Source organism: Phascolarctos cinereus, unplaced genomic scaffold, assembly GCF_003287225.1.
Source record: "Phascolarctos cinereus isolate Bilbo 61053 unplaced genomic scaffold, phaCin_HiC Scaffold_9;HRSCAF=440, whole genome shotgun sequence".
In the NCBI taxonomy this organism is placed as follows: domain Eukaryota; kingdom Metazoa; phylum Chordata; class Mammalia; order Diprotodontia; family Phascolarctidae; genus Phascolarctos; species Phascolarctos cinereus.
In genome coordinates this window covers 62432991-62505079 of record NW_027556402.1, presented here as the reverse complement: position 1 = coordinate 62505079, position 72089 = coordinate 62432991, and the positions used below count along the sequence as shown (strand labels likewise).

Sequence of the window (72089 nt, the reverse complement as noted above, 5' to 3'; positions counted from 1 at the left end):
ATGTTTTTTTTTTTTTCTGAAAGCATCACCCTCATCATTTCTTATAGTACAATAATACTCTATCACAATTATATGCCACAACTTGTTTGGGCATTTCCCAATTAATGGGCACCCCCTCAATTTTGAATTCTGTGCTACCACTTAAAAGGGTTGCTATAAATATTTAAAAATATATAGGTCCTTTTTCTTTTTCTTTGATCTCTTTGGTATACAGATCTAGTGGTATCGCTGGTCACACAGCATGCACTATTTTATAATCCTTTAGGAATAGTTCCAAACAGTTTTCTACAAAGGTTGGACCAGTTTGCAACTATAACAACTCATTACCTATTTTCCCTCATTACCTCTACCGTTTATCATTTTTGATATGTGTAACATGGTACCACAGAGTTGTTTTAATTTGCATTTTTCCAATCAATAATGGTTTAAAATATTTTTTCATATGATTATAGATAACTTTGACATCTCCTTCTGAAAACTGCCTGTTCATATCCCTTGACAGCATATTGATTGTGGAATGGCTCTTATTTATTATTAATTTGACTTAATTCCATATGCATTTGAGAAAAAAAGCTTTATCAGAGAAACACACTGTAAATATTTTCATATTATTTCATTTTCCATACTGTACACTTTCTATACTACATTTTCTTTATTAAAAATTACCTTTTAAAATTAGGTCTATTTCAGCTTTTGCTTTGTCTGAGATCATGATTGCTACCCCTGCATAATTTATCTCAGCTGAAATATAACAGATTCTGCTCCATCTTCTTTTTTTATTTTGACTATGTATATCTTTCTATTTCAAGTATGTTTCTTGTAAACAACAAGATTGTTGGATTCTGGTTTCTAATTCATTCTGTGGATTTCCATTTCATGGGTAAGCTCACCTCATTCATATTCACAGTTAAAACTATTACATATTTCCCTCCATCCTATTTTTTTATATTACTCTTTCTCTTTTTGTTTTGTGCCTCCTCAAAAGCCTGTTTTACTTCTGGCCTCTGCCTTCTTTTATCTGCCTTTCCCGTCATTACCCTCCCCCTATTCTCTTGTTGTCTTCCCCTCCTATTAGGTAAGAGATTTCTATAGCCAATTGAGCATGTATGTGTACATGTATATGTACCTGTACCTGTATATGTATGTATGTATGTATAGACACATACACAAATGTGAGTGTGTATATGTGTGTGTGTGTGTGTGTGTGTGTGTGTGTATGTGTGTGTGTGTGTGCCTTTCAGCCAATTTACATGAGAGTTGTTTCAGGTATTGTTTCTCTACAATACCATTTTCCCCTCCACTGTAAAAACTCATGCCTCTTTTACATAAGATATGCAGATTGGATATAAGACTAAGAAGAGCTAGAGAAGAAAACTTTAAAAAGAGAGAAAAACAATTTTTAAAATCATTTAAAATGTTAGAAGAAAAAATGAGAAAAAGAAATGAGAGCAATGCAAGAAAATTTTGGAAAGAGAATTAATAGTTTGGTAAAATAGGCACAATCCATTCTTCCTTTCTTTTTCCTCTTCTCCCAGGGCATCCCTCTTTTTCACCCATTTTTTGAGATCATCCCAACATAATTGACTCACTTCTTCACCCTCTGTCTATATAGAACCTTCTAACTGCTCTAACAATGATAGATTTCTTACAAGTTATACGTGTCATCTTTCTATATAGGAATGTAAACAATTTAACCTTATTAAGTCCCTTGTGATTTCTTACTCATATTTATCTGTTTTATTGTTTTCTGAGTCTTTTATTTTAAAGTCAGATTTTCTTTTCAGCTCTGGTCTCTTTATGAAGAATTTTAAAAGTCCTTTATTTGATTAAATTTCCATTTTTCCCCTGGAAGAATTATACTCAGTTTTTCTAGGTAGGTTATTCTTGCTTGCAGTCCTACCTCTTTTACCTTCTGGAGTATCATATTCCAAGCCTTCTGCTCCTTTAATATGATAGCTGCTGGGTCAGCTAGGTGGCACAGTGGATAGAGCACAGGCCCTGGAGTCAGGAGGACCTGAGTTCAAATTGGACTCAGACCAAACACTTGACACTTACTAATTGTATGACCCTGGGCAAGTCACTTAACCCCAATTGGTTGGAAAAAAAAGAAAAAGAAAAAAAATATGATAGATGCTAAAGCTTGTGTGTTTCTATCTCTGGCTCTGTATTTATTTCAGTGGTTTCTTTCTGGCTACTTGAAATACACTGTCTTTGAGGATCTAAGCCTCATGATGGAAAATGCTAACCACATACAAAGAAAGAACTATGTAATTTGAATACAGATTGAAGCATACTATTTGCTATTTTTTTCCTTCTGTTGTGTTTTGTTTCCTCTTTCTGCTGGTTCCTCCTATTGGTTCTAATTCTTACTTACAACATCACTACTGTGAAAATATGTTTAATAGGAACGTATATGTATAGCCTACATCAGATTGCACACTGTCTTGAGGAGGGAGGTGGGAGAGAGGGGAAGAAAAATGTAAAACTCAAAAGCTTATGGAAGTAATTGTTGATAAATCAAAATAAATTAATTAAAATTAAAAAAATATATACATTGTTTTGACCTGGGAACTCTGGAATTTATCTATAATATTCCTGGGAGTTTTCATTTTGGGATCTCCTTTAGATGGTTATCAGTGGATTCTTTCCATTTCTATTTTACCTTCTCATTCTAGGATATTAGACCAGTTTTCCTTGATAATTTCTTGAAATATGATATCTAAGTTCTTTTTTTGTAAATCATAGCTTTCAAGTAGAACAATTCTTAAATTAGCTGCCCTTGATCTATTTTCCAGGTCTGTAGTTTTCCCTATGAGTTATTTCGTGTTTTTCTTTTATTTATTTAGTCTTTGACTTTGTTTTTCTTGTTTCTTGATATCTTATGGGATCTTTAGATTTCACTTGACCGATTCTAATTTTTAGGGAGTTATTTTGTACCTCTTTTTACCATTTCCACAATTCTAGTTTTTAAGGTGTTATTTTCAGCAGTATTTTTGTGCCTATTTTACCAAGCTGCTAATTCTCTTTCTATAATTTTCTTGCATTGCTCTCATTTCTTTTTCTCAATTTTTCTTCTAACATTTTAAATTATTTTAAAAATTGTTTTTTCCTCTCTTTTTAAATCTTCTTCTTTACCTCTTGTTGGTCTAATGTCCAATCTGCATTTTTATTTGAGGTTTTGCTTGTACATGTGTTCAAGTCATCGTCTTCTGAGGTTGTTTTTTTGTTGTTGTTGCTGTTTGTTTCCCTGTTACTATAGCAGCTTTTTATGGTCAAGTTCATTTTTGTTGGGTTTTTTTTTTTTTTTTGGTTTTGGTTGATTTGCAAAAATGAGCAGGAAATAGGCTGGAAAGTTGCTTGTTTGTTTGTTTAACTTTGGACTTTATGTCAGAGCTGGGGCAGTGGGGCGTGTGCCTTGACCTTCTGTCTTTTATGGTCTTATTCTACTTTCACAGTTAGGTCCTAGAAATTTTCATTGCTTCCAGCGGGGTGTGATCCATGGAGAGTGCTGATCACTCTCCTTCTATGTTATGCTCTGCTCTTTACTCAGATAGGCCTTCTCTTCTTTACAACCACTCCTCTTACCGCCCTGGAACCGTGACCCGGAACTGGGTAATGGGGAACATACTGCCAACGTCAGTCAATCCTCTCTCCTGTGCCAGCATAAGGGTATTCTAGGGTCCATCCGGACAAGTGCTTGCTCTGCTGTTGCTGCTCCCCCCACACCCCATAGCCACTGCTGCTTCCATCACGCATGCTCCCAGTCAGCTTTTTGTTGGCTTTCTCATTCAGAATTTGATTGGGCACATTTTTAAAACGTTGTTGTAGAAGGGTCTGTTGGGAAAGCTCAGCAAAAATGTATGCTGCACTCTGCCCTATTTTCTCTTCCCCTCCATAAAAAAATTTTTAGGAGGGGGTGTGCATCTCTGTGTGCCTGTGTGTGTGTGTGTGTGTGTGTGTGTGTGTGTGTGTGTGTGTAGAAGTCAGATTTCCATGAATAAGTGATGTCAGGAATAAAAGAGAGCATTTCAAGTGTGCTAAGCAGTGTGTTACTTTGATCTAGTGGCAGTGCACTTATTAGGGTTTTTTTCAATTAATGGCAATTTCATTATAAACCAATAACATACTTCCTTACGGTGTTCAAGATCATAATCTCTGTCTTGCCTTTTACCAGTAGTAAAATTCCGACACTGAATGAAAAAGCATCGGTGTGCTCAGTTGTTTACTCGAGCTGCATTGCAACTTACCAATATCAAATTCCATTTTCCTTGAACTATTGAGTTGAAGCAGAGTTATTATTTGAGTGTGCTGTTATTGCTATGAAGGGAAAAAAATAAACAAAAACATGAGATTCTTTGAAGATGAAAGACTAAAGCCAACTTAGGCTAAGCAGGCCCTCAGGAAACAGGATTTGCAAATTTTAAATTTTCTTTACAAAGGATCAGTGAAAGGAAAGGTTAGGATGGGCCCTGAATCAGAGGGGGAGGTTCCAAATTGTCAGAGCAATTATGAAGTTCATTAGATTTGTTTTCAAATAATTGACCACAGAAGTGCTCTATCCCCTTGGGAGAACATTTAGGCTGTCAAATATCCCTTCATGCCACTAAAATACCCAAAACAAAAAAAACAAAAGAACCAAATTATATCAGTCAACATTTTCTACCTCCATCTTCAGGCCATAGGATTCTAGGTTTATAGAAGCTTTCTAGTCTAATATGATGAAAACAAGGGTTAGATAGTTTAAGTGATTTGCTCATAAGTAACTCAGAAAGAAAATATCAAAGATTGGTTCTGAATCCAGGACTTCCAGATTCCAAGCCCAGCACTGTCTGTCATTACATCATGTTCTCCCTTGGGTAGAAAGTAGATCTTATGTGAGCATTCTGTATGCCCACATATAATAAAATTTCAAATGTATAAATTAATTCATAGTAACTATGAAGGATTTTTTTTCCCTTTTCCCCTAGTACTCACAAAATTAGTTGTTTGCTTGTTATATCTGGACCAATGAAACAAATGAACAGAGGAGAACAATTTATTTCTTTGATGAAGTTATGTTATACAGTAGATGCTTCATGGGAGTTTCCAGCCTATGATTTCTTGACTCGCAATCTGCCATTTTGAAATGTCCCACCAAATCAAGCCAACTGGAGCATGTTGGCTTTTATAGTCCCTGAGCTGATGACTAACGTTTGGACCTGATCAAAAGGAGTTAAGGCCCGTGAACCAAACTGCAGCATGTATGTGGAAGTGGAGATGTACAGGATTTCTAGTCAGTAGGAATTAACACACACACACACACACACACACACACACCTCACATTGAAATATACCACAGTGAGATGAGGAGTATGGTGCTTTGTCCAAAAATATTGAAGACAAATTTTTTATTAAATATGAAAGAAATGAAAAAACTTATAATTTGAATATGAATTATGAATTGAAGACACTCACTTGATTCATATCATTCAATATAGAAAAAGATTCATTCTTTCATCATATTACATGCATTCTGTGTTAGTTGTCCCTTGTTTTTTTATTACCCCTAAAATTATTTGAGAAGTATCCTCCCACCTATCTCAAACATACATATTATTTCTCAATAATAACTTTATAGATAAGTTTCTGGGTTTATAGGGCCCTATAGTATCTTTCAACATAGATAAGATTTGTTAACTGAGTAATATGGGGAAATATTCTAGTTTTATGCTATCACCTTCCTCAACCAGTTATTATGCACAATGGTATGTGGAAGCAGATGTCACTGAAAACACTATGTTAGTCACTAATCAGCATCACAGAAAACCCCCTTCCCTCAATTAATAAAAGAGCATCTCTCACATATATCAGAGATGAGATCTTTTCTATTTCATAAGAGAAAGCTAAAGATGGCCAAATAAGAGATAGACAGAATTCCAGAAATTAAAATGAGTAACTTTGATTACATAAAATTTAAAAAGTCTTTGCTCAAAGAAAACCAATACAGCCAATGTTAGAAGAAAAGCAGAAATCTAGGAAACTTATGCAGCAATTTTCTCTAATAAAGTCCTCATTTCTCAAACACATAGAGAACTGAGTCAAATTTGTTAAAAAAAAATGTCATTCTTTTGATGGATAAATCATCAAAGTATATGGAGAAGAAATGTTTAGAAGAAGAAATCAAAACTATGTACAGTTATGTGAAAAAGTTCTCTAAATCCCTATTGATTAGAGAAATGAAAATTAAAACAACTCTGAGATACTACCTCACACCTATCAGATTGACTAATATGACAGAAATAGAAAATGAGAGATGTTGAAAAATTGGAACACTAATGCACCGTTGGCAGAATTGTGAACTGATCCAACAATTCTGGAGGGCAATTTGGAGCTATGCCCAAAAAGCTGGAAAATTATGCATTTATTTTGGCCTAGTATTATAACTACTAAATCTGTATCCCAAAAAAATAAAAAAGGAAAAAAGACACGTGAAAAAATTTATAGCATTTCTTTATACGGTGGCAACGAATTAGAAATTGCAGTGATATCCATCAATTGGGGAATGGCTGAATAAAGTGTGGCACATGATTGTATTGGAATAATACTGTGCTATAAGAAATGATGAGTAGGATGCTTTCAGAAAAACCTGGAAAAACTTATATGAACTGATGCAAAGTGAAATGAGCACAACTAGGAGAGCATTTACATAGTAACAGTAATATTGCACAATGACCAGCTGTGAATGGCATAGCTATTCTCAGCAATACAATGATCCAGTACAATTCAGGGACTTAACGATGAAAAATGACATACACCTCAAAGAAAGAACTGCTGGAATCTGAATGCAGATTGAACCACATTTTTTTACTTTATTTTTTTTCTGTGTGTTTTTTTGGTCTGTGTTCTTTTGCAACATGGATTATATAACATTATGTTTTTATAACTGCACATGTATATCTATATACATTTGCTTGCCTTCTCAAGGAGGTATATCTCATTGCCTCATCACTTGTCGAGTCTTTCAAAGAAGATTGGCATCTTTGGACTGGCATTTCATGTACTGATCCTAAGATCATAGATTTAGAATTGAAAGGGTCTTTATTTGCCTCATTAATTAAATCAATAATTTAATTATTAATAAAGTGATTACTTAATAAATATTAGTAATTAATAGATTATTAATTTAATTAAGAAATCAATAAAGTAAGGCCCAGAGAGATGAAGGATTTGGCCAAGCGCCCACAAGTAATAAGTGGCAGAATTCAGATCACTGCAAATGGGTTACCGGCTCCCAAAAAGTGAATCCTAGAACTGATGCAGATGTTTGGCAACTAAAGTGAGATTGTGACAGAACCTTTCAGGGTTTCCACATAATTTTAGAAAGTCTGTCAAGGGCAGCAATGAAGAGAAAAGAGATCCTAGACCTAGTCTTCTGGAGGACTGCAGAGAGTTTGGGGACTTAATGACAAGAATTGGAAATACATGACTCCAGAGATGGAGTAATTAATGGCAAGGGGCTGAAACATGATGAGGAGTAGTAAAATGGACTATTACTGCAATTCATTCAAACTGTATAGGTCGCTAATAAAAGAGTTTGCTTTCTCTAGCAAATTACTAAATTAAATTACTAAATTTTTCATTCTCCAGAAATCTCATGTGTCTTTACTTTGAACTACAGAGAAAGGAGGAGAGGTGGATGGACTCACTAGAGGGTGATAGAAATTGTTTTGCTTATTTATAGGTTGCTGTAAGTCTATGACTGCTTTAAGTTGTTAATGGAGAAAATGAAAGTGTCTGACAGCCAATAACTATATTGCTTTGAATTCTTGAATAGGAGCTGAGAGAACTTTAAATGTTAGCTACAGAGACCCAAAATGGTCTTTTATATTCTACTATATGGGGACAAGAGCTACACACACACACACACACACACACACACACACACACACACAAATATATAGATATAGATATAGATATAGATATAGATATAGATATAGATATAGATATAGATATAGATATAGATATCGATATCGATATATATAAAAATAGATAGATAGATACAGATATATAGTTGCTGGTCATTTGTTTCAGTTCAATCTGGCTCCATGACCCCATCTGGGGTTTTCTTGGCAAAGATACTAGAGTGGTTTGCCATTTCCTTCTTCAGCTCATTTTACAGATGAGAAACTGGGACAAATAGGGTTAAGTGACTTGCCCAGAGTCACACAGCTACTAGGTGTCTGAGGCCACATTCGACCTCAGGTCTTCCTGACTCCAGGGCTGGCACTCAATCAAATGCCCCACCTAGCTGCCCCATAGTTACATACATATCTGCATGCATGCACACACACATGCATATATATATATACATGCACATACATGAATATTTGCATGTATTTGAAGATCATTTCATCCCATGTAAAAAGCAAATTTTAAAGAAAGTGACAGAATTGCTAAATTTTAGAGAATATAATGAATCCAACATATATATATATATATACACACACACATTACACACATATATCCACACATACACATACATAAACACACAAATATGCTAGACTAAATATAAATCTGCTAAACTACCTATTAATATATTATACATACATATAGATAAAATACATGCATATGTGTATATGTGTTATAAACATATATAGATATATACACACTTATTTGTGTGTGTGTGTGTGTGTGCTTCAATCGTGTGTGTCTTGAACATCTATTTGGCATTTTGTCCCAATCTAGGTTTCATCTACAAATAGCATAATATAAAAGACCATCTTGGTTCTCTATGCCCATCATTAAAAGGGTTCTCAGTTCCTATTCACAAACTCAAAGTAATAATAAGTATCGGACATCAAACTGGTTTAATTATATGTATATGCTAAATTTAGCATCATATACACTGTATTATATACATACATGTATGTGTATATATACATATATACACACACATACATACATACATATACAGTACACATGTATATGTACACCTGTACATACACAGTATATATGTATATGTGTATATATGTATATGTGTGTATATGTATGTATGTGTATATATATATGTGCTTGTGTGTATGTGTGTGTGTGTGTGTGTGTGTATATATACACACACACACACATCATTAAAAGGGTTCTCAGTTCCTATTCACAAACTCAAAGTAATAATAAGCATGGAATATCAAACTGGTTTAATTATGTACCTATGCTAAATTTAGCATTATATACACTGTCATATACATATATGTAGATGTGTACATATATGGTATACATGTATATGTATACCTGCAAATATACAGTATATATGTGTATGTGTGTATATATATGTGTATGTATATATATGTACACACATATACACACACACATACAAATGACTATTCTTTCAAATTACCACATTTAGTTGTTTTCTTCATCTTGAAGGAATTTTATTTAGTCATCGTTGTCGTAGTCGTCCATGTAGTAATGAACTATTATTTCTTTTTTGTGAAGTCCAAAATACAATCAAAGAGGATCTAATGTTGTTTGTATATTGGGCATTTCAAAAGTTTCTTGGTGAATATAACTGGTTTAGAACCACTGACAAATATTTCATAGACAGGAAATCAGAGCCTAGGGATATCTAAGCTTCTTGGTTCTATAAAGCAGAATCTGGAACTAATTTAGTATGGAGGAGAGAAACAAGCCTATATGAGTAGTTTAGTGAAAAAGGAGAGACCTGGAAAAGAAAAAAAAAGTGAGAAGAACAAGAAAGAAATTAGTTTCAGAGAAACATCCTAAATTTTCCAGGTTTATCTAAAATCAACCCTTGAACTCTTTCTTAATGTTAGTCATTTAGGGGGATCTTATTTAAATGCTAGGTCTTACCTCAGCCATAAGAACAAGGAAATATACTTTAAGGGAACTGAGTAATGAGCATCTGCTTCCTTTGCCTAGCAAGTTACAAAATTAATAATTTCCCTGATTCTGAAGCTTGAATTCTTTGCAGACATTTAAAATTCAGTCTTCTACCCAATCTATGAATGCCAGGTTCTTGTTAATTAGAAACGATTCATCTTAATTAGCCCTCCTAATGGTTCTAACAAGAAATAAATTATATCAGTCCAGAAAGTAAGATTGTGCAATGTTTAATGTTCATTTAGAGCCCTTTTCAAAAAAAGAACAGTGGAGAACATGGTATGTCAGAGAGACAGCTGTTGCTTCTTGGATTCTTTTCAAATCTTCCACCATCTTAGAGTATGAGTTACCCCAGCATTTATCTAAATCTTTATGGTAACTGGTCAGAAACAGCACAATCATGATGTTCATTACACTGATTGGAGGTCACTACTTGCATCCCATTTGGACCTTTCAGTTATTCTTGAGTTAATTACTGTAAGTTGGCATTCTTCTGGCCAGTCTAATAAGAATGTTGTGAAATATATCTCTTGGGGGATCCTTCTTTACTAGGTGAAATCTTGGCAGTTAGAGGGGAGGCCTAGAGGTGGTAGAAGTATCTGGAAACTAAACGTATTTTCCTTACAACGTCTGCTCTGTGGCCCCATGATATCAATCCCAGAAGTTTTTCCATCCACCTTCCCTCTGTCCTGTATTTTTCTGAACTTGGGAGATCTGAAACCAACCTGGGTCCCTTTGGGCTGAACAGTAAAAAAGCTCCAAGCAGCCTGTATTTTTTGCCCATTCAACAAATCTACCTTAGGACTTAACTTGTAAAATTTAGGACTGAGTTAATTGGGATTTTTCTTACAAAGAAAAGAATCAAAGATCCTATTAGACAATAAAGGTGGCTCGGAAATTAAGTTAGTTTGACTTTTTTCAAACAAAGTAAAAGTCTCCACTTTTTTCTGAATGTTTGCATGGATCACTTGAGCAGCACTCATCCAGATCAATGCAACAGACCTTTAAAAAATTGGCAGGAATTGGGGGAGGGGGAATGAAGGGAGGGAAAAAAAGGCCATGATTTCATTTATATTTTACTGAAATAAACATGGTTAAACTCCTAATTGGTCTCCATTTATATCTGTATACTCTATATTTTACTTCCTAAGCAACCAAAACCCAAAAATTAATTAAGAATAAAACAAACAGTTCTAGGTTTTATTATTTATTTATTTATATGCAATGGGACCCTTTCCAGGCCATTGTCTTTTGCTGGCTGGATCTCTCTCTCTCTCTCTGTTTCTCTCTCTGTGTGTCTCTCTCTGTCTCTCTGTCCCTCTCTGTCTCTCTGTCTGTCTGTCTGTCTGTCTCTCTCTCTCTCTCTTCTCTCTCTCTCTCTCTCTCTCTCTCTCTCTGTATTTCTCATCCAGAGTTGTTTTTGGGCTCCCTGACCATATGAGTGAGTCAAACAATCCAGCTAGAAAAAGAAAGGAAATACCAGCCCACCCACTCCCTGCAAATTCTCCTCTTAGAACCAAACAGCATCTGGTTATCCTCTGATCTGGAACTGAACTTGGATCGTGATGGGCACTTTTAGGAGACTTTGTCTTTACATTTCCTGATGAAAAATAGGTTTTGTGATTGCGGTTGTTTCTTCATATACAGAAGATAAACATTACCAACAATCTTGTATATGGAAGATGGGCAGAGGTGAAAGCATATCAAACGTGATATTCTTGTTTTGGCCTAATTATATTGACCTGTTGATCCCTAAGGGACATCTAGGTGACACAGTAGATAGAATGTAAGGCCTGGAGACAGGAAGACTCATCTTCTTGAGTTCAAATCCCACCTCAGACATTTACTTGAAGTGTGACCTTAGGTAAGTCACTTAACCCTGTTTGCTTCAGTTTCCTCATCTGTAAAATGAGCAAACAAATGACAAACTACTGCAGTATCTTTGCCAAGAAAACCCCAAATGGAGTCAGGAAGTTGTACAGGACCCTCAGTAAGAACTGGCCAATGTAAGGCAATGCTGCTTCATGGACATTTTAATGAGGAGGTGGGCTTAGAGTTCTCAGGTTTTCTTCATGACTTCATCATTGGGAAGAGGGAAGAGGTTAGGAAAGCAAGGACATCCCCTGGGATATTGAGCCTTAGCTCAAACTAGCTTCTGTTTATTGGGTAAACAGAAGCAATGGGCCTGACCAAGAGCAGATGCCTTAGGGTCTAGGAGTAATGACCTTATTCTGTTATGCCCTTCAGAAAATGCCTGACACTCAAAAATTAGGGTCTGAGGAAATGGATGTATTCAGATAATAAATAATACAATCCAACATTATATCTTTTTTTTTCAATGAACACTTTCCATAGCTACTGCTTCTTCCATGCCTCCACAAAGAAGCAACAATCTGGCTGCTTCTGATCACTTGAAAGTAGTCCTCTGTTTACTCATTTCCTGACACTCCTAGATGTCACCCTCACCTGAGTTTTGATCACTTTTCCCAGCTACCCTTGTTATTTTAAGAGTTTGGAAGTAGAAGTTACTTATATCTATCTTCTGTCAGCCCAGCAACGGTACAGTCTCCTGACATATATTGCCCTTCCCCCTTCCATTATATCATAAAGCACTTTGATCTTAAGAAGGCCCAGAAATAGCCCAGGATTCTAGATTTTTTTCTGAGAACTGGGAATAATCTGTCTTTGGAAAAGTTTGCAGACAGGTACCCAGCTTCTATCAACTACACATACACAGTATCTCCCCAGGATATTCAGCCTGAAAGAGAAATTTGTTTGATATTGAAAAGAATGGAGCATAGTGAGGTTGTCTACATCATAACTATGTAAGTCAACCAATATACTATATATATATATACATATACATACAAATGGTTGCTGACTTTAATGTTCTCCTTCCTTGTATGGGGCTATATTTTTTACCTTTCTCACACAACTGGGTAACTTTTATGTTCATGAAAAGAGTATTTCTTCACATAAGGTCTATAATTGAGACTGTGTCTCTACAATTCCCCCAATAAAGAGGATATTGGTAATTTTCTTAATGGAATAAGGCAGTCTGGATAAATGAAGCCCCAATGTACTTGTTCTGTTTGGGTTATCCATTTGGGCATTTCTGATGATTAAATACATTGTTATTTCAAAAGATCTTTGATTTAAATCATGTATACACACTTTCTCCTTCAATGCAGAATTCATCACCACCATGTCTTAGTCAATGATCTTCAAGAGTTTGGCTGTGTCAACAATAATAATCATCATTTGGTAGCAAAACTTTTGGTGATAGACTTCTTCAAAATCAGTTAATCTAGCCCTCATAAGACAGGAATATATTCCATCACCAGAACCTATACCCTGAACATTTCTTATTTAGTGAGCTCTGCCAGGATGTACCCTAAATTATCATGGTTTGCAAGAACTGAATGTCACCTCTGGTCAAGATGAGGAATCTGAATAGAATATTATAGGAAGGTTAAATCAACTGAGAATTTACTATGTCCTTTACTTAGTAGCGTTAGCCCACACATATACCTAGTGGCCTGACAGGAGCACAACTGATCTATCCTATCTTCAAAATAGATACCAAGCAATGAAAGCTCTGCTGAGTATTTGCAGAAATAATTTGGCTTTGGTATAAACCTTTCATGTCATATACTTACATAGTCACAACACCAGAGCACACAAATATCTAGCTTCCTACCAAAAAAAATTTTCTGTTTCCATTCACCAATGTCTTCAGTTACAGCTGAATTAAACTAACATTAAAGATTATCCAAAGGGAAATGGAAAGATGCAAGATGGGTGTGGGAAGATTGTAACATATTGCAAATGTAAAACAAGGGGAAGCAGCGATATTTTCAGAGAAATGTATGACTAGGGGAAAAGAAAAATAAATTAGTCACATAGTAAGAAAGAAGGAGGACATTTGGACCACCAGTGGGATCCCATGGTAACCATACCATAGGAAAAGAATGCCGGTGAGGCTGCATCTCTTCAGCCCATTGTTTGGCTCCCTTATATTTAACATAAAGTGAGAGACAGACAAGACAGGAAAGCAAGGATGGTTTGGAATCTACATTTTGGCAGAGAATGTGAGATCATACATTCACTAAGTGTTAGAATAGCATAATACCTTGATTTTATTCTGAGCTTTTTCATTTTTCCTATGCTGTTTTATGGTTTCCAAAGCACTTTCCTTACAGTAAACTGATAAGGTAGGTATTGCAAATATTATTAATCAAATTTTACAGATGAGGCAATTGAAGATCAGCGATGTTAAGTAGCATTGGAATAATAATATGGCTAGTAATTGTCAGAGGTGCAATTCAAGCTCTGGTCTTCAAATTTCAGGTTTCTAGATCCTTTCACTATAACAGTCTGTATCTCAATAAAATATTTTATACTGAATAGTTAAAGGTATTTGTGATCTCATTTATGTTGATACTTTAAGATCACAGCTCACTCTTCATTCTGAATGTCTTTTGCCTAGGCTTCCTATAAATCTTCTAAATAAAGTCCACCTAATATTATGAAGGAACCTTCTTCTAGCTTAATGTTAGATTCAGAACAATGAAGTGAGTGAGCTGCTCATGTGCTAATCTTTGCTTCCCCTAAAACCAGCCCAACCCCTTTTCTGATAGATTAGAAGGGAAGCTTCTACAGGGCAAAACCACTTCACTTTTGTCTCTGTCCCCTCAGCACTATACAAAACATAGCGAATAATTAATCAATGCTTATAAAATTGAATTGAAGTGAATTCCTACATTCCTATAATTTTCTTTGCATCTTTATTTTACGTACATAGTAATATTTAACCTAGATATGACTTTGACTAGGTGTGGGATGTTAAAGACGTTTAGTCCTTGCAATGTGGCTCCCTATTTATAAAATGTCTTGGAAGTTTGCAGAAATCTAGTATTCGATGCCTGGAGCTCATAATCCCAGCATTCCCCTCTGCTCCCATTGTGTTATTTCTTAATGTGATACTTGGCACAGCAAAGAAAGTCTGATGCTGTGGAGGTGAGTTGCAAAGTGGCCAAACCACTCTTAAATGTACTGGAGCCTGACATAAGATGTGCTGCCAGTATTTTCTGTTTAAAAATGTCATCAGTTTAACATTTAACTGAAAAAGTAATTATTCTCCAGTTTCACTGAGCCACGAAGGGGGAAAAAAGTGATTCATTGAAACTCCATGACATGAAATACCATGCTTTAAGGACCCTTTGGAAGGATTTCAATATTCAGAGCAAAGAAATATAAATTTATTTTTTTAGAAAGAGATTTAGGAACCTCCCTGAATAGGAAGTGAGAGAATTAATCTCAATCTCAGGAGAAATTGTCTGGGGTCAAAAGACTTGGCAAACCCAATTAGAGTAAGATAAACTTACATATTATAGATATTCAATGTCCCTAACTTCTATAGAATCCCTGAAGGTGAAACATAAGTACTCATACACAAACATACATTTATATGAGGTATGTAAAGTAAACCTTAAATAATACCATAGTATAGAATGTCATAAATGATGCTAATGATCCTTGAACGATCTGAAAAATTCAGAGTGCTACTCTGTACAAAACAGGATAATGGTTAGAATAAGTATCTGAAAAGGGCAGGAGGAACAAAGGTAACATAGGGCATGTTCTGTCTGTCATGAACTTAGAGCATAATGATCAAAATAATCTAACGACTGATGAATACTTTTCTTATTGAATTGATGAGAATGCACATAGGTATGATCATTTCCTGATCTGTGGTTTCTTCAACTTATTTGTGACTTAAATAAGTCCTAGGGACTTGCTCAGGGCAGGCGAGTTCAGGTCAATGTCTTGAACAATATCATTCAACAAGTAAATATAGGGGATGAGATTTGAACTTATGTCCCCTTGACTACAGGTTCCTCACTGCGTTCATTATACAATTTTGCTTTTTAAACAGATTATTAATAACAAATTGATATAATGCCAACTGACTTCACATTAGTTTCTGGAGCAGAAGCTATAGGCATAAAAAGAGATTCCAGAGGAGCTAATTAGCCCAAGCAGGTTCTTTAGAGTTTAGAGCTGGACAGCATCATTCTAAATTATTGTGCATCTAACTATACCTTTTGATGTTAACAGTCCCCTCACCATTTTAATAAAATTGTTGCATGCCCATCTTTTGTGACTATGCATCATAATTTGGAGAAGTGCAATTCAAATAGCTAACTGGAAAGATTCTAAGTGGATCACATTACTATATTCTTACTATATTCTACCACCCCCTTCCATTGGCCATTGTAGCTGTTTGGAAACTAATTAAATTTTAATTTTAATTGCCATAAAAGTTAATGCAATAATCTGTTGAAAATAATTGCAGTGGGGAATTTTTAATTTAAAATTCTGGAAAGCCATCATCAAATTAGCACCAAAGTATGTGTTCTATTTAATGTAACACACATAATTTCAGTTTTCATTTGCTGATAAATACATGGAAAATAAAGAGGGAACATATTTCACAAGATGATGTGTTCAGGAAATTTAATTGGCAGAGTGGGAGCACAAGGTTTATGAGTAACAGATAACTGATGAATTTTTGACTTCTATGAAGAGAGGTTTGTTTCTGTGTTCTTTTAATAGCTCCTAATTACTCTGAGAGTATGCAAAATAAGAAACTGAAGCATTAAACTGGGAAATAGAACATAAGAGCCTCCAAATAGATTCCAATAGTTAGCTCATGCTAAATATTAGAAGGGAAATCAAACGCTGTGGGGGAAAAAAAAACAAGAACATATTTTGTTTCACATCATACTTTTCTCTATATTTTCCTTTTGTCTTTGTTTTGTACGTGCATGTCTATGAACACGCCTTCTTTTTTCTTAAAAATTCTGGCAATATCTAGATTTTTTGTTTCTAATACTCTAGGAAGTACTAACACATAGTTTTCAAAATTATAAATGTCAAAGAAGCTGCCAAACTACATTGGTAGAGAATATTTCACTGCAGGGAGCTCTCTCCAGGCTAATGAAATCATAGGTCTTGTGAAAATAAACAAAATATGTGTATGTGTATGTGTGTGTATGTGTTTGTATTTGTGTGTGTGTTTTGGGTACTGAGGGATGATTTTTATACCATTTGGGTTGAAATTGCCTTTTGGATAAGATTTTAGCACTTTCTGTCCAGTCCACCTGATACTTATAACTTGAAATGTCTAAATTTTGCATAGAACAGTGATGTGCCAAGAGTTGTTCCTGAAAGGTAGGACCTGATCATAGAGACCAAAGAATCGTATTGTCCATAATATCAATTCATCTTGTGAGCAGCAGTGAATATCATTCAGTTTGCCTTTTTCAGTTCTTTTTTTTTTTTTTGTCAGAAGCTAACTAACAGTCTGTGGCTATTCTTACTTCAAGTGGCTTCTACAGAGACATTTATATTTTCACAGATGCAGACATGATTATTACCAACTATAGATACAATATATGAACTGGGTCAAAAACTCTCAATAGCAAACTTCTTGCCCATTCAATTAGGTGTTAAGCATGGAGAAATCTAATATCTTCTTTCATCTTAATGTCCTCCTAAATGAAGGACCTGGGAGCTAGCCTGCTTCTATGTGTCTTGAATTACATTAATTGATTCTACAGATATTTCCTCATGTATTTTCTGCACATTAAATAGTTCTTTACTATAACCATCCTAATTTAAGAATAAAATGTTCAAAAATACCTTAGTGTTCAGAGTAACGACTGCTATTGCTGTTCATTTGTGTCCAATTATCTGTGATTCCATATGGGGTTTTCTTGGCAAAGATACGAGAATGTTTTCCATTTCTTTTTCCAGCGGCGTAAGGTAGAAAGAGGTTAAGTAACTTGTCCAGGAGTATCAGAGGCTAGATTTGAACCAAGGTTTTCCTGACTCTAAGCCCAGTACTTTATCCACTAAGCCACCTAGCTGTCTCTAAGGCAAACTGTGGTTAAGTGATTTGTCCAGAGTCTGAGGCTGGGCTTCAACTGAGGTCTTCCTGATTCCTTACACTGAGCCATCTAGCTGTCTCTCAAAGCGTGACTAGTTTAGGGCAAATAGAGGAGGTTTGCCTTAGGGTACTTAAAAGAGAAAGGTGGGGAGAGCACATTACCATTTCCAGCTCTTCTATTTCACTTCTCAGTTCTTCTCTAGTTCAAACTATCACGGTACAACTGTCTCTGGGCCAATTTGCCCTTTAAAATCTCCTCACAGTAGTACTATAATGAAGTCTAAGGGTTTTCTTCTCCTCAAATACCCACAAGGTTGGAGGAATAGACCATCTCTTCTTTCTGTTCCCATTTAGCCCCTCAAATAAAACACTCTTCCCACTGGTTATTTGAAATAACAACCACAGTTGCAAGCAGAGAATATCAATGTGTCCTTTCAATAGTGAACATATGAAATAAATTCTCCAGCTATTTCCTTGGGTGGCAGAGAAGAGCGAGAATAAGTCAATTCTCAATCCTTTATTCTTTTCTAGCTATCATTCTGTTTCTGTTCAACCTTGCCATGAAGGCTGAACTTGGCCAGCAGGCTTAGCTCATTTGTTTGAGATAATAATGAATATACAGTCTTAAAGGAGAGTCATTATGAGCCTGGACTGAGATTGTGGCAGTACTTCATCTCTTTATCCTAGACCAAAGTCACTTAATCCCAAAAGGGAAACTTACAAGAAATACAAAACAAAACTATGTTTTAATCACTTTGCAAATCACTTTTCATTTTTATCTTCTTCCTTCTATGACAAGCTATCCCAAAACACATTTAACATATGTATATTGACACTGGTGGAGCAATACTCTCCACATTAATTCCTTGTCTAATGGTCTTCCAATCTAAACTGAGTAGTATATACAGATATTTCATTCCCTATCTACTAGATATCCATTTGGGCATGAAAATATCACCCAAAATGAGGCAAAGGATATAAAAAATGTGTTGGGGCAGCTAGGTGGTACAGCAGACAGAGCATCGGGCCTAGAGTTAGTACAACCTGTATTCAAATCCAGCTTCAGACTAGACACTTGACATAAGCTGTGTGACCCTGGGCAAATCACTTAACCCCAATTGCCTCACAAAAAAGTGTTAATTTCTGTCATTTTATATAATTCCATTGGTTTCAGTTTCAGCTATTATAATACTTTCAGATTATGTATACTCTAGAATCCATAGCAAAATTCATTATTGTGGAAAATATTTTTAATATTTTTTCATTTGGGGAAAATAATCAAAGGAAGCATTCAATCATTTTTAAGGTTTATACTAACAACAGCTTTTGTACACATAGACATTAGACTAGAGAGCTTTAAAATATACTTATTTCAGGATGAAATATACCAAGAAACCACCATGGTGCCTATTGATGGCAATATGAAGTAGTAAATGAAAGGCTGATTTTGGAATCAGGAAAGTCAGGTTCATTTCTCCCTTCTAATACTTCCTGTGTGACCCTGAGCAAGTTACTTAATTTTCCTAAGCCTCAGTTTCCTCGCTTGTAAAAATCAGAATAATTACATGTAACACATACTGAATAGGATCAAACATGTGTAAGGCACCTGAAAGATAATCTAGTCCACTTTACTCATTTTGCAGATGAAACTAAATCCTAGGGAATTTTGGAGACTTGTACAAGGTCATGCTGATAGTACGTAATAGGTATGGAATTTGAAGTCAGACCTCAGATTTCAGAACCAATGCTTATTCATCTACACCCTACTGCCTCAAGGTTTTGGCATAGAAAGCTCTTTGCTAACAAAAAAAAATGCTATATAAATATGAATTGTTAATGTTACTATTGGCTTGATTTAAGGAACTTTACTATATAGCTCTGAAATCCTCCATCAATAAGAGAAAAGTCACACAAGAAAAATCAAAATGATCTTTTGGAGTGAGTGTTCTATATTTCCAATTTCTATCTATTTAGTTAAAGTTTGAATTCTATTTCTTCTACTCACTCTCTCCTCCCCATTTTTTCCCAAAATCATCCATTTTGCCTTTTGTGGTCTGAGCCCTTTTTTAAAATGCAGAAACTCACTAACCTGTAACAATCTTGCCAAGTAGAAGCCAAAGTATATTGTGTGTTGAACAAGGAAAGCTGAAATTAATAATGCCAAAGCTTGAATGAGATGAAACTTGGCCATCCAGGGGATACCTACATTGTATACCTATGAGCCATGGAAACTTCAAAAGCCTCCTAAAAGGTATCTATCCAGTGTTGACAGTACAGCATAACACAAAAGCTGTAGCAGTTCCAGGACAACTATGATGTACTTGGAAGGAATATGTGAATGAGGGTCAAATGATTCAGGGCTTAAGATTCATGACAAAATGGTGGACTAAATTACCTGAGGTATTTTTAAAGTATTCCCATCTTTCATAATGTGCTTGATTCAGCACAGTAATGTCTTACCATTCAAAATTCTACAAAGGAACATTTCATATTGTGCAATAGATTTGTTGCTGACAAAAAAGGAGCTGCTTAGAGAATGAAAGAAATGATGCCAATCAAGAAAATCAAAAATTAGGCAAAATAGAGTAGAAGGCATAGAGTCATGAACACCTAAATTCAAATCTTTCCTCAGACACTTACTATTTATGACTCAGAGTAAGTCACTTAAATTATCTTAGCAGTTTCCTGAGTTAAAAATGAAGATAACAATAGCATGTGACTCACAAAGTTGCTATGAGATCTAAATGAAATAACATATGTAAAGTGCTTTACAAAATTTAAAGTACTACAAAAATGCAATGTGGTGATGATGTGGAAATAGCAGTAGTGATGGTGGTGGTGGTGGTGGTAGTCATAGTAGTAGTAGTAGTAGTAATAGTTGTCATTATAGCATAAAGTTGTAGATTATGTAAAGGTCAATGGAGATCTTATTGTGGGCATGAGTAGGCTTGAAAACTTTACATGTAAGACTCATTGTTTTCAAATGTTGTCACCAGAAAGGCACATAAGTAGCAAATGATATGTCTGGTCATGTGGTGAGAGAGGTAGGGATACCTGGTGGACAATTCCTTTATTCCATAGGTCAACTGACATAATGTCAAGTGATCTAGAACAAAGGTGTCAAACTCAATTTTCAAGTAGACCACAAAACTACCCAGTAAAACTGGAACCAAATTACAATGTGATTGGCAATTTTTTAACAAAATAAATAAAAACACAACACAATATACATAATGTTAATTTTGGGGTTTTCTAAGTCTACATGTCTTGCAGGAATCTGTTTCCATTTGACTTTGACACTACTGATCTAAAAAAAACTCTCTCAGTGTGACAGGGAGATTGCCTATGAAGATTTATGGGAAGATATGGACAAGAGTGGCACAGGATGAGAGAGCATGGGTACATTGCAATCTGAATCATTGGGGGAGTGCCCACATTAGTGAGATGATTGGTGTACTGAAGTATTTAAGGAAGAAATGGGAGTGGGAATGAAGGAGAAAGGAAAATGTCTGGAGCATCTTGACCAAATTTATTCTGTTGCAAAGGCAGACACAAAACTAGAATTCAGATTTCCTGAACCAAAATCTAAGTTTTGTTTCATTACATTTCAATGTTTCCTGTTTTTTTTTTCACCTGAAACACCTTTTATACATGCCAGGGGGAGCCCTCTTCTTGATAAGATTATGTGGTGAATATTTTTTCAATAGAGTGAATTATTAACAATACAAGCATCTGTTTTGAAAAGGAGATTTTTTTTCCTACTAGATTTTGATAGAGTAGGGCTATAGACTACTATGTAAATCTTTTGTAGGTCTGATTATATAAGCTATTCCTCCATCCAGTTTTCTATTTCTCCCCAGTATCAACTGTATTGATAACTACAGCTTTGTGCTACAGTTTGAGAATAGGTAATACAAGAGAAGAGATTAAGAAGAGGTGCCAAAAATACACATAAGAACTGTACGAGAAACATCTTAACATCACCAATAACCATGATGCTTTGGTTATTGATCTAGAGTCAGCCATCCTGGAGAATGAAGTCAAGTGGACCTTAGGAAGCATTGCTAACAGTAAGACTAGTGGAAGTGATGGAATTCCAGCTGAGCTATTTAAAATCCTAAAAGATGATGCTATTAAAGTGTTGCATTCAGTATGACAGCAAATTTGGAAAACTCGACAATGGCCATTCTATTGGGAAATATCATGTTGTAGTCCTAAAGAAGGGCAACACCAATGAACATTCACATTATTGAACAACAGTGCCCATTTTACATGGCAAATGTAATGGCAAAGTTATGCTTAAGATTCTGCATGCTAGGCTTCAGCAGTTTGTGAACCAAGAATTGCAAGAAGAGCAAACTGGTTTTCGAAGAGGCAGGGGAACTAGACACCAAATTGCTAACATTTGCTGAATTATGGAGAAAGCAAGGAATTCCAGAAAACAAACAAACAAACAATATCTGGTTCTGCTTCATTCACTACACTAAAGCATTTGATTGTGTGGATAATAACAAAATGTGACAAGTCTTCAAAGACATGGGAGTACCAGATCATCATACCTGTCTCCTAAGGAACCAAGAAGCAATAGTTAGAACCAAACATGGAACAGCCTAATGGTTTAAAATATTAAAAAAAGGAGTACAACAAAGGTATGTATTGTCACCTTATTTAATTAACATATATGCAGAGTACATCATGCAAAATGTCAGGTTAGATGAATCAAAAGCTAGAATTAAGGTTGCCAAGAGAAGTGCCAACCATCTCAGATATGTAGATAATACTACTCTAATGGCAGAAAGTGAAGATGAATTGAGAAGCCTCCTGATATGGGTGAAAGAGAAGATTGTAAAAGCTGGCTTGAAGCTTAATATTTTTTAAAAAAGGCAAAATTAAGGTCTTTGAAGCTGGTTCTATCACTTCCTGGCAAATAGAGGGAGAAGAAATGGAAGAAGCACTATCAGATTTTATGTTTTGGCGCTCAAAGATCACTGAAGATGATACCTTCATCTATGAAATTATAACAAGGTTGCTTCTTGGAAGGAAAACTATGGCAAATCTGCACAGCATACTAAAAAGTAGAGATATTACATTGCCAACAACGGTCCACGTAGTCAAAGCTATGTATTTTTTTTTCTGGTAGCAATGTTGGTTAGGAAATTCCTGTTAAGATAAGGCAAAGTACATTAAAAATCTGGAAGTTTTGGACTCTGAGGAAAGCTGAGTGCAACAGAATCTATGCTTTTGAATTGTGGTGCTAAATAAGACTTTTGAGAGTCCTTTCAATCTTAATAGGAATTCCCTAACCAACATCACTTCCTACCATGCTTTGCCAATAAATGACAATAAGGAGATGCAATCAGTCAATACTTAAAGAAATTGATTTGGGCTATTCACTGAAAGGTCAATATTGAATCTGAAGTTTTAACACTTTGGCCACATAATAAGAAGACAGGATTCATTGGAAAAGATTGTGATGTTGGGAAAGATTGGAGGCAAAAAGGGAAAGGGGACAGTAGAGGGTGAAATGGATAGGTAGTAACATGGAAACAATGAATACAACCTTGGACAGAGAGGAGGATAGAATGGCCTGGCATGCTATGGCCTATGTGGTCACAAAAATGTTGGATATAATTGAATGTGACGGTGAACATTTTTTATCTTTTGTCCTCTAAAGGAATTTTTAAAATTAACTTATCTAGATCTCCAAAGTGTCCTTTGGATAACTTTATTAGCACAGTCTCAAATTTGTAATTTGTGGCAGTATCATTATTTTTATAGAGGCAGCTAGGTGGCAAAGTGGATAGAGCCAGGAGCCTGGAGTCAGTAAGACCTGAGTTCAACTATGGCCTCAGACACTTACTAGCTTTGTGACCATGGGCACATCAATAAAGCCTGTTTAAATCTGTCCCTCATTTGTGAAATGAGGTGGAGAATAAAATGTCGAACTAGTCCAGTATCTTTGCCAAGAAAACCTCAAATGGGGTCACAAAGTGTCAGACATGTCTGAAATGACTGGACAACATCATCATTTTTCTACATTGATATTATTCAATTGAATGTCGAATCTATAACTCCATGTGTTGTCTTTTATTTTTGTCAAAATTATTTTATGTGGAAACAACAGATGAAAAATTTGAATTTAACAATATGTTGCTTTCAAGAAGCATTATAAAAATGAGAGATACATACAAAGATAAAATAAAGTGAAGGAGTAGAATTTAGTATATAACAAAACAGGGATAGTAATCATGATCTCAAAGTTAAGGTTAAAATAAATTTAATTGAAAATAAAAAATAGAGAAACTACACTATGTGTCAGCAATATTATTCAATATTGTTTTAGATCGTTTAAAATAACCTACACAGTATAAAATACCTGAGCATATACCTTCCAAAACAGAGAGGAACTATACGAACATAGATAATAAACACTTTTTATACAAATGAACTCAGATCTAAATAATGGAAGTAATATTTATTGTTCATGGGTGGGTAAATGCTGTTTTTGACTAATATATTTATTCAATGCCATTCCAATTAAATTACTAAAATTTATTTCACTGAGTTAGAAAAAATAATAAAGTTCATGTGGAAGAACAAAAGGTCAGGAATGTCAAAGAAACCAGGGGAAAAGAGGCAAAGGAAATAGATTCAGCACTATCAGACTTTATACTATGTCATAAGGTGAGAGCATTGGGATAAATTTGATCATTTTAAATTAAAATTTTCTTGTATAAATAAAACCTATGTAGCCAAGAATAAAAGGAATGCAGAAAATTTGGGGGAGGGAATTCATAGACAATCTCTCAGGATGTGATTGAGCTGGAATCTTGCTGTGGTATAGGAAATGATGCACTGGTTGATTTAGAAAAATATGGAAAGACTTTTTTTTCCATTTTTCCAAATTTTTTCCAAAACTTCCAGATTTTTAATGTATTTTGCCTTATCTTAACAGGAATTTCCTAACCAACATCACTCCCTCCCATGCTTTGGTAACAGCTTAAACAAAAGGTTACAATTTCTATGGATTTTTGAAATTTCTAGTATTATTTTATTTCTTAATATCTTTATTTTTGTTGATTCTGTAGGATTTTCCGAGCAAACCATCATACTCTCTATTGTTGTTGTTCAGTTATTTCAGTCCTACGTGATTCTTTGTTGTTTCTAAACAAATTTGTCTTTGCTTATTCCCTCACTACTTTTTGGCTGCCTTTCTACTGGAGTTTGCATTTCTAAACTACAGGAAATAAGGCAAAGCTAGTGGGGACAGTTAGGTGGTGTGGTTGGCAGAGCATCAGCCCTAGAGTGAGGATGACCAGAGTTCAGATCTGGGCTCCTGACTCTTGACACTTACTAACTTTGTGATCCTGGGCAAGTCACTTAACCCAGATTGCCTTCCACCCTCAAAAAAAAAATAGAGCTAGTAGACATTCTATTTTTATTCCTATCTTAATTGGAAAGTTTCTGGTCTTCACTACAGATAATGCTAACTTGTGTAACATAAATGAAACCTGTATTTTGTAAAAGACTTTTTTTTGCATATGTATGTATGTTACATAATTATTAATTTATGATTTAATATTTTATTTAAAATTTATTGTTATTTACCTACATTTTTATTTTTCTCTCCATGGTTTGTGCAGCAGAACCATATTTTCATTGTGTAAAAGGTTTGATAAAGTGCCTCCTTTTCTTTTTTATGTAGCATAAGGCATGTATTCTTCTTTTGCTATTTTTCAAAATTTATTTGTAAATCCTATTGAACTTTTTCTTTTCCTTTTGCAAAATTCATGTATGAATTGCTTGATTCCAATTTTGGGGGCTGTGAATTTTGGATTCAGTATTTCCTATCTTGTTAATTTGGTATTTTGTATTTTTACAAATATATATTCATTTCATTTAAGTAATAATTTTCTTTATTTCCTTTCCATTCTTTTTGGATTCCCCTTTTCATTTTTTTTTAATTTTCTTAATTTGATTTTCCTCTGTAAAACACATTCTCTAAGGTACTTCTCTCAACACTCATTTAACCTGAAGAGTCACATACCTTTTCTATGCTACATTGCCTATGGACATATAAACTTTGTACTATAAACTTTGACATATGATTATTACCCCTCGGGGCTATAGAGGTATATCTACGAGACTTTGTGTTTCTAGGACTATACCTCATGATCCCTTACCAGTGTGTGTTTATTTCTGGGATCATCTGTTGAAAATCAGTTGAGCTAGCCTGCCTTAAATACCTTCTAGAAAGGGGTTATTTATGAAGATCCTATAGTAAGAACAGTTGGTATAAAACATGTATTCAAAATTTATGATGCACTTCCCCACCAGTATGCTGAGTCCAAGGGAAACTGGACTCAAGCTTAGAGAGTTCATGTGGCCAAAGGATAACTCATTTTCCCTGGTTGCTGATAAGACTTTCCACCCTTTTTAAGGCATGATGTCATTTCTTTTAGTAGTGATGTGAATCTTCATCCAGTCTGCCTTAATATCTTGATGAAGAAATGACTATCAGCTGTTTCACAACACTATTAGGACACTGGTAACAACTAGGGAAGTCTAAAATCCCATTCAAAGATATTTGAAAGCTTGCAAGGTTCTCCTCTGACCAAACAGAGAGGAGAGGAAAAAGACCTAAGATAAGGTCAAAGACAAGGTCTCTGTTGATAGACTTGCCACTCATAGGTTTTATTGGAATGACCCACTCTCTCAAATCTATTGAATAACTCTGGTTTTCAAATAGCTTGGTATTTTATAGATGACCCTGAGAGCATGATGAAGTTTCTTCAGTCATTTGAAATGTTTCAATGTCACTCCTAATCCAAGAACTACTTGCATGTAGTTAAGGCCAAAGTCTATGACTGATTAATCAAAACTAAAGCTGATATTGAGGTTGATTATTTTTGTTTGTTTAAAATATTACATTTTATCAATTAATTTAACTGGGTTACAATGACATGATTGATTTTACTAAATCAACCCCCTATTGTATTTGTCTCCTTTTAAAAAATCTAACTGGCCTATGGTTCATCAATTTTATTATTCTTTTAAAAGAACTTTTTTGTTTTATTTATCAGATTAATAGCCTTTTTTGTTTTGAATTTTATATATCTTCTTTGATTTTCAAAATTTCTTGGTTTTTTTGTGTTTGTTTCGCCATTACTCATTTATTTGCTTTATGTCATAGAGTCCAGCTGATGGAATGGACTCGAGGCAGTAACCTCAGTGTGAATGAGGGTGATGGATGTAGGGTTTAAAAGAGCAGCTACAAGAGCTTTAGTGTCAGAAGTGACAGGAAAAAATACATTAGTATTATTCATAACATGGAAACCTACCGGAAAAAAGACACTTGATTGAGCATTGACAATAGAAAAACAATGGCGCTACATTTGCCCCTTTTGTGTCTTTTCCATTCCAGTTATGTTCTTCTTTAGTTTATTTAATTTAATGACTTTAACTCGAGACAGATATCGCAGAGGGAAAAATCATTATTATGAATTATTTTTTATTGTCCTACCACTCCAAATCATTGACTGTTAAAGCATTTTTTCTCATTAATATTTGAACTTCAGATGGAAAAAAATATATAATCCAATTTAATATGAACTCTCTGACTCACTTAAGATGTGTTGTTCTGTATTACAATGCCTTTTCAATCAGGATGCTATCTGCTCCAACATAGACCAGAAACACCAGTAGTAGGTAAACGTTTCAAGGAAAGGTAGCATTTTTCATTTTTCAAACACTAAGCCTTGTGATAGTAGATACTAAATGAATAATGCTTGAAGGATTAGATGATGCATATGCCATGTCTCCTAACTAGACTTTTCTCTGAACTTCATATTTTCTCCAGTGTCCAGCACGATGATTTTCTGAATAGTAGGTGCTTAATAAATTTTGAAATTGTTGCAACAGGTGCCACCAGGACAGTGTGCTAAAAAACATAGATACAGGGATGAATAAAACATAGTTCCTGACACCAAGAACCTTAAATTTAGTTGACATTATCTCTCTCTTTTTCTCCCTCTTATTCATCAGTCTGTTCTTTTGCTTCTCCTCTCTCCACTCTGTTCTTTCTCCTCTCATTTATCCCTTTCCCTGCCCCTCTTTTTGCCTTTCCTTCTCTCCTGTCTCCTGTCTACTCTCCTCTCCTCCACTCTAGTCTCTCTTTTCTTTTAGTTTTCTTCTAGCTTTTCTCTTCCTGTCCTTCCAATCCTCCTTTCACACAAAAGTAAGGTGGAAAAGTGCATGAGAAGTCCAAATAGAATACGTTGGCATCTCACAAGATTGGGTAAGCAATGCTTTCTACTGGAATCAGCCGAGGTTATATGTGGGTGGGAGAGTCTCAGCTGGTTCTTTAAAGCCTCAAATAGTTCATAGACAGAGACAAAGGGAAGGGCTTATTATGTCTAGGAAGCAGTGTGATCAAAGGTAAGAACACAGGAAGTGTTCAAGGAATGGCAAGAAGATTGGCTTTGTAACAGATTTTCCATATAATGGATTGCAGTTTGAAAGAAGACTGGGGAGTTAGAGTAGTATTAGATCTTCCAAAATAGTAGAGTCCCAACCATCTACTTTGATAAGAAATATCTAGTCATTTAAGTCCCTAAGTACAATTAAGGTCAAAATGATTTATATGAGTTTCAGGCTTAAACTAAAGATTGGATAAAGAAAGCATTTAAACAATTTTAAACTGTAGCTAACATTGGTACATTGCTTTAAGGTATGCACAACACTTTGTATATACTATGTCATTTTATTCTCACCTATGAGGTATATATTATTATTATATCCATTTTACAAATGAAGAAAGAGACATGGGAAAAGTTAAACTTGGTTCATTTGAAAGAACATCATCTCTAGAGATAGAAGATGAGTTAAAATCCACCTTAGGTAGATGCTTACTACCTACATGGCCTTGGAAAAGTCGCTCTGATCCTATGATTTCCCAGAGACAAACAGTTAGTGTCTTACATAGAATCTGAATTCAGGTCTCCCTCCTTAAGTGTGAGATACATGTTTAACCACTCTGACCAATTTGAAAATCCTTACTATCCTATACTTCCCATCCCTAGAAATCTGCTAAACAGTGACTATGAAATTACATGTCATTCCTTGTTGGCAAAGGAGAGTTTCTCTCATGTTTTTTGGTGTTGTTTTGTTTTTGTTTTTTAAGATGCAAGACTATATGATCCATAAGCAAAAACATATTCTCAGTCTCCCCATGGCTGCCCAGCATAACAAGTCATAAACCTTCTCCCTGAGAATTTTTACACCCAGTTTTGGCAAAGAATGTATGTTTACATGCACATTTCAAGCCTTTGAGAAATGGATATATAATACCAGTGCTGACAGAATGTTAGTTCCAGGACTGCACGTGGCGATGGCCCACTATTCATGTTACAATGAATAACCCTAGTGTAAGCAAGTGAGAATTCCTTTCCAACAGGAAGGTGAAAGTCTTATTTCCTTTCTTAAGTACCCTTTCATCTTTCTCTTTTAGGAAAAATAGCTATGACTTGAAATGCTCTCTGACCTCATTAATATCTTTATCTCTATGGAAGAAAAGTTATACGAGATGTGTCTGGTCATTACCTCTGCCACCCATGATTTTAAGTGGTCTTTCCTACACATATCTAGGGCCCACATTCATTGGATACCTTGCATTCCACAAATGGCTAGGGTTCTAGTGGAATGAGGACTGTAAATCTGGTTACCGCTTTCTACTTTGCCTTCCCTTGTACAATGAAACTTGAGGAAGAAACCATAAGCAGTGGCTATGTCAAAGTAAAACCAAGGCATAGGCTTTGTTAACTGAGTTGCAGAGTTCAAGATAGAGAAAAGGGAGAAGCTCTCTGAAAAGAGGTCTCAATTTATCCCTCTTTTGTGATCTGTACTAATTTCATCTCTGCAATGGAAAATTGGTAGGTTGCTATTTATTCTCGGGAAATTTGGTTTACTAATTATAGGCCTGGAAATTATTTCACTGCTTTTTAAAATTATAATAATGAACATCATAGAAACTTTATACAAATAGAAAATGGCATGAATTGAAATTGTAAATAAAGATCCACTAGGAAAAATGGCATCTTCAGTTTCCATAGTAATGCAAATCATGCCCTCTGGAAATTATATTATTTGTAATTATGTGTTCAGGAGCACTTTACATTTTTACAGAGCATTGTAGCAATAAATACTGCTTTCCTGCTTATCCTTAAGCCTTCTGGTCCTTTCCTTTCTATTCACTTGTGGTGTCATCACATCTCATTTGATTGGAAATTTAGAAACCACCTGGCATCAGCTTTTCTCCCTCTCTCAAATGGTCCATGAGTACTTCATTCTGTTTTCTGTGTTTTGACAGAAACATTCCTCATTCCTCTTTTCAGTTGAAGTCTGTGATTCTGTGATGTTGCTTCTTTTTTCTACGGCTAGCTCTTTCACTTAAGGAACATTTCTTGGATTCACCCTCACATACATAGCCTCTCTTGAACATTTCCAATCTCCCCTTCCCACTGGCTCTTAATAGGATCAAATAATCCCAGAATCTTTGCTCTAGAATGACTGCAAAAGTAATCTATAACTGAGCTCAAATACCCTGCTTATATCACCCTGAAAAATGGTTACCCAACCTGTTCTTGAAGACCTTTAGTGAGGCAAAAGTGATTGCTTCCCAATGCACCCAATTCTATTTTGGAGTAATTCTAATCAGAAGGAACTCCTTTTCTTTCTGTAGAAGGCTGAATGGGCAAGTGGGAAGTTTTTAATCCTGACTTTACCACTAGAATATCTTGAGCAAATCAGTCATTCTCTCAGCTCCTCATGTGCAGAATTAGAGGCTTGTGCTAAATGACCTTTAAAGTTTTTTTAGCTCTAAATGTTTTAGCCTATGAACATCAAATTGCCTCGCTGCAACTTCCTGCTTCTTATATTGTTCTTATTTTGTCCTTTGGGGCCAAGTAGAACATGTTTATTTAATCCTTATTTTATAGGATAGGTCTTCAAATATTTAAAACGCCTTTTCTCTGTGCTAAACCTGTCCATGTTCTTCAATCAGTCTTCACGTGGCATGGTCTCAAATTCTCCAGATATCTTAGAAGTCTTTGTTTATCAACACAATTTTACTAAGTACTTACTACTTTCCTTATCTCACTATTGCATCTTACTTCTAAACATTGATGGTTCCATAATCTTACACATTGATGCAGATTTACCCTTTCCATACTTTTTAAAAAATTCTTCATGATTCTTGTTTATTCTTTTCCTTTTGCAAGTCCTCCATGAAAGATTTTTTTAAACCCATTGTAGAATTTTTTATTTGTTTGAATGCCAGTTTAGCATTTGAGCTCCATATTTGTCTCCTTCCCTCCCTCTTTCCTCTTTTCCTCCCTTCCTCTTCTCTTCCCTTCCTCCTTACCCCACTTCCTTCTTTCTTTCCTTTGCCTCTCCTTCCTTTTGTTCTTTCCTTCCTTCCTTCCTCTCGCCTTTCTCTCTTTCCTTCCTTCTTTCCTTCCACACAGGGCCTATAATCTGAAAGAGTAAAAAGCATATTGACACAGAAGAAATCACAGATATTTGAAATAGACTGATAGTCATATTTGTACCTCTCATGACTTTCTCCTGTTCTTTGTAATCAAATGTTCAAATTCCTCACTATAGCATTCAAGGTCCTTTGTAATTAATTTGTTTCTCTGTTGTCCATCTAATCTCATTTCTCTTATGCCTCACCAGAAACCCTCAATTCATTTAAGCCAAATTATTCTGATTTGACTCCCTGACTGGTACATATGAAAATAGTTTTACAATCACAAAGTATGAATTATTAAAGTGTCATCCTGAAGTTTTACAAGTCCAATTCAGGAGTGGAGAGTGGGGGATGAAGACGGTACCAAATAGGATGCACTGAAAATAAAGATCCAGAAAACTTTCATTATAAGAGAGATAAAATTCAAAACCTATATTTTGAGAGTAGAGGGCATTTGAATGGAAGAAGCTTTGCTTCAGATATTATACATACATGCATACATACATACACACACATATACATTTACATGCACATTAGGGAGAAAAATGGACAGACAAAAGGAGGTTAGTACTTAAAAGATCCCTGAATTGAAAAGTTGCTACCCTAAAAGGAAAAGCCTTCAGCACTACACACACACACATACACACACACACACACACACACAGGGGGATTATCCATATTTAAATTAGCAGCTCCTGTTGTTAATGGAGAGAGTAGCTATGATGTGCATCTGTACAAATATTTTACAAGACAAATGCCTTAAGTGGCAATATAGCATAGTGATGGAGGGTATATGGTGGGGGGAACCAGTTTTGGAATCAGGAAGACCTGGATATAAGAGCTATCTATGACAAATATTTACTACATTGCCTTAGACAAGTCACATAATCTCTCAGTGCCTTTTTCAAAAGAGTAATAAGACTATAAATTTCAGAAGAATTGCAATTCTGTATTGGCAGAAAAAGTTTCCTATACTAAGGACATTGCAGATGCTTCTCCTACTACTACTGCTACTACACCATAAATATAAACAAAAGGTCCAGATGTTCTGAAAGGATTAGGGAAGAGATTACTTTGAATTGAGAGGATCCAAGAAGGCATGATGGAGTGGGTTGCAATTATTGTTGCAAGGTCTCAGTGATAAGAATTTATATTCCTTTGGGCAGAGCACTTGTAGCTACCCTATGTGGACAGAGGAAGAAGAAGGGAGGGAGAAAGGAGATGGAGAAAAGGAGAGAGGAAGGAAGAGAAGTAAGGAAGGAAAAAAGGAAGAAAGGAAGGAAGGAAGGAAGAAATGGGAGGAAGGAAGTAAGGAAAGAGGGAGGAAGGATTTGTGTTGCCCAACTAGAACTGGACAGTTGGGTCCCCATACTATTGGGGTCAGATACTACTGCTCACAGATTGTTGTTTTGTCCTTCATTCTCAAAGAGGACCATGACATCAAAAAGGTGATGCCATGACTTGCAAGTGAATTGGATTTCATTGAGGGAGGGCTGTGAAAAGTCACCAACTTACTCCCTCCACTGGAGCCATAAGGGTCAAGTGGCAAGATATGGATCAGGAAAACTGGTAATGGTCATGGATGCAGTGGGAGACCTTGGCTTTTTTAAGTTAAGGACTTTCTTAGGTCTCAGTTTGACTGAGGCAATGCCCATTTGGAGATTAAGGCTAGGTTAGAAATGAGGCAAAGAATGTCCTTAAATTGAGCCTTGAAAGAAGAGAAAGGATCCATTGGGTGAAGAATGAAGGGACTCTTCTGTAATCACATGATACAGAATTATATGAAATAATGCATGAGTGTGAAAGGAGTAGGGCAAAATGAAACCAAGTTTGGTTAGAACAGAGAGCACATGAAGGAGAATGATGTAAGATCCATCCAGGAACAGAGATTAACATCAATGTATAGTGTGCTTCAAATAGCAACATTAAGTTGATCTTTTCTCACAGGGCAGTAATAATCACTGACAGTAGCAACACTAACACATAAAGGTTCACAGTGTGCCATACATACATACAAGCATATGTGTGTATGTCCTATGGTTATTACAACAATTCTATGAGGAAGATGCTAAAAGCATTATTTCCATTTTTATTGATAAAATTGAGAGAAACTAAATTAATTGTATAAATTGACATCACAGGTAAACTTGACATCTGGATTCAAGTACAACTCTTCTACCTCCAGGTCACACACTTTTCCCACTGACTCTCAAGACATTGCGGGGTGGGGCGGGGGGAGTAAGTAAGCAGAAGTGTGATTTTATCAGACCTTTTCATTTATGAGATTACTCAGGCAGTAGGGGAAAGATAGATTGAAAAGTGAAAGACTAAGCCTAAGTATACCAGTTAAAAGCTACTAAAATAGTCCTAGCTCAAGGACACTAGATAAGAATCTGAACTAGGGTACAGAAATTATAGTAAGAATGGAGAAGGGCAGAATGATAGAGATATTAGAGAGGCAGAATGAACAGGATATGATAGCTGGTTGGATATGAGAGGAGAAGGCATCAGAGATGTCTTCATGGTGATTCCACTGTGTGCTTGGATGGAAAATGGAAAGTTGAGAAGAAATAAGGTTTTGAGAGAGAAGATGGTAAGTTCAATTTCAGACATGTTGAGGAGACATCCCTGTCATTTGTTAAACAGCCTAGTGACCTTTATTTTATTGTAGTCTAGCATCTAATATTTAAGTCTGAATCATTAGGTTTTAATGTGCCTCACTGGCACAATTACCTTCTACTACTGAACTTTGGCATCCTCTTGTAAAAACAACAAACTACCATTAGCAGTGGCTTATGGAGAAAAATCATTAAGTGATGAGAAACAAAGCTTCAGAGACAAGCCTCCCTGCATGCATCCATTTGTCTTTATAAACATCATGTATAATATTTACCTCTATGCATGAAATATCAATCTGAAGTCTCTCACCATGGAAATTAGTTTTGTTTATTGACATGAATCACAGAGCACCACAGTCTCCAAATTATTAAAGTCATGGGTAAAGAGAAGCACGTGGTAGGTGTGAAGAGTCTACGTCATATTTCCAAGGAAGAATTATAAAGAAGATGGATAACATCAGAGAGATGTATGACTGGAAAAAGCCACAGACTGTTTGAGTAGCTAGAGTGAAGAAAACTGAAGGAAGCCCTCCATGCTTCATTGTCACTATGACAAGAGCGAGAGGCAGACAGACCCCCAACATGTTGCTTAGATAGCCCTCTCCCTGATGCAGAATTTATAGGGCCATGGGCAAATAATGACACATAATTGTTTGCAGAACTGCTAATTTCCCAATGTTATATTTTGTACTTACATTATATGAATACTGGCCCTGAGAAAGTCTGCCTTTCTTTGTATTTCCAATGCTTAGCAAGGTGCATGGCATACAGTAGGAACTAAATAAATGCTTGTTGACTTACTGTTAGCAAAATGAGCAAATTGGGCAATCCTTCCTTTTCAGAGCCATTCTCTCCAGTGAAAATGTGACTGGCTATTGCAAGTCTGGCAGATGCCCCAGACAAACATTGGAGCCACCAGCATTTTCAGATGTTTCAGAACTCATGAGGTTGCTGCCAGCCCTGGAAATATCTCCATGACATACTTGTTTACCTACGATCACGAGAGAACAAATGTGAAATAGTGATAAATAGAACATGTGCTCACTGTCGCATGAAGGGCATGTGGGAAAATAGGAGAAAGTCCAAGAAGTCTCCAAACTTCAATCTAAAAAAGAAAGAGGAGTTGAGTGGTGGGCACTCCTTGTGAATCCACTGAATTCCAGGACAGCAGTCAATCAGATAATTCTTCATTGTCTCATATCGCAAGCTACTAAGCCACATATAACCACTTGTAGACTCCTTTTGAGCTTCCATCTGATGACTAGGAATGGTAGCTGAGTGTCCTTGGGGGTAAGGCACCCACTTCACAATAAAGGGTTTTTCTGAACATTGTTAAATGCTTTAAAGAAGATGGGTTTTAGGGACTGATAAAATGGGCATTTCAGTAGACTGATGAGAGTAGACACTTGAGTAAAAAGGTCTTTATAAACTGGATGAAAATCAATGAATGGATGGCGATGCAAAGTAAAAAAAGATAGCTTAAGTTGCTAGTTGGAGAAATTTAATGATGAAAGGAAGGAAAAGACAGGACACTAGTTGAATGTTGTTTCAGTTTTAGGATCAGGAAAAACTGAATGGCAGAATGGAAAAAGCAAGTGGAGAGGAAGAAACTGAAGAATTGGTGATAATACTGGTAGAACAGGTTTGAAGGAGGCTGCAGAGCAGGACTATTAGATCTAAGTAGAGGGGGTCAAGGTAGAAGGGTTGACTTTGGAAAGGAAAGAGGAAAAATATTTCAGAGAAGGAGTGACTGTGTGAAGAGAGAAAAATTTGAAGTGGAGAAGAAAGAGATGAGAAAGCTTTATCAGATGGCACCTACCTATCTTTTCATTAAAGTATGATAACTCCCTGAAAGTGAAGGAGACACTGATGAAATCTGGGGATAGAAAAGTGTGGGAAAGTTTTGGAATAGCCAGTGTAGTGAAGATGATAGGAAGCCAGCAAGAAACAAAAGAATCTTCACGCAACAGTAAAAGTATAGTAAAATTGATAAGATATTCAATTTGAGAGGACCCAGTCTACATAACTTTGTGCCTTTTTTTTTCACCAATACTTGGCAGCATGAAAGTCCATTTATTCTAGAGTTAGAAGATGTGAATTCAAACTCACTGATGATGAATAATACTTGTGGGATCTCAGACAAACCTCTTAATCTGCTATTGCCTCAGTTTTCTCACCTGTAGAATAAAGAGGTTAGACTAGACTGGGGTGGGAAACCTGAAGCCTCGAGGCCACAAGTGGCCCTCTAGGTCCTGAAGTGCAGCCCTTTGACTGAATCCAAGCACTTGAGGACCTCAAGGCTGCAGGTTCCCCACCCCTGGATTAGATGCTCTCTAAGGTGCATTCTAGTTCTAGTTCTAGTTCTAGTTCTGTGATCATTACACATGTTTAAATTGTCAAGTGAAAGTTGGGGATACCCTAGGGGTTGAGATAACATGACAAACATGATAGAGGCATTTTAGGGTATCAGAAAGGGCAGCAATGAGAAGTTTTGGCATAGGATGGATTAGGCATAGAACCAATGTATTTAAAGATTAGGGAAAAATCAAGACTGTAAAGAGGAAAACGTAGAAATGGAGAAAGTACAAAGCGTAGGCAATGTAAGCAGTAAAGATGTTTGAGGTTAGAGGAAGAGAAATCTGGATTTGGAAACTTGAAAGTACATTTCTAAGTAGTGACAAATTCCAAGGTATGGCTAGTGTTTGTGGGTAGCTAACAAGGAATCCATGTGAATGTATCTGCCTATAGCTAAGTCTAGCTGAAGTTGCAAACAGAAGTGCACCATTTTGGAGTCTGAAATCACACATTAGAAACATCCATTTCTTAAAGACAGATCATCTTAATAAATTTATTCTTTTACCAGTCTTTAACTTCTTTCTTTTATTCCCCTGTTCTCTGCTATTTATTTTCCATCTTTTCAGTTTACGACTTTTTGAACTCTCCCCCTTGTATATTTCATTATGCTTTTTATCATATTGAATCAAAAAACGGTGCTTTACCATGTTCTGCAAGTTTTGCACTTCATAAACACTTTCGTGCACCTTCAGATCTACATTTTGGCATCCTTCTTTTCTCCTGCCTTGATCCCCCACTGATTATCTTTTTTTTTCCCTTTTGCTGCCACTCTTAAGAACTGATATTTGACTATGAGCCCAGGATATAACTTGACAACATCTTGGGTAATTCTTATGAAGTTGCAAGGAATACATCAGCAATTAAAGAATATTTTATTCCCTGGTAACCCGGAGGGTCCCTGCTGCTCAGTGAGGGTTTGCAGATGCCAATAAATCTTTGAAAAGATCTCTTCTCAGCTTTCCGGCTGATTCAGCCTATCCATTACCCAGCACTGTTCTCAACCCAAAGAAAACGTATTCCCAATAATAATTGTAGCCTGCCACTTCCTAGTCCTAGTTCTGTGCCTTCATGGCTGGGGCAAGGGGGAAAGTGGGAGGGTAAGGGAGGGGGGAAGGAGATTGGAATAACATAAAAGTGACCTAATCATACAGAGGGATGAGACATTGGGGGAAAAAAAAACTCACAGAAATAGTTTTGTAGTGCAAGTTACAGAAAATATGGCCAGCACCAAAGATCTTAATTACCACAAACTTGGACTTCTAAACAAAAATTTCACAGCCTAATTAAGGAAACCTATCATATAGATAGCACATAAAACAACATGCAAATAACATTTTCTAAACTTGAGACAAATGAGGGGAGTTTGATTTGTTCTAAATATAGCTTTACTTTTTATCTAGTATGCCAGTTCCTTTACATGAAAACATTTGCTTTTTAAAATGTTTCTAGCCAGATTTGTAACAAGTCAGTAATCTTTCTTACCTTAGCTGTATATCTTCAAACATTTATTCAAATGAATCTGTGATTTTACCCATCAAGAAGCTGCAGAGATATTAAGCAGTTCAAGAAAGAGGTATGTACGGAAAGGGAAAAAAAAGGAAAGAAGGAAAAGAGAAGAGGAAGAAGAGAAGAACGAAGGGAAGAATGGAAAGAATGAAGTGGAAATTATAGAATAATCTCAATTCATGCATGTTATAAAATATTAATGATGGATCAGGTCATAATGAATCCCTCAAAAAAAGTTTATAGGGATCATGTTATAAAGATTCTTAACAGCATCACTTTGTATTTTCATCACTTTAATTATTCATCTCCATTCACTGCAGAGAAACATCTGGGAAAGGGCCTAGAAGACAATTTTCCTAAATTGCTCAGCACCTTAGTATCCATACAGTCATACCTCTTTGACTCCCATCAGCTCAATAAATATATCATGGTGAAAATGCCAATGCACATTTTCTCTAAATGGACAGTGTATATTTCACATGACTGAACTTTCCGAAGGAGGATGGATTCCTTGAGATTTCTTCAATTTTTAGGTGATAAATGTAAAAACCATTATTTTTCTAATATAACAGATGTACAGAATTTCCAATGGTACTAAATGCACCATTGGAATGCAGAGTTACTCCATGCTAGTAGCATCTTCATTATAACCCATGTATTAGGCAACTCACTGAAAGTGTTACTGACAGTTACAGATTAAAGAGATGTAGCAATCATCTACACATTTTGACCAAGTTGAACATATAAATTAGGTAATAAAGTTAACAAATTAGCATTATTAGTTAAGCTAGATAACTTTTTTTTAGTATTTTCATTTTTAAAGACAAGCTTTTATTTCAAAAATTATTACAAACTATCAACTTTGCTAAATACTATCTTTAAATTTTTAGTTTATTTTGAACGACGCTTTTTTTTTGAGATGCATGTGGACAATGCGGTCAGGTCTGACTATTGATATGACTATTAATAACTTCGATTTCTTCTGAATACTAATTGTTCATACTCTTTGACCATTTATCATCTAGGCGATAGCTCTTATTTTATAAATTGATTCAGTTCCCTTTATAGCTAAGAGGTGAAATCAAAGAAACTTGCTACAAAAATTTTCCCCAGTGTTCTGTTTTCCTTCTAATTTTGGCTGCATTCATTTTATTTGTGCTAACACTTTTTGATTTCATGCAATCAAAACTATTTTATTTTCTGTGATTCTCTTTATCTCTTATTTGGTCATACACTCTTCTACCTTTTTAAATTCTTTTTTAAATAAATTTATTTAGTTTTAGTTTTCAACATTCACTTCCACAAAATCTTGAGTTCCAAATTTTCTCACCATCTCTCCCCTCTTCCCACAACAAGACAGCATGCATTCTGAATGCCCCTTCCTCTGATCTGCCCTCACTTCTATCACCTCCCTCTGCTCTTATCCTCTACTCTTTCTATTTTCCTATAGGGCAGGATAGAATTCTATAGCCCATTGCCTGTATAACTTATTTGCCAGTTGCATGTAAAAACAATTTTTAACATTTGATTTTAAAACTTTGGGTTCCAAATTCTCTCCCTTCCTCCCTGCTCAGCAACCCTCATTGAGAAGGCAAGCAACTTAACACAGGTTATACATGTGTAGTCATGCAAAACACTTCCATAATAGTCATGTTGTGAAAAACTAATTGTATTTCCCTCCATCCTATCCCACCCCCCATTTACTGTATTCTCTCCTTTGATCATGTGCCTCTTCAAAAGTGTTTGCTTCTGATTACCACCTCCCCTAATCTGCCCTCCTTTCTACCATCCTCTTTTTATCTCCTTCCCTCTTATTTTCCTATAGGGTAAGGTAAATTTCCATACCCAATTGAGTGTTATTTCCTCCATAAGCCAAATCGAATAATAACAGATTCATTCATTGCCTCTTACCTCCCCCTTCTTCCCCTCCATGGTAAAAGCTTTTTCTTCCCTCTTTTATGTGAGATAATTTACCCCATCCTACCTCTCCCTGTACAATCTTCTCTCACCCCTTAATTTTATTTTTTACATATCATCCCTTCATATTCAACTCATATTCCCTCCAACTACCCTAATACTGAGAAAGGTCTCATGAGTTACAAATCATCTTTCCATGTAGTAATGTAAACAGTTCAACCTTAGTAAGTCTCTTATGATTTCTCTTTCCAGTTTATCTTTTCATGCTTCTCTTGAGCCTTGTATTTGGAAGTCAAATTTTTTATTCAGCTCTGTTCTTTTCATCAAGAATGCTTAAAAATCTTCTATTTCACTGAATGTCCATTTTTTTTCCCCTGAAGAATTATACTCAGTTTTGCTGGGTAGGTGATTCTTGGCTGTAATCCTATCTCCTTTGCCCTCCAGAATATTATATTCCAAGCACTCTCATCTGTTAATGTAGAAGCTGCTAAATCTTGTGTTATCCTAATTGTGTTTCCATAATACTTGAATTGTTTCTTTCTGGCTGCTTGCAATATTTCCTCCTTGACCTGGGAACTCTGGAATTTGACTGTAATATTCCTAGGAGTTTTCCTTTGGGGATCTCTTTCAGGAGGTGTTTGATAGATTCTTTCCATTTGTATTTTACCCTCTGGTTCTAGAATCTCAGGGCAGTTTTCCTTGATAATTTCTTCTTCTTCTTTTTTTAATCATTAGCAAATGTTTGAATCTTTATGTATGTTATATCTGAGGAACACCCAGAGACTCAAGTATCTGCTCACAGGAGCAGAACTCTCCAAGCCTTGAACAGCATTCCTTGTGCCATGGGCAGGCAATTTAAAGGCCCTGTGCTGCTTGTTTCTGCTCATCACCGCCACCTCGCAGAAGGAAAGTATGGTGTCCTCAGTTGGCCACCTCAGCTGCCAATTGGTCCAAGTCTTTGGTTTACTGAAGTGCTTGTTCTGTGAACTCTGTGTTCAACTGCCATATCTTTACAACACCTTTGGCATCCCTAGCAGCCAGGAGATTAGTCTGTTGAAGATTGAATTCCAGACAGTATACTCAGCTTTCATCTGGGGTTTGCTTGATAGAAACTGTGGGCTTCTTGGAGCTCTTTCTGAGATCAAATAGCTGTATGTCTCCTTTACCAGAGGCAGCAGGAAAGACTAAGGGACAGACAGGAGACCAGCACCCACTAAACAAGTGCTTGTGGGATAGCTGGAGAGACATCAAGGGCTGGGCCTGCAGCATGGAACAGAGGTGGATGTGGCCATCTGTCCCAGCACTCAGAAACAAGTTCCTGTGGAAGGGTGAGCAGCTCACAGATTAGATGGGGCCACCATGAGGGGAGAAGGGAAACTGGGCAGGCGCTTGGAGTGGCAGGGAGCTGGGCATTCGGGTAAGGACTGCCACTTCTACTGCCGTTGAACATTTGAGTGGGAAGCGCCTTTGGTGCCCAGGATAAACAAGCTGGGGTCAAAGCTGGAGAAGGCTAAGGCTGTGACCCCTACCTCTGTTTCACCCCGGGTAGGCTTCTTCAGTTTTCTGTTTCCGGGGATCTGCTGGACGACTAGAGCAAAGCCCTCCGTCAGCTGCAGCTGTCCTGAACCAGCTGCCTGCCACAGCAACACCTTCCCATCTGTGGAGACACTCAACAGCTAGAAGTGGTGGCTGTTCTGGGGCTCAGGCAAGCAGGCAACCTGATAGACAGGATCTGTGTGAGTGTCATCCATCATTCCTGTTCTCCACAGCAAGGAGTCCTCAGGCCGGCTCATGTCCCAAATGAGCATCTCCCCAATATAGAGGCCACCTGCAATGTGAGAGGGCTGAGTTGGATGGAACACCAAGAACATGACTGAGCCAGGCATCTCCATCACAGCAGAAAGTTGCTTGGGGGCCAGCCTCCGATGATCCAGATTCTGGGTGCACACAAAAGACTTCTCAGTGCTCCAGTCACCATCATCTAAATGACCATAGGAACATGCCACCCCTGAGCTAGTGGCATTCCAAGAGACACTGGTCACCTGCAGCTTCTGAGCTTGGGCCAGAAGGTAGCACAGGGTGTGCTGGCAGGTTGTCTCCTGTTGCTCTGTCCAGTTCACCTCAAAGCCATCAAATGCATGGCTCTGCCAATTCTTATCCATCTCACAGATGACAAGATTTTCTAACTGATGAAGGAAGGAGGCCAACCCAGGGAGATCTTGCTGAGATGCATAGCGTAGGGCCACGTGAGAAGGCAGGTCAGTTTGCACCTCTGCATCAACCTGTTCATGGGCTTATCAGGTATCTTCTGAAGTGGAAATGCTGGCAAATTTTTGGCTCACTCCAGATCTCCAGGGACCCTCTCCAGAGGGAAGGCACCATGGCACCATCCAAGATCTCATCCTGCAACATGCCAGGAGCCTGGCCAGGGTTTAGTCTGGCTCCAGGGCCACAGCTGGTGCCAGGGCCAGGGCCGGGGTCAGGGCCGGGGTTGGAGAAAGAGTTAGGATTGCTGCCAAAGTCAAGATCGGGGCCGGGACTGGGGCCCTGGCAGGGGCCTGGGTCAAGATTGGGCTCTTAGTCAGGGTGGGGACAGAAGAGGAGGTTAGGGGCAGGGCAAGGGGTTGGATCAGGGCTGAGCCCCCAACCAAGATGGGGGCCACTTTCCTTGATAATTTCTTGAAAAATTATGTCTAGGCTCTTTTTTTGATCATGGCTTTCAGGTAGTCCAATAATTTTAAAATTCGCTCTCCTGGATCTATTTTCCAGGTTAGTTGTTTTTCCAATGAGATATTTCACATTGTCTTCTATTTTTTCATTCTTTTGGTTTTGTTTTTACAATGTCTTGATTTCTCATGAAGTCATTAGCTTTCATTTGCCCCATTCTAATTTTTAAGCAAGTATTTTCTTCAGTGAACTTTTGGACTTCCTTTTCCATTTGGCCAATTCTGCTTTTTAAGGCATTCTTTTCCTCATTGGACCTCTTTTGCCATTTCGGGTAGTCTATTTTTTAAGTTGTTATTTTCTTCAGTATTTTAGCAAGTTGTTGACTCGTTTTTCATGATTTTCTTGCATCAATCTCATTTCTCTTCCCAATTTTTCTTCTACTTTTCTTACTTGGTCTCAAAATCTTTTTTGAGCTCTTCCATGACCTGGGAACAATTCATTTTTTTTCTTGGAGGCTTTGGACTGACTTTGTCGTCTTCTTTTGGCTGTATGTTTTGATCTTTTTTGTTGCCAAAGTAACATTCTATGGTTTGATTTTTGTTTTGCACTGTTTGCTCATGTTCCCAGCCAATTACTTGAGTAATAAACTCTTTGTTAAGATAGGGGTCTGCTTCCAGTGCGGAGAATATACTGTCGCAGGCTTGGGGGTTTTGTGGAGCTGTTTTTAGAGATACTTCTAGGGACCTGTACATTTTCAGTTCTTCCAAGGTGGTATGATCAAAGGCAAGGTGTTTACTCCTTTCCTGGCCTGTGCTCTGGTCTATGAGTGACTACAAGCACTCTTTGCTGACTTGGAACTGGGAGAAGGATTCTTTCTGTACTACCATCACAAGCTCTACCACCCAGCACTCCTTCTCACCCCAGGACTGTCTCCCAGAATTGCAACCCAGATCCAAGCAAGGGAGAAGCAAGAGAGTCCTGCCTTAGCACCAGCAAAGAGATCCTTGCAACCCCCTTTGATCACCACTTGATTGCCCCTCTGTCTGTTGGCTGAGAGCTCTGGAAGCAGCTACTGCCCCAGGGCTACGCTGGGACTGGGGCTGGATGGAGCTTCTCTCTCACCATGATTGGACAGGCCTTTCCTACTGCCTTTTAAGTTTTCTTTGGTGTTTGTGTGTTGAGAAGTCTGGAAACCACCACAAGATCCCCTTGATTCAATGCCCTGAGGATTGCTCCAGTTTTACTGAGGCACAGTCTGTACCTGCATGACCCACGCTGAACTGTGCTCCTCTCCCAGCCCAGCACAATACACCTTTCCAATCAACCTTCCTGATTGTCTTGGGCTGGAAATTTTTTTTTCATTTTACCTTTTTGGGGTTCTGCTGCTCTAGAATTTGCTTAGGGCCAATTTTACCGGTATTTGGAGGGGTTTGGGGGAAAGCTCAAGCAAGTCACTGCTTTTACTCTACCATTTTGGTTCTGTCCCTACTTTTCCCCTTTTTATAGATCTGACAGATACTTTTTTCATGGTCTCCTAATTTATTTGTGATATCACCTTTTATGTCTAAATCATGTACTCATTTTGATATTATCTTGGTACATAGTATGAGATGTTGGTCTATGCCTAATTTCTTCCCAACCACTTTCTAGCTTTCCCAGCAATTTTTGTCAAATAAGGAATCCTTATCCCCAAAGTTTGGATCTTTGGGATTATCAAACATTAGATTACTATGGTCATTTACTTCTATGCATTGTATACATGGTTTATTCCACTGATGCAGCACTCTATTTTTTGGCCAGCACCATCTTGTTTTGATGATTATCACTTTATAATATAGTTTGAAATCTGGAACTTCCAGGCCAGTTTTTTTTTCTTCCATTGATCGGCTTGATTGTCTTGATCTTTTGTTCTTCCAGATGAATTTCATTATTATTTTATCTAGTTCTATAAAATAACCTTTGGTAGTTTGATTGGTATGGCACTGAATGAGTAAATTAACTTCAATGAATTGTCATTTGTACTGTATTTGCTTTGCCTCCCCATGAGCAATAAATATTTCTCCAACTGTTTAGATCATTTTTTAGCTGTGAAAAGAGAAAAGTGTTTTTGTCATTGTATTTACATAACTCTTTAGGTAGACACACAAGTATTTTATATTGTCTGCAGTTATTTTAAATGGAATTTCTCTTTATATCTCTTCCTGATGGGTTTTGTTTGGTAATATATAGAAATTATGATGATTTATGCAAGCTTTTTTTATAACCCTCAACTTTGCTAAAGTTGTTTCATCCTAGTTTTGTTAGCTCAAAATTTTAAACTTCCAAATTTATTAATCTTTTCTTTGATTTTCAGGATTTCTATTTGGTTCTTAATTGGGGATTTTTTTTCCTAGATTTTTTTTTTTAGTTCCATGTCCAATTCACTGATCTGCTCTTTCTCTTTTTTATTTATACACATCAGAGATATCAATTTCCCCCTAAATGCTGCTTTGGCTACATTCCCAAAATTTTAAAATTTTGTCTCATTGTTGTCATTCTCTTTGATGAAATTATTGATCATTTCTATGATTTTTTGTTTATCTCACTCATGCTTTGATATTAGATTATTTAGTTTCCAATTATTTTTAATCTATGCTTACATATTTGTTGAATGTATTTTACTGCATTATGGTGTAAAAAATATGCATTTAATATTTCTGTTTTTCTGAATTTGTTTATGAGGATTTCACGCCCTGATATTTGTTAAATTTTTGTGAAGGTGCCACGTGCACCTCTATTCTCATTCAGTTTTCTCCAGAGTTCTATCAAATGTAACTTTTCTAAAAATTCTATTATCTTTCAATTATCTTTTTAATTCATTTTATGGTTAGATATGTCTTGCTCTGAGAAGGGAAAGTTGAGGTCTCTTCCACTATAGTTTTGTTGTCAATTTCTTCCTCTAATTCATTTACCTCTTCCTCTAGGAATATGTATGCCATGCCATTTGATAGATATATGTTTAGTATTGATAGTACTTCACTGTCTATGTGCCTTTTAGCACCATAACTTCCTTACTTATCTCATTAATTTAACTAGACCTGTTTTAGCTATTGCTTTGTCTGAGATCATAAATGCTGCCCTTGCCTTTTTTATGTTAGCTGAAGCATAATAGATTCTGCCCTGGCCCCTTATTTTACCCCACCACTCCCACCCCAGCATGTTTCTTGCAAACTTTTGGATTCTGATTTCTAACCCGTTTTGCTATTTGCTTCTGTTTTATGGGTGAGCTCATCCCGTTAATACTCTTGGTTATAATTATTAGCTTTGATTTTCCCTTTACGCAATTTTCTTCTGTTAACCCTCTCTCTATTCATCCTATCCCTTTTCTAAAATCATGTTTGCTTCTGACTATTGCCTTCTTTTATCTGGTCTCCCTTTTATCACCCCCCTTTTTTCTTATGCCCTTACCCTCCAACTCACTTTTGGTTAAGCTATATTTCTATAACACTTGAGTAGATAGATAGGTAGACACACATACATATCTATCTATCTATCTATCTATCTATCTATCTATCTATCTATCATCTATCATATATTTTCCTCTTTGAACCAATTGAGATGTGAGTGAGGTTCAAGCATTGCTCATCCCACCCGTTTTCCTTCTCTACTATCAAACTCTTCTTTGCACACTTCTTTTATGTGACATATTTTCCCCTATCCTTTCCCTTACTTCCTACTTCTTCTTGGGCATCTCTCTTTCTTGCCTATCCACTTCATTTTTTGCATCATGCCAAACTAATCAACTCACTCCTACATCCTCTTTCTGACTACCCTAATAATGATGAAATTCTTAGAAGTTACATTTTTCATCTTCCCACATAGAAAGATATCCAGTTTAACCTTATTCAGTCCCTTATGATTTCTCTTTCTAGTTTCCCTTTTTTGATTCTCTTCAGTTATGTATTTGAAAGTCAGATTTTCTATCAAGCTCTTGTCTTTATCAGAAATGCTTGAAAGTCCTCTTTTTCATTAAATAGTCTTTGTTTTCTCTTGACAGAGTATATTGTGGGTTTTATTTTTATTTTTGTTTTTTTGGTAGGTTATAATTGGTTGTAATACCCACTCCTTTGCTTTTGGAAATATCATATCCCAAGCCCTTCGTCCCTTTAACATGATAGTTTCTAAATCTTCTGTGTTCCTGAATGTGTCTCCATGGCATTTGAATGGTTTCTTTCTGAATGCTTGAAGTATTTTCTCTTTTTCCTGGGAGCCCTGGAATTTGACTATAATATTCCTGAGAGTTTTCATTTTGAGATCTCTTTCAGGAGGTGATCAGTGGATTCTGTCAATGTATATTTTACCCTCTGGTTCTAAGATATCAGGGCAGCTTTCCTTGACATGTTCTTGAAATATACTATCTACATTCTTTCTTTCTTTATGGTTTTCAGGTAGTTCAATAATTCTTAAATTATTTCTCCTCAATCTATTTTCCAGGTACATAATTTTTTTTTCTATTATATATGTCATGTTTTCTTTTATTCATTTGGTCTTTTGACTCTGCTTTATTATTTCTTGATGTCTCATAGACTTAGCTTTCATTTGCCCAATTCTAAATTTTAAGGAAGTATATTCTTCAGTGAGTTTCTTTTAACCCTCTTTTCCATTTGGCCAATTTTATTTTTTAAGGTGTTTTTTATTCATTATTTGTTGTACCTCTTTCAACATAATATTGCCTTTTCACAATTTTCTTTCCTTTTCTCTCATTTCTGTGCCATTTTTCCTTTACCACTCATATTTAATTTTTTAAAAAACATATTTCTTCTAGGAAGTCTCGTTGGGCTTGTTTTCAATTCACATATTTTTTTCTTCTGTGGTTTTGTTTGTAGCTGTTTTGACTTCATTGACTTCTTCTGAAGTTTTGCCTTGATCTTCCCTGTCACCATAGTAGATTTTAATGGTCAGGTTTTTTTATTGTTGCTATTATTGGGTCATTTTCCCACCCTATTTCTTGATTTTGAACTTTATAGTAAACTTGGATTATTTTCCTAGCATCTGGACAGGGAAGTGCACTGTGTCATGTTTCAGATTTTTCCTTACTGATGTGTTCAGAGCCAATTCTGTGAGTCTGGAAGTTTTTGGTGCTTTCAAGTATGGGTAATCTGGGCAAGGGTGTGGTCATTTCTCTCCTCAGCTTTACTCTGGTCCCTACCTAAGAAGTGCCCCTGATCCTTTTGAATTACAATTGATACTGTTCTTCAGGGCCCTTGCTCCTTTAGGACAAGAAACAAGATTGTTACTGAGGGTCTCTGAGACCATGTGATTAAAAGTGACACTTCTCTTCAGGGATCACACTTTCTCTTGACTGAAAATGCTCTTTTCCAGCCTTGAACTATGACTAGAAATGGGTACAGGCAATGGAGTTGCCAAACACAAACACTGTTTCCAGTGCTAACACAGGGGGTCCCTGTAATCTCTTCTGACCAGTTGTCCAATCTCCCTATTGTCTCTGGCTTGAGAGCCGCCAAAGCTGCTGCTGCTTCTGTTACCATCACCTAGTCCTTCCTCTGGGGTTGTATCTGTATGGGTTCCAGACCAGCCTCTACCCTTATATCACAGATCTTTCCTCTCAACCTCCTAAATTTTCTTGAGCTGAAAGAAAGCATCCAAATTTTTTTTTTTGTTTTCTACTACTCCAGAATTCAATTTGAGGTATTGTTTTAAAGTATTTTGAGGAAAAGGTTGGGAGAATTTGGTTGAGTGCTTCCTCTATACTGCCATGTTGGCTTTGCCAGTTCTTTCACACTGAAAAAAAAAAATCACTTCAGAGAAAAATTGATTACATTTATGACTTAGAAAACATAACAAGATAAGGAAATGGAATCTGTTATAATATATGGTAAATCAGACAGAAACATATTGGGTTCAATTTTGATGGTGATATTTGAAATAACTTTGCATGTTCTGGAAAAATGAAACTGCTGTATGTATCTGATTAAATTACATTTTTACATTTCACTGTTTTTTACACAGTAAAAGTTAAATTTTGACAATGTTTGTTGAATGACTAGGTTGAATATATGAATCTTTTGACCTATATCAGTAATGAAAGAAAAGATTAGATACTGCTATTTTAACAAAATTGAAAATTAGGATCATAGATATAGAACAGAATAAGATATTAGAGCAGAGGTGTCAAAGTAATGACCTATGGGAATACAGCTAGAATGAGATTAAAATGGAATTGGGAAATGTTTAACAAAATAATTTAAAAATACAATACAACATAGAAAATATTAATTTGTGGTTTTCTAAGTCAATGTGTTGCCCACAGAGATTTGTTTCTATCTGAGTTTGCTGTAAAGAGCAACTAATTGAATTCCTTTATTTTTGGTAAGGAAATATTAAGAACCAAAAGGCCTGAGATTTTTTATTAACTTTTTTTCTTTCATATAACTGGAGAATGAAGTCCTCAATACCCTCTAAAGTGGGCCACCTTGAGCATATACTTCATCTTTGTAAATCTGATCTAGTCCTACCCTTTTTTTCTTTATTACCATTTCTAGTTGCTTCAGCACTGAATGTGAGACTATGATGCTAGAATCCACAATCTGTGGTTTTATTGTTTGTAATGGCAAAATTGTTTCATTGTATATTTATTTATAGACATTCCCATTCAATTTTATTAGCATAGATATATGTCCTCTCTCTTTGTCTGTCTCTCATTCTCTGTCTCTTCTCTCTTGCCCCCATTTCTCATCACTCCTGACATTATATGATCTGCTTCACTGAAGGGAGCTCCCAAATCACGAGATTAGGGTTTTCAAAACTCTTTTTTCAACACACGCCTGGGATTTGATAGTACAAAGACCTTGGTTCAAATCCCAGCACTTGCTGACCACCTGTGTGACTCTGGGTAATTCACACCTGCTCTGTGCCTCAGTTTTCTTCTCTGTATAATGAATGAATTGGCCTCTGCTGTTCCTTATATTTCTTCTGATCTTTTACTTTGTTTTTAATTTATGAAAAAGCTGAGATTTTAAGAGATTAAATTGTTTAACCAGAGCTTCCCAGTTAACAGGTACCTGAAGATGATTTTAATGCAGGATTCTTAATACACTTTCTACTATACAACTCTGCATTATTTCCATAGACTTGCCCTTAAGTACATAGGATTTGGTTGGTATTTACAAAGATCAGTGTACTTTTAAATAAAAAGGGCAAGGAATGATAGAATTAGCATTTTAAATACTATATCTTTGTAGTTTATCAATCCATGCTTTCTTTATTTTTGTTTTAGATGACTCATGTAACAATGCTATATAGTATAGATGAGTAAAATGTGTTTCATTTGAGATACAGGGAGAAATAAATTGACACAGGTTCATAATTTTGATGGTTAAAAAATACAAAATGTACAATGAATGTTGATTTGAGAAGATGGGAAAAGATTCTGCAAGTACAAAGGAAGAATTATTTTTTAGCAAAATGGCAAGTTTTATAAAAGTAATTTATATTAGAGGAAACAGATCAATCCTTTCTAGTCTATCTTTCAGCAAGAAATAGACACGATGTGAACAGATTGTAATATTATTCTTAATGTAATATTTTAACCAATTATGATTTTCTCAAATTATAAAGTGTATTAATGCATCTTGAAATATAGAGGGACTTATGCAAACCTTAAACTCTCCTAATTTTTGTTATGAAATATGCTAAATTTCTAGAAATATAGAAATGAATACCTTAAAATCTGAGTAGCTTCTGTATAGAAGCTGATTATTTTTGAAAATTGCAATCATCTTTGACAGCTGTCTAATGATTCAATTGAATGAAATATGGATGGGGAATGAGTCTATAATTTCATTGGTAAGGGAACACCTATGTGAGGAAACTGTACTAACACAGATACAACCTTCTCATCTAGAAAATTGCCTAGGTGTCAACCATGCAGCCTGTGAGCCCAAGTGGGTTGAACAAGTTAAAAATGCAATTGGAAAATATTTAACAAAAATACAATAAAACATAGATAACATTACATTTTTAAATTAAACCAACATGTGACCTATGGGAATCTTTATATATGAATTAGTGGCTATCATTTCTACTTGAGTCTGAAACTACTGGCCTAGAACATCGAGAGGCTAACAAAATTGTTTAGTCATAGTATGTGTAAGAAGAAGGATTTGAACTTATGTATTCTTGTGATCAAAGCCACCTGTTTCATCATGTCATGTTGACTGTCAACATGAACATAAACTAAATTTGCTCTCACTGTTTCAGTGAGAAATAATAATTAATTAATGGTGGGTTTTTTTTTAAATTTCAATGTTTTCAATGTTTCATGTCTCTCAGTGTCCAGCTTTGGAATTTAAGAGGATCCTTGGAATCAGAGGGTATAGGTTCATATCTGAGCTCTGCTGCTTACTACCTTAGCAAACTTGGACAAAGTATTCTTTTCTTTTGGCTTCAGTTTCCTCACACTTAAAATGATGGGGGTATTCCTAGATGACCTCTAAAAATCCCTTTATCTATCAAGGAAATAATTGATTTATGTTCCTTTGTCCTCTAAGCAAATAAATATTCAAAATGAATTGTACTATGTTCAATCTACATCAGTAACAAAATAAAATTAAAAAACTAAAAAAAAAACTATGCCCCTCCCCTTCATTCTATAATTGATGAAACTAACGTCAGGTGAGGTACAATGATTTGCTTAATGTCAGAGAGGTGGGGTCGAGCAAATATCTTCTAAATCTTAGCATAGTGATTTTTCCACGAGGCTGGAATACAATATTCAACATGAACATAGAAAACTTTCATATTTTGCAAAAAATCTAGAACTAGTTTATAAAATATATGGTTTGTAGACCATATATTTGTTATACAGAGATATGAAAATATATAATTTTAATTACTAGGAGCCATAGCACAAGTTCACTAAGAATAAATCATTGACAAGGAATCATGTCATATCTTTTGATAAAACTACGCTGATAGTAAGTGAAAGTTTGTTGATATTTTATGTAGATTCAGGCAAGCAATTTGAAATGTATGCGTATCAAGATATCTTTGCAGGCAAGGTGGAGCACATGACCTATATGACACAGTTGTATGAGTTCATTCCTGGTTTAACAAACATACCCCAAAGTGTTGATTTATTGGTATCAACCTAGAAGTCTATCCCTAGTAATGTGCCACAGGACTCTCTCTTTGTAAATCAAATCCAATTAAATCTTTTTTGTTTTGTTTAAATCAGTAACTCAGATCAAAATGTTCAGCATTTTGAATTCATTGAAGTTGATGATAGGAAGACATCTTATGACTTCAGAACCTCATTGTCTCTCATAAAATAAATTTATAATTGCTTACCTAAGGCCATGGTAATCAATTCTGTGAGCTGATTAGCAAAGATAGAGAGAACAAGCCAGGACACAGCAAATAACATAAGTAAAGTAGTACTCAAAGGAAGCTAAGATGTTAAACAGCAGAGGCAATTAGCCTGAAGGTATAGTTACCAACATTGTTACTCTTCCTGAAACTAGTCACTTGGATGGAGGTTTCTTTCGCAGCTTCTTATGGGATGATATGACAGGGTAGAAATTCTGTGAGATTTCACAGCTAGGATAGTTTTACTTATTTTTTTTAAATTTTCCCCAAGTTACATGTAAAAGCAATTTTAAGCACTCATTTTTAAAATTTTGAGTTCCAAATTTTCTTCCTTCTTCCCTCCCCACTCTTTAAAGGTTATACATGTGTAGTCATGCAAAACGTTTTCATAATCATAATACCTGTGAAAGAAAACATGCACCAAAGGGTTGGGGTGGACCTCAAGAAAAATAAAGTAAAAGTATGCTTCAATCTGGATTGAGACACCATCAGTTCTTTCTCTGGGAATGGATAACATTTCGTCATAAGTCACTCAGAGTTGTCTCAGGTCACTGTATTGCTGTGAATAGCTAAGTCATTCACAGCTGATTTTCTTACAATATTTCTGTTATTTTGTACACAGTACATTTCACTTTGCATCGGCTCATGTAAGTCTTTACAGGTTTTTCTGGGAACATCCTGCTCATCATTTCTTATAGCACAACGATATTCCATCATAATCACATATCGCAATTTGTTCAGCTATTCTCCAGTTGATAGGTATTCCCTCAATTTACAGTTCTTTGCCACCCAAAAAGAGCTGATAATAAATATTTTTGTACATACAAGTCCTTTTCCTTTTTGTTTTTTGGGGTTTTTTAAATTTCTTTTTGGATATAGACCTAGTAATGGTATTGCTTGGTCAAAGGGTATATATAGTTTTATTGCCCATCGGGCATAGTTACAGAATGGATAAATTGGTGCACAACTCCACCAAAAATGCACTAGTATGTCTTTTTTCCCACATCCCCTCCACCACTCTCATTTTCTTTTTCTCTCCTATTAGCCAATCTAATAGGCATGAAGTAGTATTTCAAAATAGTTTTAATTTGCATTTATCCAATTAGTAGAGACTCAGAGCATTATTTTCATATGGCTATAGATGGCTTTGATGACTTCATCTAAAAACTGTTCATATAATTTAATCATTTATCAGTTGGGGAATGGCTCTTATTTTTATAAATTTAACTCAGTTCTCTTTATGTTTGAGAAATGAGGCCTTTATCAGAGAAACTTGCTTTAACTCTTTTTTTTCACACTTACTATTGCTAACTGTATTTCCCTCCAGCCTATTTCCTTTCCTGTTTAGACTATTATCTCTCCTTTCACCCTGTTTCTCCTTAAAAGTGTTTTGCTTCTTACTTTTACCTTCCCCAATCTGCCCTCCCTTCTACGACTCCACACTTCTCTTATCCCCTTCCCCTCCTATTTTCCTGTAGCGTAAGATAAAATTCTACACTCAGTTGAGTATGTGTGCTATTCCTCTTTGAGCCAATTCTGATGACAGTAACGTTCACTCATTCCCTCTCACCTTCCCCATCTTCCCCTCAACTGTAAAAGTTTTGTCTCTTTTTGTGAGATAATTTACCCTATTCTACCCCTCCCTTTCCCCTTCTCCCAGTACATTCCTTTCCCACACCTTAATTTTGTATTTTTAGATATCATCCTTTCACATTCAACTCAAACCTATGCCCTCTGCCTATATATACTCCTCTCTGCCCTAATAATGAGAAAGTTCTTCTGAGTTATAAACATCATCTTCCCATGAAGGAATGTAAACAATTTTACCTTATTAAGTCCCTTATAATTTCCCTTCCCTGCTTGAGTCTTGTATTTCAAAGTCAATTTTTACTTAGCTTTGATCTTTCCATCAAGAAGCCTTGAAAGTCCACTATCTCCCTGAACGTCCATATGCTCAGTTTTGCTGGGCCTGTGATTCTTGGATGTAATCCTAGCTCCTCTGCCTTATGGAATATTGTATTGCAAGCCTCTAATCCTTTAATGTAGAAATCGCTAACTCTTATGTTATCCTGACTGTGGCTCCACAATACTTGATTTGTTTCTTTCTGGCTGCTTACAATATTTTCTCCTTGACCTAAGAGTTCTGGAATTTGGCTATAATATTCCTGGGAGTTTTCATTTTGGGATGTCTTTCAGGAAGTGATTAGTGGATTCTTTCAATTTCTATTTTACCCTCTGATTCTAAAAAACTAAGGCAGTTTTCCCTGATAATTTCTTGAAAGATTATGTCTAAGCTTGCATGTAGTCCAATAATATTTAAATTACCTCTCCTGGATCTATTTTCTAGGTCAGTTGTTCTTTCAATAAGATATTTCACATTGCCTTCTATTTTTTCATTCTTTTGATTTTGTTTTATTGTTTCTAAATTTGTCATAAAGTCATTAACTTCCATTTGCTCAATTATAATTTTTAAGGAATTATTTTCTTCAGTGAGCTTTTGCACCTCCTTTTCCATTTGGTCAATTCTGCTCTGAAAGGAGTGGTTTTCTTCAGTGAATTTTTATACCTCTTTTTCCCTTTGGCCAATTCTTTTTTTAAGGCATTCTTCTCTCCCCATTGGTTTTTTGGATTTCTTTTACCGTTTGGCCGAGTCTTTTTTTAAGGTGTTATTTTCTCAGTAGTGTGTGTGTGTGTGTGTGTGTGTGTGTGTGTGTGTGTGTGTGTGTGTGTTCTTTACCAAGCTGTTAACTCATTTTTTTCATGATTTTCTTGCATCTCTCTCATTTCTTTTATCAATTTTTTCTCTACCTCTCCTACTTGATTTTCAAAATCCTTTTGAGCATGACCTGAGACTAAGTGTTATTTTTTTTGGAGGCTTTGGATATACGAGCTTTGCCTTTGTTATCTTCTTCTGAGCATGTGTTTTGATCGTTCTTGTCACCATAGTAACTTTCTATAGTCAGATTTGTTTTTCTGTTTTTTGTTCATTTTCTCAACCTGTTACTTGGCTTTTAACACTTTGTTAAAGTAGAGCTCTGCTTCCAAGGTGGAGGGCACACTTTCCCAAGCTTCAGGGGTTTTGTGTAGCTGTCTCCAGACGTACTTCTAGGGACCTCTAAGTTTTTAGGTCTTCTAAGGTGGTATTATCTGAGGAGAGGTGTATTTACTATTCTCTTGGTCTGTGCTCTGGTCTGTGAGTGACCACAAAAACTCTTTTCTACCCTGCAATTGTGAGGGGGGGCATTCCTGCTCCACTGTGGCCACAAGCTCTTATGTGCTATTGTGCCTCCTTGCCCTGGGACCGGCACCCATGCCTGGGATCCAGATCTGTGTATGGGCAAAGCAATAGAGTCCTGCCTCAATGCTAGCTAAGAGACCCCTATAATATCCCTCTAAACAGTTGTTTGATCCCCTTACCATCTGTGGGCTGAGAGCTTAGGCCAAAGTTATGCTGGTAAAGCCTGCTCTGGACTGTGCTCTTCTCTCACCCAGGCATGACAAACCTTTCCCACTGACCTTCTATGTTGTCTTTAGAGTCTGTGAGATGAGAAGTCTGGAAGTGGCCCAAGCGGTCCAAGGCCTGCTCCTGGTTTGCTGGGTTCTGGTCTGTGGTGGTACAGCCTGAGCTACATGGCTCTCCTGTCTTCACTTGGTGCAACAGACCTTTCCTTCTGATCTTCTAAGTTGTCTTGGGCTGGAAAATTGTTTCACTTGGTCTTTTTGTGTGTTCTGCTAAACTAGAATTTGTTTATAGTCATTATTTACAGGTATTTAGAGGAGTTTAGGAGAGAGCCCAGGAGAGTCCCTGCCTTTATTCTGCCATCATGGCTCCACCTTCCAGGATATTTTTAAATGACCATGTGGTCTATGGATTTTCCCATCTGCAGTGTCTTTGGCCTCTCCTTCTAAAGCTCTGTCTCTTTTGAGTGGTCAGGTAAGCCAGAACTGCTGTACAGGAGAAATGTCTTTCACTGATGAAAATAGGAGTGCCTTGGTGGGGATCCTCAGTCTTTTTCTGTGGGTTACTAAAAGGAATGGGGTGGGGGGTGACTTTGATGAATTAGTTGCATTGGTGGCCACTGATAAAATTGAGCCTGATAAGATTCCAGTCCAAAGATGTGACTTAGAGGCTTTCTTTGACACTACTGTTGGGGAAGAAAACCTAAGGAAGATTTCCCTTTCAGAAGAAATAAAGGTATTAAAAAAATTTACAGATAATATGAAATAGAAAGGGATAATTTATTACATGAAAAAAGATATCAACAGCCTGGAAACTACCACCACCACCACTACCTAACATTTATATGGGTACTTACTATGTGTCAGGTACTATTCTAAGTTCTTTACAATTATTATTCCATCTGATCCTCACAACAACCCTGGGAGATAAGTGCTATTATGATCCTCATTTTATAGTTAAAAGAAACTCAGTCTTAGGGAGGTTAAGTGACTTTCCCACAGTCACACTGCTAGTAAGTGCCTGAGACTGTATTTTCACTAAAGTATTCCTGACTGTAGGCCTGGTAGTTAACCAACGTGCCAAAATTACTAAGTTTAAATACATACATACATACATACATACATACATACACACACATTTATCAAGGATAAATTAAAAATCCTACACTTTTTTTTCATGAATAACATAAGGATAATAGTATGTACAAAAAAGTGATACATTGATTTCAATTGACTGAAAGCTTAGTGTGAACCCAATACAGTTTTTACTCCCCCCAAAAACCTAATGTAACCAGCAATTGCTTTAAGAATATATACATTGAAATATATAGGTAAGGTCAAGAAAAAGGGATTTAGGGGTGAGTCCCATTGGATTCCATCCTGGTCATACCACAGCTGGAATATGCTGAGTTCATTTCTAGGCCCCATATTTTAAGTAGGACGTTAGAAAAACTGGACACCAGAATTCAATGAAAAGTACAGAGAACGATGACAATCTGGGAAGTAGGTTACCAAAGAACTAACGGACAAAATTGACATTGTTTCACCTGGAGAAAAGAAGAGAGGCCTTAGGAGATAGTAAGAAATTATATTCAAAATCTGAAGGGTCTTCATGTGAAAAACAAATTAGACTTTCTCTAAGACGGGACATAGGAGAGAAATGAGTACAATAGTAGAATGTTTAACCAATTTTACTTCACTGTAAAGAAGAGCTTTATAGCAATGAGAGTTGCCCAAAAAATGGAATGGAATTTGATATGAAGCAATAAGCTTCTTATCACTGAAAAGAATTGCTTAAGGAATGGTGTAATGGTTATATGTTGAGAGTAAAAGGATAAGTCTAGTAGTGAGGCATAGACTGTACTAGGTTCATTCAAAAACAATTTCTGAGACTGAGTCTTGAAGAAACAAAACAAAAGCCTTTCTATTCAGGTAATTGATACATTTTAAACCTAGAAGCAGCTTCCTCCCAAAAGTAAATAAATAAAATGAAATGGTTGGCAAAAACAGCTTGTCTCTTTCAGTCTAGGACAAAGAAACTGACATTTATAAAAATGTAAAGAAGGAAAAGTTAATAGTAAATAAAAGCTTGGTGAAACCCTGTAGCATATGCAAACAAATTATGCCAAGTTGATTTTATTTACAAACTTAGAATGCACTTTGCTAAAGAAATAAAATGTTTAATTTGGATCGCATTGTAATACTCCACTTTGGTCCTAAGCTATTAAATCCCTTCCACGGGATTGGCAATATGCATAGTAATTAAATTACAGCATTTGAAAAATACATTTTCTGTATTTCATTGGAAATCCTAAGTTACCCATTTAGCTTTAATATGTCTGCAGTTGGAAGGAAATTTTCCACCAGGGAAGTGATTGTCATGAATAAACAGAATATACCCTCCTAGCCATATATATATATTTCATCCTTATTTATATTTTCTATTCTAAATATTTTGATTTTATGACTCAAAGTATTGTGATCTAATGGATTTATTTTCTTAATATTGCAAAAGTATATTTTCAGTTATGTTCCAAATAAACAAAGCATGCTTACTTAGACCAATAAATGAAGTCACCAAACATATCTAGTGGTCTACTAAAATATGAGTTTATTTAAAGAGTATATTACTCAAAATCTGTTGTTTGGACTTTTAGTAGACAAGAAGTCAGTATATTGTGTTTGATTAAAGAAAAGACCTAAAAACATAAAGACTTTTAATAATCAATCAAATGAGGGGATACAAAGAAAGGGAAAAAACCATGGTGTCTGCCTTCAAGGAAGTTACTCTCTAAAGAGAGAGAAAACAAGCAATTAACTAGGTACATATACATTTGCATTATACAGATAATATCAGAAAAGAAGGTAATGGAGTGGTTGTGATCTTAAAAAAAAAGTGAGGTTCAATTTATCCTATATTATGATTATGATTAAGTCTTCATCATTTTGTCTAAAAGAAAAAAAATTCTGAATATTATTCTTCATTTTATTATATTGTTTCAAGGCCACTCTTGTAAAGGGCAGTATTTTGTAGTGAGTTTTTCATTTCTCAGAATTCAGAGAGGCACCTTGACTTATTGATTAGGGCAGGAGTGGAAAACTTGTGGCCTTCAGGCCATACGTGGCTCTCCAGGTCCTCAAGTGCAGCCCTTTAACTGCATCCAAACCTCACAGAACAATCCCCTCTAATAAAAAGATTTGTTCTATAGAACTTGGACTCATCAAAAGGCTGCACCCAAGGACCTAGGCATAGAGGCTGCAGGTTCCCCACCCCTGGATTAGGGTGTTGGGCTTGAAGACAAGAGTGTTTGGGTTCAAATCCAACATTAGGGTCTTAGAATTTCAGCAGCCCTCATCAGCAAATCACTTAAACTTTCCAAGCCTCATTTTCTTCACCTGTAAAATGCAGATGACTATAATAATAGAACTTAACTCACAAGGATCAAAGAGATTGTATACATAAAGCATTTGGCAGACTTTTAAAATGACTATCTAAATGCTAGCTGTTATTATTCTACAAAAATGAAGCCTACCTTTTTACTTCGGTAAGTCTATATCAACATGCATTCTATTTCAGTGCAAACCACAGCCTACCTGGTGTGATTCCTGTCTATATATATTCCCATAAATTCTCTGCTGAAGCTTTTCTCTAGTTCTTTAGAATCCTTTTTCACTCCTGTCTCTTTGAGGACCAATTTAAAACGTGTTAACCATTTCATAATAGAAATCTTTCTAGAGTATTTTCCTGAATTTTTAAGCAATAAATATAGAGGCTAATGAAACTTTTCATTAATGACTCACGGTTTTTGCATCCTCAGCACCTAACAGAGTACTTGGCACAGTTGTTCAGTCATTTTCAATCATGTCATGACCCCATTTGGGGTTTTCTTGGCAAAGATACTGGAGTGGTTTGCTATTTCCTTCTCCAGCTTATTTTATAGATGAGGAAACAGAGGCAAAGAGCATTAAATAATTAGCTCAGAGTCCCACAGCCAGTGTCTGAGGCCAGATTTGAACTCAGATGATAAGTTTTCCTGACTGCCTGAGCCACCTAGCTGCCCCGTCAAAATAAACTTTTGCACAGACCAGGTACTTAATGAATGCTCCTGGGGAATGTTTGGCTATGAGAAGGGCAATATGATGTGGTAGAATGATCACTTGACTCAGAACCAAGAAAGCTGAGGTCAATTTCTAACCCTGAAACTTAGTAATGTGTTATTGGAAAAGTTACAATTCTCTAAGACATAATTATCCTATCAGTAAAGTAGAAATAATTATCCCTTCATTATCTACATCACAAATGGTTTAAAAAAAACTTTATAAAACTTAGAGTAATGAATATTTGTGGCTTTTTATTAACTATTAGAATGACCTATAGTAATTTTGTTTGGTTCTGCATGTTTTCTGCTAAATAGTCCCAGATTTCTGTTTGTTTTGGATTTTGTCTTAATGTTTGTGTCTGCTCTTTATAGTTTGTTTTTCTGCCACGTGTTTTGTCAACATTTTACAAATCTGTCCATCAATTCTTCCTGTTCTCAAGTTGCTTGCCCCTCCTGGGCTCCAAAAACTATTCCATCCTCATTCTAATCAGTTAGGCACCTGCCTTTTCTTTTCTTGTTTTTCTTGTTTTTTCTTTTTTTGTTTTTATGTTTTTTTCCCTATGCTTTTGAGTTGAAAATTTTTCTCCCTTTTCCTCCCCCCCACCCTCCCCAAGACAGCACACAATCTACATAGGCTTTACATTTACATACCCATTAAACATATTTTCACATTAGTGAAGTTGTAAGTAAAAATTAAAACCATAGGAGGAACCATCAGAAAGATGAAACAAAACTCAACAGAAGGTAAGAATAAGTGATAGTGATTTGACTTCCATAGTTCTTTCTTTGGATGTGGACAGCATTTTCCATCCCGAGGCCTCTGGAGATGTCTTAGATCCTTGTAATGCTGAGAAGGGTTCAGTTTAACAATATTAGTCATTGCATAATGTGGCTGTTATTGTGTACAAAGTCCTCTTGGTTCTGCTCACTTCACTCAGCATCACACCATATAAGTGTTTCCAGGTTTTTCTGAAGTCAGCCTGTTCATCATTTCTTATAGCACAATAGTATTCCATTACATTCATATACCACAACTTGCTCAGCCATTCCCCCATTGATGGGCATTCTCTCAACTTCCAATTCTTTGCCACCACAAAAAGAGCTGCTATGAATATTTTTGTACATGTAGGTCCTTTTCCCATTTGTTTGATCTCTTTGGGATATAGCCCTAGAAGTGCTATTGCTGGATCAAAGGGTATGCACATTTTTGTAGCTCTTTGGGCATAGTTCCAAATTGTTCTCCAAAATGGTTGGATCATTTCACAACTCCACCAACAATGTATTAGTTTTCCAATTTTCCCACATCCTCTCCAACATTTATCATTTTCCTGTTTTGTCATGTTGGCGCCTGCCTTTTCTTAATTATCATTGTTACTGTAATAAATATATTTAATTATAGCATGCAGAATTAAGTGGCAGCAAGGTGGCACAGCAGATAGAGTGCCAGGCCTTGACTCAGGAAGACTTAAATTCCTGAGTTCAAATCTGCCCTTGGACACTTATTAGCTGTGTGACCCTGGACAAGTCACTTAACTCTGTTTACCTCAGTTTCCTCATCTATAAAATTAGCTGGAGAAGTAAATGGCAAACTGCTCCAGTATCTTTGCCAAGAAAACCCCAAATGAAATTATGAAGAGTTGGACATGACTGAAAAATGACTGAACAACATATAGAATTATGTGATTCTTGCAAATTATTATGTTTACAATGAGACATTTTCACTCTAAGGATAAGGTAGGTGGTCTTCAATTTCAGTACTTCCAGAGGTCTGTGAGTTAACCTTGTGGATATTCTTTCTATTCACCTAAATCACAACCCTTCCACAGGTTAGTGGTTTCCCATCAATTGTTATTGCTGCCAATCTTCTGGCAATGATCTTGTCCAAAATTTTCTAGGCTGTTTCTCAAACAAGTATATGGTTAGCTTTTCCATCTTGGTAGGAAGTATAACCCTTGACAACCCAGAGCTATAGACACACTACGATCAGACATTAGGTTAGTATGTTAATGGAGGTGAGGTAAACTATGCAGTTGTTCTCCTCTTTATTTTATAGGAAGCTAAGAATTGAAGTTATTTGCCAGGGTCTTACAGTAGGGAAATGTCAGAGCTGGGAAGTGAATTAAAGTTATCAACTCCCAGGGGTGGGGAAGCTGTAGCCTCGAGGCCACATGTCGCTCTTTAGGTCCTCAAGTATGGCCCTTTCAATCCAAACTTCACAAAAATTGTTCCTTGAAGTTTGGATTCAGTCAAAGGGCCACACTTGAGGACCTAGAGGGCCACATGTGGCCTTGAGGCCACAGGTTCCACACCCCTGTACCTAGACCACTACTCTTTCTACAATATATTTATTTACAAGTGGCATTTTCTAACAGGGAAGAAAAAAATGTCTGATTGATTCGATGATCTTCACGTGTCACTCTTTCTGAAACATGAATCACCCTGTAGTCTGCATTTTTATGAGCCTCCTTCAACTTAGGTCTTTGGACAAAAGGAGTGCAATTTATCATCAGATCAAATAATAAGTGTTTCTGTCTTTGTAGGTGGAACTACCACCGTTCGCACTCCACTGGTAGAATGTGGGATCCATTAGGCAAAGAACAATTTGAGTTTTGTACTTTGTGCCCTCTATGCCTTGAAACTAATTTATCCTTTACTTTTTTTTTTGAATTTTCAAATGAACTGGCATAGCTTTTTAGAGCCTAAAACTGCTCTCATTTTACAAAGAGGAATGGGAGGAGAATTTTGTTGAGGGAATAATGGTAATGGTGGGAAGAAAATAGAGCCACTGAATTTTTAAAGAGCAAGGACATTTCCAATGTCTTTAATAGACTATAAACTGCCTTTTTGGTTACATAATAAGCGATAGAATTTTGAACTGGGAGATCCCTTAAAGATTTTTTTGTCCACCCATTTCTACTTATAGGTGAAAGAAAGGAATGAGAATCTAAAGACCAGTTCCTTCCCTTCTATTATTTTCTACCCATTCTCTTTCACCCCAGTAATTACCGTCTTAAATTCCTTCTCATGTGGGTCACTCAACAGCTCTTCTCCAGTTGCTCATCTTCAGGACACTGCCTCTTTATAGAAAACAGAATAAAAATTGCGTATCTACAACTCACTTACACTTTGAGTGCTTGCACCTCAGCTAGCTGTGCATGCACCACAATTTGTAATGGGAATTTGCTGGAGGGGGAGAAATCTCATTTTTGTAGAAAAAATAAAAGGGCATCACCACAATGATCATAACACTAATTATATTTTTGTATAATGAAAAAAATTATCCAAGTTTTCCAGTATCTCCTACCACATTCGTATAAACATATTTATTGCAAAAAAATCATGCATTACTTACAAGTTCTTCAAACTACCTGCTAGCATTTAACCCCATCTGTTCTTCTAACATCCTACTTCTAAAATGGACAATTTTGATTATATTTAATTAAAACGTTTCTGCAGAAACAAAACCAGTGCAACCAAGATTACAAGGAAAGCACGAATCTGGGAAATAAATTTTATAGGAAGTGTCTGAGAAAGGTTTAGAATCCCACAATTGATACATGGCCAAAAGTTATGAACAGGCAGTTTTTAAATGAAGAAATCAAAGCTATTGATGGTCATATACAAATATTCTAAGTTGCTGCTATTGATTCAAGAAACGCAAATTAAAACGACCACCTCACACCTATCAGATTGGCTAATGTGACAGAAAAGGAAAAGAATGAAAGCTGGAGGGGATGTAGGAAAACTGGGACACTAATGTGCTATTGGTCGAGTTTTGAACTGATCCAATTCTTCTAGAGAGCAATTTGGAACTATGCCCAAAAAGGCTATAAAACTATGCATACCCTTTGATCCACAAACAGCACTACTAGGAGTGTATTGCAAAGAGTTTTTTTTTTTTAATGGGAAAGTACCTATTTGTACAAAAATATTTAGAGCAGTTCTTTTTATATTGACAAAGAATTAGTAATTGAGGGGATGCCCATCATTTGGGAAATGGATGAAAAAGTTGTGGTATAAATGGAATATTATTATGCTATAAGAAATGATGGGCAGGTAGATTTTAGGGGAAAAAAAAACTGGAAAGACTTATATGAACTGATGCAAAGTGAATTGAGCAGAACCAGCTGAATATTGTGCAAAGTAACAATAATACTGTACAATGATCAACTGTAAAGACTTAGCTACTCTCGGAAATTTAATGATGCAAGGCAATTCCAAAGGAGTCATGATGAAAGATTCCATCCACTTCCAGAGAAAGAACTGATGGGGTCTAAATGCTGATTGAAGCGTACTCTTTTTCTGTGTGTGTGTGGGGGGGTGTGGGTGTGGGTGTTCCCTTTGGTTCTGTGCTTCTTTCATAACATGACTAATATGGTCTATGTTTTGCATGATTGAACATGTATTAACCTATATCAAATTGCTTACTGGGTCAAGGAGGAAGAAAGTAAGCGAGTGAGAGATAAACTTCTGGAATTCAATTTTTTTTAAATGAATGCTAAAATTGTTTTTATATATAACTTGGGAAAATAAGATTTTTTTAAAAAAGAGTAAGTATGTAAATATTCCCAAATGCCCACTGAATGCTCTGCCTTCTTCACAGGTATGGTGGATTTTTTTTCTTTGCTAGTGAATAAAAGCATGCTTCTTTAACAATGAAAAATAAATAAAGTCTACTTTTTTCAAGGTTTTGATTTCTTCATCTAAAAGGTCATTTATCATTTGGGGCATGACTTGTATTCTTATGAATTTGACTCAGTTCTCTATATATTTGAGAGATTTTAAAAAATGAAATAATCTTTACCTTCAAGGGGCTCACATTTTTGAAAAGAAGACAAAATACACTTATATATGTATGTATGTGGAAAGCACGTAAAAGTTTTTCATGGGTGTGTATGGGGGAAGACACTAGCAGCTAACCTAGGGTGTAAGAAAAGCTGTCATGCAGAAGGTGGCCCTTGAGCCACCACTTGAAGGAAATTAGAGATTGCAAGGAGAAGGGGTGAAGAGAGAGCATGTGGGATATAGTCTCTGTGGGACACAGCCAGTGAAAAGACACAGAAATGGGCAATGGGCATCGTGTTCAACTAAAGCATGAAGGCAGTGTGGTTGGACCTAGAGCATATGGAGGAGAGTATTTTGTAATCAGAATAGAAGGGAAGAATGGAGCCAAGTTGTGAAGAGCTTTAAAAGCCTCAAAGAGGGTTTTATATTTTATCCCAGAGGTAAGGAACAATCACTGGGGTTTACTGAGCAGGAGTAGATGTGTTCAGACTTGTACTTCAGGAAAATCACGTTGTCAAGTGAGGGGTACACGGGCTGGAGTAGGGAGAAATTTGCAGCAAGGAGATTTTCTAAGAAGTTTCTGAAATAGTGCAGGTGAGAGGTGATGAGACCCTCAACAACAATATTGGGCATGTCAGGGAGAGGAGAACGTATGTGAGGAATGGAAAGAAACATAAGATCTAGCAAATGATTGAATAGATGGGAAGAGTAAAACTGAGGAGCTGAGGATGACATTGAGGTTTGTAAACCTGGGGTAAGGGATGATGATATCCTCAATAGGAATAAGGAAGGTAGGAAGAGGGGTGGGTGTGGGGAGAAAGATAATGAAGCTATATAGAGTATTCTGTATGTCCTGTTTTAACTGTTTTCCAACAAAGTAACTGTTTGTATTGATGTGATGTTTATTAAATAGCACAAATCTCATAATCTTTATTTGTTTTTTTAAGTGATTACTAATATGAGTTTTATCATTCTTCTGGAGACTGTGATTATATCTAATTAATTCCTTAAGAGACTGCAGTATATCCATTGTTTGACCCAGTTCATCTTTTCTTGTCCATTATCCTTATTAGGAAGAAGGTTGTGGTTCAGGAACAAGAGAATTCTTGTTTTTTTGATGTGTAATGGCTGAGTTAAGAAATGAAGTCAGTTACTTTGTGGTCAGGAAAGGGAGATGTCTCAGTCATCTAGAAGTAGGGAGCAGCAACTTCTAGGCAGGAACTCCAACCACTGTAACCTAGAACTAAGCATTAAAATTGTGCCCAGAAAAGCCGAGCTGAAGTCCATGGCCAGTTTACAGGAAACGAAACTGGAAACTGACAGATGCTAAATATGTATTGATTGCTTCTTTGTTCATAGATGCCCTGTTACCAATAACTTATGAAACCATTGACATTGGGGGTTTGCAATATGGGTTGATGGAATGAAATACTCATAGTAATGAAATTGCAGCTATTTTAATGAATTGAAATAATGATGTTATATGGAAGATAATAACAAAATTTTACCACTGAGTATCCCACAAATTCATGTGAATGATTTATTGTAAGAACATTGATTTAGGGCTCTAAGTGGAAGTTAGATGTTATCTTATTAGAACATAAGCTTTTGGAGGGCAGAAACAAATTCTTTTTTTTGTATTTGCATACCCACTGAGATAGAAGAGGCATCATGACAGTACAGAGGAGTTAAATTACACACTGGAAAATTCCAAAGTAGTGTGGCTAGAAAAAAATAAAATATAATTGGAAAGTATTTAATAAAATAAATAATGTTTTTAAGTCATCAGATTTCTATTCGACAGCACTGACTTTCTATATAGAGAGCCCTTCTCAAAGTCAGAAAAAATTGGGCTCAAATATGCCTCTGATAGGCATTTGAGAGCCTAAGCAAAGCAACCAATTTCTCAGTATCCCAGAGAATTATATAAGACTAAGCTATAGAACAATTACATTGACAGAAGGAGCTTCCTCAGCTAGTATTCCCTAAAATAAGTGCTGTTTGAGTTGAATTTGATACAGATGACAGAACTGAGGTTGAGACACAAAATAATGATCATAGTATTGTAGATTTACAGATGGAAGGGACATTATTGACCCTCTAGACTAACCAATTCATTTTGTAGATGAACAGACTAAGTCTGGGAGTAGTTAAGTGACTTGTCCAAGGTCATGAAGATAGTATTAGAGAAAAAATTTGAATTCAGGTCTTCTGAATTCAGTCAGCACTCTTTCCAGAGTTAGAATTCAAACCCAGACCCTCTGCCTACATACAAATTCAGGGGTCTTCTGTTATTTTTAAAAACAATTTATCAGGCACACAGTTATTTCACATAGAATACTGTCGAACTTTGGTTAGAAAAACTTGGTGCTGAGTAGAATGGTATCATTCCATCTCTGTCATAATGATGTTCAGATGAAGTTGGCATCTAAGTTCAGTCTAGCTATCTTACTTTGTCTAGCCCAATCTCTTTATTTCTAGAATTGGCAGTAAATCCGTTTTAAAAGGAAGTAAAACCTAGACAAGAAAAGAAAGGAAAAGAAAAGAAAAGAAAAGAAAAGAAAAGAAAAGAAAAGAAAAGAAAAGAAAAGAAAAGAAAAGAAAAGAAAAGAAAAGAAAAGAAAAGAAAAGAAAACTCACATTGGTTTGTTTCAAAAAAAAACCCCATCATTTGAGGTTAGTTGTAAGATCAAAGGGTAGGAAATAATGTCAGGCTAAAGGAATTTATAATGATTAATGTTATTATAATGAACACCAAAGGAAGTAATAATAATTTGCCACTTGCAAAAGGGTGGCCCAATTGTTCCACATTAACCCTTCACAATTTGCTTCCGGAGAACAGGGATTTCTGACCCCCCAAAGGATTAGGTGATTATTATTTTTCCTTTAGCAAGAACTTTCTCCACCCATGTGGGACACATCATAACAATACTTAGGCAAACGTGGAAGATTTGTCTGCTCTTACCCCTTTATGTCTGCTCCTTGGCTGGCCCATACCTGGCTAGGGGCCCTTGCTGGAGCCGGATGAACCAGGTGTCGTGTCTTTACTTGCTATCTTTAGGGCTAACCCACCTGCCCGCACTGCTGTCCCAGGAGCAGCCCTTTCTATCTAGTAATCATCGCCATGTGTCATCTATGTGTTTGCCAACAAATCATGCCTACAGCCTCTACTGTGTTTGCAGCTAAACTCTGCAAAATATTTGAGGATAAAAAGGGAGACTGAAGCTCTTGAAACAATTTTGGCAAAGCGAAAACAAAACTGCTAATTGCCTTTAAACACTCCCACTTAGCATTTCCTACATTCTGCTCGATGATTTTTGTTTTTAACAAACTGGGTTTAAAGATAGAAAAGAATCTGTTTTTGTTTTTCATTCAGAATCTTCTAAGCAAAAGTCAGAGGCTATTTCTATCAATTAAGGTGGATATACTCTACTTGAGTGGTTTTGCTTCCATGTCTTATAAATGGATACAAATGGGAAAGGAACCAAACATGTCTTTCAAAAATTACCAGAAAGTCATACTTAGATGCATAATGATTAACTCCCACAGGAATCCACACAACTTCATATTACTTTGTTAATTCCCAAGTGTTCCAAAAGTTTTTTTTTTTGCCAGCATATTGTACATGGAATGTGGGGATAGTAAGGAAACACCCCCCCACACACACATACTCACACACACATACATGTCCTTATTCTTACGCATACTACTCCTGTGACTATAGGATCCATTAATCTCTTAGTGCTCCAGACAATTCTCTTTTTTTAAAATTAATTTAGTTATTTATTTTTAGTTTTCAACATTCACTTCTATAAGCTTTTGAGTTTTAAATTTTTTCCACCTCCCTCCCTTTTCCCTCCCCAAGATGACGTGCAATATGACATAAGCTCTACATACACATTCTGATTAAGCATATTTTGACATCAGTCATGTAAAGAAGAATTTGTACCAATGGGAAGAACCATGAGAAAGAAGAAACAAAGCAAGAGAGGGAGAGAGAGAGAGAGAGTGAGAGAGAGATAGAGAGAGAGAGAGAGATAGACAGACAGAGAGACAGAGAGTGCAAGAGCAAATAGTATGCTTAGATTTGCATACAGACTCCATAGTTCTTTCTCTGAATGTGGACAGCATTTTCCATCATGAGCCACACAATTCTTTAAAAACATAAGTTACAAACGAGTTGTAAAAAGATTCTAACCCAGGAGTAGGTTCCCCATACCAATGAAATTACAGGTCTGGATGAAAAAAAAATCACCTCCCTCAAAAAAGTACAAAATAAAAGAAAACCAAGACAAAAGCCTCAATAATCTGTGACTTGATTAAATAGCTTTTTTTTTTTTTGCAGGCTAGTAGTAACTGCCTTTAGATTCACATTTCAAGTTGAGCATGAAAGAGGACAAGTAGCCTCTTCTATAGAAGCCTCACTTATTGCCGGTGTCCTAGATGAATAAAGCTGGCTGACTGTCAGGCTAAAATATAGGATAGGTCTAAATATAAATTGTAGCAACCATCTGCTCTCCCCACCATTTCAGTAGCCCTTAGTAATAACATGATATGGTTAATTCATAAATTGTGAAGTAGCTTAGAGATCATGAATGGAATATTTATTATTTTCAAAAAGGGAGAGGAAACTAGAGGAAGAAACCCAAATGGAAAAGCCACTCTTCTTCTGCCTGCCCCTTGGTAGCTTTCAGCTTTCAGCCCCTATATAATTTTTGAGAGACAATGTGCACAGGAAATAGAGAGAGACTTCTCAGTCAGGACATGCTTGGTTTAGAGCCTTTCTCTCACAAGACAGGTTTGTGAGTAAGCCCTTCCATGATGAAATTACATATGGAAGTTCTGAGAACTCACCAAATGGGCAAAGGAAGGAAGGGAAACTAAGACAATGATGAAGAGGGTAGAATTCTAGATATGGGGAGAAGCCACAGCCTCCCACAGAGTCTCCCAGGCTTGTCTCTTTCCGCTCAATTATTTTCCAAATGTGCAAATCTGACCAGGTCACTCTGTTACTCAGTAAACTGGTTGTCCCCCATCGAATTTAGAATCAAATATAAACTTCTCCATTTGATATTCAGAGCTTTACACAGTGGTACCATTTGCTTTTGTAACCTTTTTATGTATGACTCCCCTTCACATACTCTACAGGCTAGCACTTCTGACCTTCTTAATGCTCCTCATCTAGGACACATTCTATCTCAGTTAGCTGTCTTTGAGCTGTCTGTCCTCTGGGCCTGGAATAAATTCTTTCTCCATCTCTGGTTCTTAGAACCAGTTTAACTGCCACATTCTACACGTAATCTTTCCTGATCTTGACAGTAGCTAATGTCCCCCCCTTCCAAAAGAATATGTTCTATCTGTATCGTTTTTGTATATACCTCTATGTGTATATTCTTGTCTTCCTTGATAGAATGCAAACTTCTTGGGGATAGAGGTTAGTTCACTTTTACCTTTGAACCTTCAGGCCTAGGCTAGTGTCTACCTCATAGGGGATGCTTTATGATCCATCATAATACGAACACTGGTCAAAATGATTGGATGTAATAATTGTTTCCTTGGAAATAGAGGGGAAAACCATGAATATTATTCTCTTGGATCCCACCAAAAACAATCTTCTCCAAGAGGATCATGCAGCATGCCATTCATTATTCTTGGACACAATATTTCCATAATGATGAGAAGTACTTATTCAGGCTGTCCTAAAAGTCTTAGTTCAGCTTAAACCTTTAATAACTTAAAACTTCACTAAGATTTTGGGGGTACCCTATGACATATAATTCTCTGTGGAAGGAAAGATGAAAAGAAGATTGCCCCTTTTCTTGGAGCCACACTAGCTTTTATAGCATGTGCTCTTCCTTTGCTCACATTCTTGGCATTCTGTTTTGGAAGCTCCTGTTTTCTTTTCTTTAAATAGCACTTACTTGGCACAGCAGTTTTAATGACTATTATTACAGGTTATTTTTTCTTAATCTCCTGCAAGGTGAAGTCCTCCCACTGTCTCGTCCATGTTAACAACAGATCTCTGGAGTGCCTCCAGGTATTTATTATGAAAACTAGTCATCTAGCACTGAGGCCAGTCAGCCCAGTTTCCTAAGCACTACCCAGGCTGGAGACAGAGCAAAGCCAAAATGCAGCCTTGCCCTGAGAGATTCCTTTTAATGTGACTCTTTGGGGGACACTCCTCATAAGGAACGATAAAGCCTCCTTGCCTGCACTATAACAGGCATTTCCCCTTAACCTTTTGCCAGCTTATTTTGTATTAACTAGTTGAAGCAACAGCGATGCCTCACTTCATATGTGGCAAGGCACAAACCAGGCATGCTTATTACATTGGAATCATTGTACTAGCAATGGTGTTAAGATAGAGTTGATTTTTTTTTCTCTCCTAAGACGCTTCAGAAAAGTCTCCCCTAGCACACATAAGAAGAACTCTTCCTATTTTCTACATTTACCTATGCCAAACAACAGGTATAAGAACTGGACCTGCAATTTCATGAGTGTAGGGAACTCCCAGATCCTTCCTTCTTCTCTTCCTCTCTCCTTTCCTTCCCTCCCTTATAATTCTGAGTAGGTTCATAGACTTCACCAGCCTGCCAGGGGAGTACGTGATATTGAAAACAAACCAAGTTTAAGAACCTCTGCTCCATATCTACATTGACAATTCCAAATAACTACCAGTCATCTGTGATGCTGAGGGTGTTGCATGGAGCCCTCACATACATTGAATTTGGAATTGTCCTTCTCTACAGTTGACAGGGACTCAATTGAGAATCAGGAGATCTGAGTCCATTAGACTAAAAGCAACATGAAGGAAGTGACTGTCTTTTACCTTTCTCTGTATCCCTAGCACTTAAGCATATAGTAAATGCTTAACAAATTGCTGTTGATTGAACAGGTTTAAGTCCCCACCTTACTCAATTACGAGAGAGTCAGTTAGTGAATCTGAGCCCTCAGTTTCTAGATCTCTGCCATACAAAATTGTGGTGTACTTGTCAACTTTAATACATAAATTCATGAGTGAGTTGTGATTTTTTTTTAATGATAGCTGACTCCTTCCACTCATCCCGACCCTTCGAAGTCTCAGGGTATTGCTACCTGAGGCTCCAAGATTTTCTCTAGGGACATGAGTGACTTGCCCAAGGTCACATAGTAGGCGCCAGAAATGAGAACCTTAAAAAAATTATGAACCTTAAAACATTATATAAATGTGAGGAATTAATCGTGAACTTGGGGCTTGTAGCAGAAAAGGTGCTGTGCGGAGAAGGTAGGGGTGCCCTTAGACAGCAGGTGGCAGAAAGAGAGTTATTTTCAGTTTTAATACTACTGCTAGCTGCCCCACAGAGCTCTTCTAGCTCTTGCTGGAAAGACAGCTGTTCCTCTTGCCTCGTGGCTAGTGAGAGGTTGATACCAAATGATCATGGATGTAATGAGGTTAAAAAAAATCTCAAGAATTGGAGCAAATAAAATGCCATTTTTATGGTGTAGAAAAATGAAAAATGTCCCTTTTGAAAGTTAGTCTGTGGATGATTCACTTCAAGGATCCAGGATTTCATTGGTATGTACACTCCCTCCACCCATATGTACCTTGACTTTTCAGTGCCTGAGGAGGCTACTCTCCTTGAGTAGGCCAAGGCTGAAACAATCCATCACTTGGTAACTGGCCCTTTGGTTGCTGAATCAGTTTTCTTTAAATACTACTTTTCTACAAATGCTTTTTTTTTTATCACAGTACTTTAGCAACTCGACCATCAATGAGTTATCCAATGTTATTAAACAGAGAACACTGTTAATGAAAAACGCTGACCTGTCCTTGAAAGATGTTATCTTAGAGATGTAGGAACATTTCCTCATTTTTGTCTCAAGCATCGACAAGTTTATTTCAAAATACGTCAGAAATTTCAAGAAATTCAAAGAAGAAAACTACTATATATAAGTTTTCCAATGCACCAGAGGAAAAA

General features: G+C 36.4%; 1 pseudogene; it reads right to left on the bottom strand.

Moving 5' to 3' along the window:
* Nucleotides 1-40675: 40675 nt before the first annotated feature.
* Nucleotides 40676-51779, bottom strand: LOC110195648 (cytoplasmic dynein 2 intermediate chain 2 pseudogene; annotated as a pseudogene).
* Between the last annotated feature and the right edge of the window lie 20310 nt (nucleotides 51780-72089).